This window comes from Hyperolius riggenbachi, chromosome 2, assembly GCF_040937935.1.
Source record: "Hyperolius riggenbachi isolate aHypRig1 chromosome 2, aHypRig1.pri, whole genome shotgun sequence".
Classification (NCBI taxonomy): domain Eukaryota; kingdom Metazoa; phylum Chordata; class Amphibia; order Anura; family Hyperoliidae; genus Hyperolius; species Hyperolius riggenbachi.
The window spans coordinates 319,528,181-319,600,269 of record NC_090647.1 but is presented as its reverse complement, the minus strand read 5'-3'; the positions used below and the strand labels follow the sequence as shown (position 1 = coordinate 319,600,269).

At 45.7% G+C, this 72,089-nt stretch overlaps 1 protein-coding gene across 1 annotated transcript; it reads left to right on the top strand.

The window, feature by feature from the left end:
- Positions 1-19,731: 19,731 nt before the first annotated feature.
- On the top strand, positions 19,732-68,824 carry LOC137545019 (uromodulin-like). Its single transcript, XM_068266130.1, has 7 exons — positions 19,732-19,797; positions 23,371-23,525; positions 26,122-26,373; positions 53,439-53,595; positions 61,820-61,889; positions 62,071-62,106; positions 68,525-68,824. Exons 1-7 carry the CDS (start codon positions 19,732-19,734, stop codon positions 68,584-68,586), a joined length of 798 nt encoding a protein of 265 aa, XP_068122231.1. The 3' UTR covers positions 68,587-68,824.
- Positions 68,825-72,089: the final 3,265 nt, after the last annotated feature.

Sequence of the window (72,089 nt, the reverse complement as noted above, 5' to 3'; positions counted from 1 at the left end):
GTCCGACATCACCATGAGATCGCTGGAGCATCCTGTCCTTGCCTGCGTGGACATGGGAGGAGAATTACTGGCAGTGGTACCTTTATTATTATTGTGCTGTGACATCACCCTTAAACGCATTGTAAAGCATAGTTGCCAGCTTGTTCTGTATGTGCTGTATCCTTTCTGCCTTCTGGTGGGTTGGTAACATATCCGCCACTTTGTGCCTATACTGAGGGTCTAGTAGCGTGGCCACCCAGTACAGCTCATTTCCCTTGAATTTTTTTATACAGGGCTGGACAACAGGCTGGACAGCATGAAAGACGCCATCTGCACAAAGTTGGATCCAGACGTACTCTCCATCTCCATGCGACGCCTGCTGCGGTTGTTCTTCTGCCGCCGCATCCTCCTCCTCCACAGAAACACCTTCCTCATCATCCGAGTCTGACTCCTCTTCCCCACATGACTCTTCCTCCTCCTCCCCCCTCTGTGCTGCCGTAGGTGTTGAGGAAACATCTGGTTCTGATGAAAATTGCTCCCACAACTGTTCCTGCCATAACTGTTCCTCTTCACGCTCCTCCATAGCTTGATCCACCACTCTACGCACGGCACGTACCAGGAAGTAATCAAGTCGCTGATGGTGCCTTCACTGCGACTCACCAGGTTGGTCGCCTCCTCAAGCGGCCGCATGAGCCTGCATGCATTTCGCATCAGTGTCCAGTTGTTGGGCCACAACATCCCCATCTCCCCAGATTGTGTCCTTTTACTGTATTTGTACAGGTACTGTGTGACGGCTTTCTCCTGTTCTAGCAGGCGAGAGAACATGAGCAGGGTCGAATTCCAGTGAGTCGGGCTATCACATATCAAGCGTCTCACCAGCAAGTTGTTTCTCCGCTGAATGTCCGCAAAGCGTGCCATGGCCATGTAAGACCGCCTGAAATCCCCACACAACTTCCTGGCCTGCTTCAGGACATCCTCTAAGCCTGGGTACTTTGACACAAATCTTTGAATGACTAAATTCAGCACATGTGCCATGCAGGGTATTTGTGTCATCTTTCCCAAATTCAAAGCGGAAAGGAGATTGCTGCCGTTGTCACACACCACTTTGCCGATCTCCAGCTGGTGCGGGGTCAGCCACTGATCCACCTGTTTATTAAGAGCAGCCAGGAGAGCTGGTCCAGTGTGACTCTCCGCTTTGAGGCAAGACATGTCTAAAATGGCGTGACACCGTCGTACCTGGCATGCAGCATAGGCCCTGGGGAGATGGGGCTGTGTAGCTGGAGAGAAGATCGCGGCATCAACCAAGGTGAAGGAGGATGACGACAGCGAAGAGGATGTAGCAGGTAGAGAGGAGGTGGCAGGAGGCCTGCCTGCAAGCCGAGGAGGTGTCACAAGTTGGTCCGCTGCACAGCCACGTACTCCCTGCTTGCCATCGGTCACCAGTTTGACCCAATGGGCTGTGTAAATAATGTAGTGGCCCTGACCGTGCTTGGCAGACCAGGTATCCGTGGTCAGGTGGACCCTTGACACAACGCTGTGTGCCAGAGATGAAACCACTTGCCTCTCCACTTCACGGTGCAGTTTGGGTATCGCCTTTTTAGATAAATAATTGCGGCCTGGCATCTTCCACTGCGGTGTCCCAATGACCACAAATTTACGGAAGGCCTCAGAGTCCACCAGCTTGTATGGTAACAGCTGGCGAGCTAACAGTTTCGCCACGCCAGCTGTCAGACGCCGGGCAAGGGGGTGACTGGCAGAAATTGGCTTCTTCCGCTGAAAGATTTCCTTCATGAACACCTGGCTGCTGTGGGCAGAGGAGCAGGAACCGCTCAAGGTCAGAGGTGGAGTGGAGGAGGGTGGCTGTGAAGGTGCAAGGGAGAAAGCGGCTGAAGATGCTGCATCTGAAGGAGGAAGAGGAGAAGGAGGGTGGCTATTCTTTTGTGTGATGCTTTTGCTCAGTTGCTCTTCCCATTGCAGTTTGTGCCTTTTCTCCATGTGCCTTCGAGAGTGTCCCTACGTGAGTGTTGGCCTTTCCACGGCTCAATTTTTTGAGGCAGAGTGTCAACCACATCCTGACAATTTTAGGAGTTGATGGCACGTGCCTTCTTCTGAGCACTGTACTTTGGGCTAGGGCCTCACGAAATCACATCAACACGACCTCGCACAGACCTGCCGGGTGGCCTTCCTCTGGCTCTGCCCCTATCTCTTCCTCTACCTGTGTTGCCCGTTTTGTCCATATCGGGAGGGATGAAGTGAAAGGTATGCACTGACGAGAGTGTCCCTACGTGAGTGTTGGCCTTTGCACGGCTCAATTTTTGGAGGCAGAGACAACAGATGGCATTGCTCCGATCTGAGGCAGACACATTAAAACATTTCCAAACCACTGAGCTCCCCTGGGGTGATGGCACTATGGTGGCATCAGCAGCTGACGTTGAAGGGCATGTTGGCTGGCTGTCCATAGGTGGCAATACATGGCGCCGGACACTGCCACCAGCTGTTTTTTGACGACGAGCTCCCCCTGCTTCTTTCAGGAACTCGTCTCCTCCTACTCCTCTTGACTTCCCCTCTGAACTGTCCCCTTGGTCATCTTGTCTCTTAGGAACCCATGTGGGATCCATATCATCATAATCATCATAATCATCCTTCCCAGCTTCGCTTGCCTCAGACACCTCTAAAACTGCACCAACAGCAGGTACTTCATCCTCCTCCTCCTCACACATTACGTCCATAGTGTTGCCTAACTCACACATATGAGGTGGTGTAATTTGCTTAGCTCCTTCATCTTGTTGTTGCAGTAGTGTCTGTGAATCAGTGATTTCACCACCAAATAACTCCTGCGAAGCGTCAAATGCAGCAGATGTGGTGCTTGTAGTAGCGCTGGTGGCTGCGGAAGATGAGGTGCTCTGTGTTAAATAGTTAACCACGTCCTGACAATCTTAGGAGTTGATTGCACGTGCCTTCTTCTGAGCACTGTACTTTAGGCTAGGGCCGCACAACCTCGCACAGACCTGCCGGGTTACCTTCCTCTGGCTCTGCACCATCTCTTCCTCTACCTGTTTTGTCCATTTTGTCCATATCGGGCGGGATGAAGTGAAAAGTATGCACTGACCTGACTAATACATGTGTAGTCACACAGGTGCAGTTAACAGGTATGCACAGTGGTATATCACACTGCGTGCACTCACGTAGGTAGGTGTATATCACACTGCGTGCACTCAGGTAGGTAAATGGGTGCACTGAACACAACAGGTAGGTATATGCAGTGATGAGGTGGGTTCACTGAACACAACAGGTAGGTATATGCAGTGATGAGGTGGGTGCACTGAACACAACAGGTAGGTATATGCAGTGATGAGGTGGGTGCACTCAACACAACAGTTAGGTATATGCAAGGATGAGGTGGGTTCACTGAACACAACAGGTAGGTATATGCAGTGATGAGGTGGGTGAACTGAACACAACAGGTAGGTATATGCAGTGATGAGGTGGGTTCACTGAACACAACAGGTAGGTATATGCAGTGATGAGGTGGGTGCACACAACACAACAGGTAGGTATATGCAGTGATGAGGTGGGTGCACTGAACACAACAGGTAGGTATATGCAGTGATGAGGTGGGTTCACTGAACACAACAGGTAGGTATATGCAGTGATGAGGTGGGTGAACTGAACACAACAGGTAGGTATATGCAGTGATGAGGTGGGTTCACCAACACAACAGGTAGGTATATGCAGTGATGAGGTGAGTTCACTGAACACAACAGGTGGTTATATGCAGTACTGGGCAATACAATGTGCACCTGTCACACACACAGGTAGTCACTGAATGTGCTGGGCCTGGCTGGCAGTGGCACACAAACTGTATGAATTAGCAAGACTGTCTATGCAACACAAGTGTCAGTGGGACACACAGAAAAAAAAATAGATCACAAGAACAAGATTAGCTCTCAAAAGAGCTGTTGTGGGGTGCTATTTTAGCAATAAGAATCAGCAAGGAGCAAGCTAACAAGCCTACAACAGCCTAACTAATCTTTCCCTATGAGACTCTACCAGCAGCTGTCCCTTCTCTCACTACTGCAGGCACACGAGTGAGTATAATGGCCGGCAATGCCTGCCTTTTATAAGGGGGGAGTAGCTCCACGAGGGAGTGTAGCCTGATTGGCTACAATGTGCCTGCTGACTGTGATGTAGAGGGTCAAAGTTGACCCTAATGGTGCACTATGGGGGCAAACCGAACTTCCGGAAAAGTTTGCATTACATGGCGAACGCGAATCACCGGAAGTTCGCCGGCAACCGTTCGCCGGCGAACCGTTCGGGCCATCTCTAGTGGTTTCTACCGAAAAGGCTGGGTATAGTAGCTTCTCGGATAGGCGGTGATATATTGTATAGCATAACAGTTGGTCTCTGCCACGACTAAGTTGATCATCGGTGAAGAACAGAGGAAAAGCGTCTAGGGCTGATCCTAGATTATTTGTCTCCACCTGCACTCCAGACTGGACGGTGAAAGGGGGCACTACGGCTGCCACAGAATCAGGGGACTTCCAATCGGAGTTTGCCAGCACCTCTGGGAGTCTAGGGGTACTACAGGCCCGTGTTTCTGGTGGCTGCGACCGGGGTCTTACTGCACGTGTCACCGAAAAGTTTGGTGCTTGTTGAAAGCAGTGTTTCTTCTTGTCTCATTTGGAAATCACAACTGTAACAACGACTGTACCAACGGCTACACATGTGCAATAGCCAAAAAACACGGACACAGGGACAGGAGGATGACGCAGGGACAGTTAAGCTTTATTATTATTATAATTGAATATTGTAAAATAATACACAATTGTATTCATTACGTTATTTTCACCACAGTTTCCCTTTATGTCAGTTTTCAAACTTCATAGCTACCTGAAAATTGACAAATAGAAAGGCACAGTTTAATGACATTAAGTTACAAAATGTCCTGTTGAATACTTATATAAGTTTGTAGCAACTTTCAAATAGTGAGGAGTGTACTTTGCAATGTTGGCTTTGAGGGCAAAAAAGGTGGCACTTTAACGCCCACTAAAATTGCATACTGTTTATACCAAGATACATACACAGTTAAAGAGGAACTCCAGTGAAAATAATGTAATAAAAAAGTGCTTCGTTTTTAAAATAATTATGCTTATTTTGGCCATTGTAAAAGCTTTCCTCTCCCCAATTTACATTCTAATATTCATCACATGGTGAAATTTGTACTGCTGGCAGGTGATGTCAGTGGAAGGAGATGCTGCTTGCTTTTTTGCCAGTTGGAAACAGCTCCCACAATGCAACAAGGTTCACAGACAGGAAACTGTCAGGACCATGGTCCTGATATCACACTGTTGGAGTGGTTTCACCACAATATCAGCCATAGAGACCCCCTGATGATCTGTTTGAGAAGAGGAAAAGATTTCTCATGGGAAAGGGGGTATCAGCTACTGATTTGGATGAAGTTCAATTCTTGGTTACGTTTTCTCTTTTAGAAGTGTGGCAGTTTAGGTTGGGGGTGTATAAAAGAGTTCAATTTTTGGCATCAGCAGTCAACCACATACATGTGTCTACAGTAACAGGAGAACGTAGCCCTCTGCATTATTCACTGTGGAGGAAGTGGTACAGACAGCAGCTACATTCCTGGTTTAGCCACCTTGTAACCAGCTTACTTTCCATGCATTTACACATATATTGGTGCAAATAAGGCTTTACTCATCTCTTGAGCTGATTTTAATTTAGGTTGGTGGTGTTACAATAGTGGATACAGAGGTTGCAGCCACACAAGGGCCCTTACACTTAAGGGGCTTACATGGGGTCCTCTTCAAGTACTTCATTAGCTTCGTTTAGCTGTGGCTGGATAGGATAGTGTACTAAGGGCTATGCCTCAAGAAAACAGCGTTCTAATCTCAGCTCTTCCTGTTCAGTAAGCCAGCACCTATTCTGTAGAAGACCTTGGGCAAGACTCCCTAACACTGCTACTGCCTATAGAGCACATCCTAGTGGCTGCAGCTCCGGCTCTTTGAGTCTGCCAGGAGAAAAGCGCAATGTAAATGTTCTGTATCTTGTTTATTTTGTTGCTATCGAGGATCACCTTTGAAAAGTTGTCATCATTAACAAAACATTCCTTTTCCTCTGCTTACCCCTCTCACATAGCAGCTGTCTTTGAAATGATTGTTCTGGTGGTCCATCATGCAATTATTATACATACAGTGCTGGGAGACCCAGAGTAAAATTGACACTAACTATGCCACAGACTTCGGGTACAAAACACATGATCTGACATTTCATGTTTCCATATAATAATATGTTTCAAAATAATAAAACTAGCATTAGCGTGAGCCATGTTTATATTTTTTTGCAGGTGGTACTGACCCTCCTCTGTGCTCAAGCTGTGGTGGGTCATGTGATGCTTTCAATGGATGCCTGTGTTCTGACTATTCAACAAATTGTGTTCCTACCTTATGTCCAATGGAATCTAGCGACTGCTGCAATATGCTTACTGCTTGGTACTGGGATTCAGATCTGCAGTGTTGTACAGGTAAGAATGTTTATGGGGTTTCATTGCAATGACTTATATTTCTCTAGAATTCACAAAAATCTGTGTTCCATATAGGATAGATAACATGAGACTACCTACTGGAGAATACTTTAAGCCAATCTCCAGACCAGGGATGAGTAAAAGACTTTGAATATGCACGGAAAAAAAAGCTAACAGTGTGCGGGCTCGTGAAACAACCCTGTGGGAAGAGGTTGCTGTGGGATTTAAAAAGGATAATAATTAGCCATCTTAGTCTGATGGCAAATTTAGGCTGCAAATTCACACAAATCTTGACTTACATGGATTTATTGTTTTCGCAGTGAAAATGCATCCATGAAATTCACTTCCTCCCCCCCTACTCTAGGCATAGAATAGTGCGATCCAGAAATTTGACGCTGCCTTAGGCGCCAATTTTAATTCTTTGAATAAGCCACTAGAGTTACAGACTACCCAGCAAGCACATGATGAACCAGAACTCATTGAAGTGTGTGAGGGGCTCCATTTCATTGTAGCCCCTTACACACTCCAATGAGTTCTGGTTCACCATGAGCCTGCTGGGTAGTCTGTAACTCTGGGTGTTTCAAGTCTTACTCCATAGAGCCACATTAATCCATGGCATGCTCAATCCAAAACAGTCTGTTTGCATGTTGGATTAGTGTGGCTCTGTAATATTAACCAGTTTACCCCCGCGCGTACGTATTTCTCCGCCCCTTTTTCCATCCTTTAACAACCAGGGACGGAGAAACACGTACTTTCCGCGTTCCCGACGCTGCCCGCGCTCCCGCTCGTAAACACGCCGCCCGCCGCTAGTAAACACGCCTCCGCCCGCTCGCCCAGAGATCAATGAACGGGAAAATCCATTCCCGTTCGTTGATCTAAGCCCCGCAATGATCAGCTGCTCTCCTATGGGCAGCGCGATCATTGTGAGAAAAAACTCACGTGTCCAGCCTCCTTATACTTCCTCCAAGCTTCCGGAAGGAAGCTTGGAGGTCGCATTAAAACCAAAAGTTACTGTGGCCATCTTGTGGCCAAATAGTAAACTACACCCTACACATTTTTCACATACAAATAAATGACTTTTACATATAAAATTAACTCATTACCTCCCACACTCCCCATTTTTTTTTTTTTTGTAATTAAAAAAAAATTAAAAAATTTACAATTAAAAAAAATACATAAATAGTTACCTTAGGGACTGAACTTTTTAAATATTTATGTCAAGAGGGTATAACACTGTTACTTTATAAACTATGGGCTTGTAATTAGGGATGGACGCAAAAATGAAAAAAATGCACCTTTATTTCCAAATAAAATATTGGCGCCAAACATTGTGATAGGGACATAATTTAAATGGTTTTACAACCGGGACAAAAGGGCAAATACGTTTCATGGGTTTTAATTACAGTAGCATGCATTATTTAAAAACTATAATGGCCGAAAACTGAAAAATAATTATTTTTTTCCCCACATTTTTCATATTTTCCCATTAAAACACATTTAGAAAAAAATAATTCTTGGCATAATGTCCCACCTAAAGAAAGCCTAATTGGTGGCGGAAAAAACAAGATATAGTTCATTTCATTGCGATAAGTAATGATAAAGTTATAGACGAATGAATGGAAGGAGCGCTGAAAGGTGAAAATTGCTCTGGTGCTCAGGGGGTAAAACCCCTCAGTGGTGAAGTGGTTAAAAGAGACATCATTGCATTCCAGCGGATCTGGAGGTGTGTTTAGCTCACATGGGCAACAATGGATAATTTGCATATCTCGAAGCTAACGTCAACCTGAAATATTGCAAATACTTTCTGTTTTAAGAAAGCAAACTTTTGTTTTAACAAGCCACTAGAAGAGGTAATTTGGGCACTGGAGTTCACTATAGTATAGCTGAAATCCAGCTATCCGTGGTTAGCAACGGTGGACAGTGGACATCAGCTACTGTGTAGCGGTACTCCAGGTAGTGGCAATGGTTAACAGCAGTAGTGGCAGAGATCAGGCTACCGTGTAGCCAAACTCCAAGTAGCAGCACTGAGGCCATGTAGCGGCAGTGGCTGTGGGATAGCCACGATGGAGTTAGCCTATTGTAAAGCCAAAATCTAGGTAACAGCGATGACTTCAGCTAGCAGCAGGGGAGTTCAGCTACTAACGAGTCGAACTCTGGGGTGGCAGTAGTGAGAACTGGTGCTGATAGCAGCGGTGTTAGTGTTAGGCAGAGGTGGGGGGTGGTCAGTATTCAATGTACAATGTACAATGTAGTGACAGACATAGGTAGGCGATAGATTAGACATAAATGGGGGGTTAGTGTAAGAATAAGGTAAGGTAGGGAGATAGTAGAATATTGGCAACGTTACCAATAATCTATCGATAACAGGCAATAATAGAATATTGATAACATTGCAGATATTCTACTCTCAGCAATATCTTGTGCCCAAATTACCATGCAATGCTTTTAAGTGTATGCCCCTAGACACTTATTTTTGTTTTGACGGGATACGCTTCTGTTGTTACAAATCCAGTTTTAAAAATTTGTTTATAGAACCTGAAGCAGTCAAGATAAATGGGTTAGCAGCATACTCTGTGTGAGAGGCTGCTTTTGCTTTTAGCTCCTGATCCTGCTCAGACTGCAAGGTACGGTAATTGCAAATCCTGAAATTCTCTGAGAACATTGAAGCATTTAGTTGGATTGGGTCTTAAGAATGTTTATTTATTTGTTTGTTATTTGTGTTGCAGATCAGAAGCAATGCAGTCCAAAATGTGCAACTGATGAAGTTTGTATATTCAATGGTCCTGTTGCTCAATGTGTTTGCAATAACAGCACTTATATAGGTCTAAGTAAGTATAGAGCATCATTTTATCAAATTAGAAAATACTTTAGGAAACGAAAAAAAAATGTTGGTTTTGAAGCTGGTTGTGGGCGTCAATAACTGTTTTCATAAATCTCACTTAAATTAAAAAAGCTACAGTACTTAATTACTGGTAAAACATCTACTAAAGCACTCAAAAGTCCAATCAAATTTGATTAATTTTCATTACTTAACATCAGCGTTATTGTTATTTTCTGAATATCCAGTCATTAGCGAAGGAGTCAGCATACCAGGCCAAAATGGATGAACAGAGAATAGATATAATAGTGGCAGAGTAGAAGGACCTGAGAAGTTACTGAGCCATGATTGTGCCCAGGAGGCGGACACTGGATGCTATTGCAACTTCAGTGCCATCGATGTAGATAGGAGGTGGGTTGGGAGCATGCTTCCTGAAGTCAATGATCATCTCAACAGTTTTGGCTGTGTTAAGGACAATGTCGCTATCTTTACTTCAGTTGCATATTTTATCAGCCTCCTGATGGTAGGCCTGCTCTTCATTCTTAGTTAGAAAGCCAACAATAGTGGTGTCATCACCAAATTTGATGACTTCAACTAAGTTTGCCGTGGATATGCAGTTATTTATGTAGAGGGAGAACAGGATTGGTGACATGACACAGCCTTGTGGGGATCCAGTGTTGCTGAACCTAGGTTGAGAGGAGATGTCACCCAGCCTGACAACTTAGGATGTATTGGTGGGGAAGTCCATGATCCATAGGCTGACGGTGGGTTGGACATCGAGTTCCGCAAGATTATCCTATATTATGCAGGGACAGGTGGTATTGAATGCCAAGATAAAGTCCAGAAGGATCCCAGTGTACAAGTCCAATTTTCCATTTTATTCAGGTGGTCAGTGATGAGCTCCAGGCAGATATTGGTGGCCCTGTCAGTGGACCTGTTTGCTCTATATGCAAACTGGAACGGATCGAGGGGTGACAATGGAGAGTGCTTAAGAAGAGACAGGATGACTCTTTTAAAGGTCATGATGATGGATGTAAGGGCCACAGGCCTGAAGTTGGTGAGGTCAAAGACCCCATGCTTTTTAGAGACAGGCATAATGGTGGACTTCATGAAGCATTCGGGGACCTTGTCTTCACATAGGGACTTGGCATAGATGGAGGTGAGAATGGGAGCGAGCTGCCATTTGCAAGTTTTCTGGCAGGCTGGCGAGATGCCTCGGGAGGCAGTGATGGACTCATCTCCCCGAAGTAGACATAATACCGTCAATTTTAATACAAACAAGTTTATTTAAATACTCCAATAAACAGTGCAACACGCTTCACAGGTATATTTCCGCTTCTTCAGGCAATAACAAATAGGAGTACACACAGTACAGTCTCAAGGTCACGATAAGCACTTAGGAGTACACACATTACACTCTCAAGGTCACGTTAAGCGCCTCTGGAAGAGGCGCCTATCGTGACCTTGAGACTGTACTGTGTGTACTCCTATTTGTTATTGCCTGAAGAAGCGGGAATATACCTGCGAAACGCGTTGTACTGCTTATTAGAGATGGCCTGAACCTCCGATTTTCGGTTCGCGAACCAAGTTCGCGAACTTCCCCAAAAGGTTTGGTTCGCGCGAACTTTCGTGAACCACAATATACTTCAATGGGGAGGCAAACTTTGAAAACTAGAAACATTTATGCTGGGCACAAAAGTGATGGAAAAGATATTTCAAGGGGACTAACATCTGAGTTTTTGCATGGAGGAGTGGGATAGACGCCAAAAAATCCGAAAAATCTGGATTTGACGCAAAGCAACGTTTTAAGGGCAGAAATCACATTGGGCCTGATTCACAAAGCGGTGCTAACAGTTAGCACGCTGGTGAAAAGCCCTTTATCAAACCTAAACTCAGTTTAGGCATGATAAGTTTAGGTGTGATAAGTTTAGGTGTGATAGGTTAAGGCATGATAAGTTTAGGCACAAAAAGATGAAGCTGCGCTCAAATGTCCTGGTACACAGTCCTTTCAGTTAAAGAGGTGCTCAGCAATGTGCTATTCTACACAGATCTATGTCCTCTTCTATCGCAGGTGCAGTAAACTCCACTTCAGTGAGAAAACCACCACCACACCCCAAGCAGTGGCCACTCACCGTTAAGGTATGACCCTCTGTCAGATGGGTCTTTAGCGCCTATGGGGTCATCTGGCCGCCCCCTGCCATATATGGACAAGTAGATCTTTTGCTTCCTCTGTGTCTAGTCCACATCACCTCAGATAAAACAAGGCAAAGCTCCCATAGCGTAAAACCATAAGATCAATTTTAATATATAAAAGATGTACACTTACAAACCAAGCCGTGGAAAATCGTACAGAGTTTTAATGGGCTCCACCCCAAACGTTGGCCGCCGGGTCGGCTGAATGGCGCTGTCTCCTAGGCCTCCCTCCTGGCTCTCACGTCCCTTTCCACAGTGGCTGCAGTTAGCCGTGTATGCTTGACTAGTTTCGTCGTGTAAAACGACTCATCAGAAGCTTGCGCGGCCCCCAAGAATGATAAGTTTAGGTGTGATAAGTTTAGGCGTGATAAGTTTAAGCAGCAATTGGGTTAGCACCGCAGTGCACAGCTGATCAAAAGTTTTGTGCTAGCAAAGTCTGGTGCACTTTGCATAGAGTTTGATGGCGCTACTTTGCATGCGGGACTTTGCAGGCGATCTAAACGTATCTAAACTTATAATGCCTAAACTTATTATGCCTAAACTTATCACGCCTAAACTTATCACGCCTAAACTGGCTTTTCACCAGCATGATGCAATGGTTATCACGCCTAAAGTCTCTAACTGGGTAAGCACCGCTTTGTGAATAGAGCCAATTGAATGCTAAATTGCAGGCCTAAAGTGCTTTCAAACATCTTGCATGTGTATACATCAATCAGGGAGTGTAATTAGAGTACTGCTTCACACTGACACACCAAACTCACTGTGCAACGCACCGCAAATAGCTGTTTGCGCAGTGATGGCCGTGCTGGTCTGGTGCGCACCATGGCAAGAGTGCAGGCCGTGGCGGTGTTCAAGCCCATATGGTCACCGGGCTGTGGTAGCTCAATGATAGAACAACAGTGACTGTCCAGCTGATCAAACTTGGTCTGTCCACAATGAAGCAACAACCTTATTATCTTTGGTGTGCCACCCCCCCCGAGACACTCATATAGCCGGCGGTCATTGCTTTATTGTGATACACAAGCCCCTTCACCGCGGCAAGGTAATGATCACCAAGGGGCAATGGGCACATGTACATGCCTTTTGTTTTGTTGTTGCAGCTGCACTGCAGCCAGAAAAATTAGGCAGGCATGTACACGCACCAGAAAAGTTAGTATAGCGGCCTCTGATAGCAGCAGCCTTAAAAATTCAGGAATCCACCTGGAGTCCTGGACCCTGTTGGTGGTGGCAGAGAAGGCAAACGGCCTGCAGGCAGAGATGCTGTGTGTGGGGACTGACTTAGTCTTCGGGCGGGCAGTAGCCCTCCGGGATCCATGCCTCATTCATTTTGATAAAGGTGAGGTACTGAACACTTTTGTGAGTTAGGCGACTTCTCTTTTCTGTGACAATGCCTCCAGCTGCGCTGAAGGTCCTTTCTGACAGGACGCTTGAGGCAGGGCGAGACAGAAGTTGGATGGCAAATTGGGACAGCTCTGGCCACAGGTCAAGCCTGCGCACCCAGTTGTCCAAGGGTTTATCGCTGCTCACAGTGTCTACATCCACACTTAAGGCCAGGTAGTCGGCTACCTGCTGGTCCAGGCGGTGGTGGAGGTGGATCTGGAAGGGCTAAGGCGAGGCAGTTGACTAAAGAATGTCCGCATCACCATTAGATCGCTGGAGCATTCTGACCTTGCCTGCGTGGACATGGGAGAAGGATTACTGGCAGTGGTACCTTTATTGCGTTGTGCTGTGACATCACCCTTATACGCATTGTAAAGCATACTTGACAGCTCGTTCTGCATTTGCTGCATCCTTTCTGCCTTTAGGTGACTTGGTAACATGTCCACCACTTTGTGCCTATACCGAGGGTCTAGTAGCGTGGCCATCCAGTACAGCTCATTCCCCTCGAGTTTTTTTATACAGTCCCTCAACAGGCTGGACAGCATGAAAGACACCATCTGCACAAAGTTGGATCCAGACGTACTATCCATCTCCTCTTGCTCTTCCTCAGTGAGTCCTCCTCCCCCCAGCCATGAACAATACCACGGGAACGTTGAGCAGCACAAGCCCCCTGCGACGCCTGCTGCAGTTGCTCTTCTGCCGCCGCCTCCTCCTCCTCCTCCAAAGAAACACCTTCCTCATCATCCGAGTCTGACTCCTCTTCCCCACACAACTCTTCCTCCTCCTCCGCCCTCTGTGCTGCCGCAGGTGTTGAGGAAACATCTGGTTCTGATGTAAATTGCTCCAACAACTGTTCCTGCCGGCTGCCGTAACTGTTCCTCTTCACGCTCCTCCACAGCTTGATCCACCACTCTACGCACGGCACGCTCCAGGAAGTAAGCATACGGGATCAAGTCGCTGATAGTGCCTTCACTACTGCAACTCACCAGGTTAGTCACCTCCTCAAACGGCCGCATGAGCCTGCATGCATTTCGCATCAGTGTCCAGTTCGTGGGCCAGAACATCCCCATCTCCCCAGATTGTGTCCTTCTACTGAAATTGTAGAGGTACTGGGTGACGGCTTTCTCCTGTTCTAGCAGGCGAGAGAACATGAGCAGGGTCAAATTCCAGCGAGTCGGGCTATCACATATCAAGTGTCTCACCAGGCAAGTTGTTTCTCTGCTGAATGTCCACAAAGCGTGCCATGGCCGTGTAAGACCGCCTGAAATGCCCAAACAACTTCCTGGCCTGCTTCAGGATGTCCTCTAAGCCTGGGTACTTTGACACAAGTCTTTGAATGACTAGATTCAGCACATGTGCCATGCAGGGTACATGTGTCAGCTTTCCAAAATTCAAAGCGGAAAGGAGATTGCTGCCGTTGTCACACACCACTATGCCAATCTCTAGCTGGTGCGGGGTAAGCCACTGATCCACCTGTTTGTTAAGAGCAGCCAGGAGAGCTGGTCCAGTGTGACTCTCTGCTTTGAGGCAAGACATGTCTAAGATGGCATGACACCGTCGTACCTGGCATGCAGCATAGGCCCTGGGGAGCTGGAGCTGTGTAGCTGGAGAGGAGATTGCGGCACCAGTCAAGGAGGAGGAGGATGACGACAGCGAAGAGGATGTAGCAGGCAGAGAGGAGGTGGCAGGAGGCCTGCCTGCAAGCCGTTGAGGTGTCACAAGTTGGTCCGCTGCACAACCACATACTCCCTGCTTGCCATCGGTCACCAGATTGACCCAATGGGCTGTGTAAGTAATGTAGCGGCCCTGACCGTGCTTGGCAGACCAGGCATCCATGGTCAGGTGGACCCTTGACCCAACGCTGTGTGCCAGAGATGACACCACTTGCCTCTCCACTTCACGGTGCAGTTTGGGTACCACCTTTTTAGAGAAATAATTGCACCCTGGCATCTTCCACTGCGGTGTCCCAATGGCCACAAATTTACGGAAGGCCTCAGAGTCCACCAGCTTGCATGGTAACAACTGGCGAGCTAACAGTTCTGCCACGCCAGCTGTCAGACGCCGGGCAAGGGGGTGACTGGCAGAAATTGGCTTCTTCCGCTCAAAGATTTCCTTCACGGACACCTGGCTGCTGTGGGCAGAGGAGCAGGAACCGCTCAAGGTCAGAGGTGGAGTGAAGGAGGGTGGCTGTGAAGATGCAAGGGAGAAAGCAGCTGAAGATGCTGCACCTGAAGGAGGAAGAGGAGAAGGAGGGTGGCTTTTCTTTTGTGTGCTGCTTTTGCCCAATTGCTCTTCCCATTGCAGTTTGCGCCTTTTCTCCAGGTGCCTTCCTAAGGCACTTGTCCCTACGTGAGTGTTGGCCTTTCCACGGCTCAATTTTTGGAGGCAGAGAGAACAGATGGCTTTACTCTGATCTGAGGCAGACACACTAAAAGATTTCCAAACCGCTGAGCCCCCCCTGGGGTGATGGCACTATGGTGGCCTCAGCAGTTGACGTTGAAGGGCATGTTGGCTGGCTGTCCATAGGTGGCGATACATGGCGCCGGACACTGCCACCAGCTGTTTCTGATGACGGACTCCCCCTTCTTCTTTCAGCAACTCGTCTCCTCCTCCTCTCTGACTCCCCCTCTGAACTGTCCCCCTGTTCATCTCCTCTATTGGGAACGTGCATGGGATCTGTATCATCGTCATCATCATAATCATCCTGCCCAGCTTCACTTGCCTCAGACACCTCCAAAACTGCACCAACAGCAGGTACTTCATAATCCTCCTCCTCACACATTACGTCCATAGTGTCGCCTAACTCACACATATGAGGTGGTGTAATTTGCTTAGCGCCTTCATTTTGTTGTTGCAGTAGTGGCTGTGAATCAGTGATTTCACCACCAAATTACTCGAAGTGTCAAATGCAGCGGATGTGGTGCTTGTAGTAGCGCTGGTGGCTACGGGAGAAGAGGTGTTCTGTGTTAAATAGTCAACCACGTCCTGACAATCTTGGGAGTTGATGGCACGTGCCTTCTTCTGAGCACTGAACTGTGGGCCAGGGACGCACGAAATCACATCAACACGACCTCGCACAGACCTGCCGGTGCCGGGTGGCCTTCCTCTGGGTCTGCTTCTACCTCTTTCTCTACCTGTTTTGTCCGTTTTGTCCATATCGGGGGGGGGGGGGGGATGAAGTGAAAGGTATGCACTGACTTGACTAATACAATGTACAGTCACACAGGTGCAGTTAACAGGTATGCACGGAGTGGTATATCACACTGCGTACACTCACGTAGGTAGGTGGGTGCACTGAACACAACAGGTAGGTATATGCAGTGATGAGGTGGGTTCATTGAACACAACAGCTCGGTATATGCAGTGATGAGGTGGGTTCACTGAACACAACAGCTAGGTATATGCAGTGATGAGGTGGGTTCACTCAAAACAAAATGTAGGTATATGCAATGATGAGGTGGATTCACTCAAAACAAAAGGTAGGTATATGCAGTGATGAGGTGGGTTCACTGAACACAAAAGGTAGGTATATGCAGTGATGAGGTGGGTTCACTGAACACAAAAGGTAGGTATATGCAGTGATGAGGTGGGTTCACTGAACACAAAAGGTAGGTATATGCAGTAATGAGGTGGGTTCACTGAACACAACAGCTAGGTATATGCTGTGATGAGGTGGGTTCACTCAACACAAAAGGTAGGTATATGCAGTGATGAGGTGGGTACACTGAACACAACAACTAGGTATATGCAGTGATGAGGTGGGTTCACTGAACACAACAGCTAGGTATATGCAGTGATGAGGTGGGTTCACTGAACACAACAGCTAGGTATATGCAGTGATGAGGTGGGTTCACTGAACACAACAGCTAGGTATGTGCAGTGATGAGGTGAGTTCACTGAACACAACAGCTAGGTATATGCAGTGATGAGGTGGGTTCACTGAACACAACAGCTAGGTATATGCAGTGATGAGGTGGGTTCACTGAACACAACAGCTAGGTATATGCAGTGATGAGGTGGGTTCACTGAACACAACAGCTAGGTATATGCAGTGATGAGGTGGGTTCACTGAACACAACAGGTAGGTATATGCAGTGATGAGGTGGGTTCACTCAAAACAAAAGGTAGGTATATGCAATGATGAGGTGGATTTACTCAAAACAAAAGGTAGGTATATGCAGTGATGAGGTGGGTTCACTGAACACAAAAGGTAGGTATATGCAGTGATGAGGTGGGTTCACTCAACACAAAAGGTAGGTATATGCAGTGATGAGGTGGGTTCACTGAACACAACAGCTAGGTATATGCAGTGATGAGGTGGGTTCACTGAACACAAAAGGTAGGTATATGCAGTAATGAGGTGGGTTCACTGAACACAATATCTAGGTATATGCTGTGATGAGGTGGGTTCACTCAACACAAAAGGTAGGTATATGCAGTGATGGAGTGGGTACACTGAACACAACAGCTAGGTATATGCTGTGATGAGGTGGGTTCACTGAACACAACAACTAGGCATATGCAGTGATGAGGTGGGTTCACTGAACACAACAGCTAGGTATATGCAGTGATGAGGTGGGTTCACTGAACACAACAGCTAGGTATATGCAGTGATGAGGTGGGTTCACTGAACACAACAGCTAGGTATATGCAGTGATGAGGTGGGTTCACTGAACACAACAGCTAGGTATATGCAGTGATGAGGTGGGTTCACTGAACACAACAGCTAGGTATATGTTGTGATGAGGTGGGTTCACTCAACACAAAAGGTCGGTATATGCAGTGATGAGGTGGGTTCACTGAACACAACAGCTAGGTATATGCAGTGATGAGGGGGGTTCACTCAACACAAAAGGTAGGTATATGCTGTGATAAGGTGGGTTCACTGAACATAACAGCTAGGTATATGCTGTGATGAGGTGGGTTTATTCAACACAAAAGGTAGGTATATGCAGTGATGAGGTGGGTACACTGAACACAACAGCTAGGTATATGCAGTGATGAGGTGGGTTCACTGAACACAACAGCTAGGTATATGCAGTGATGAGGTGGGTTCACTGAACACAACAGCTAGGTATATGTTGTGATGAGGTGGGTTCACTCAACACAAAAGGTCGGTATATGCAGTGATGAGGTGGGTTCACTGAACACAACAGCTAGGTATATGCAGTGATGAGGGGGGTTCACTCAACACAAAAGGTAGGTATATGCTGTGATAAGGTGGGTTCACTGAACATAACAGCTAGGTATATGCTGTGATGAGGTGGGTTTATTCAACACAAAAGGTAGGTATATGCAGTGATGAGGTGGGTACACTGAACACAACAGCTAGGTATATGCAGTGATGAGGTGGGTTCACTGAACACAACAGCTAGGTATATGCAGTGATGAGGTGGGTTCACTGAACACAACAGCTAGGTATATGCAGTGATGAGGTGGGTGCACTCAACACAACAGGTAGGTATATGCAGTTATGAGGTGGGTTCACTGAACACAACAGCTAGGTATATGCAGTGATGAGGTGGGTTCACTGAACACAACAGCTAGGTATATGCAGTGATGAGGTCGGTTCACTGAACACAACAGCTAGGTATATGTTGTGATGAGGTGGGTTCACTCAACACAAAAGGTCGGTATATGCAGTGATGAGGTGGGTTCACTGAACACAAAAGGTAGGTATATGCAGTGATGAGGTGGGTTCACTCAACACAAAAGGTAGGTATATGCAGCGATGAGGTGGGTTCACTAAACACAACAGGTACTAGGTATATGCAGTGATGGGTATTACAATGTGCACCTGCTGTCACACACACAGGTAGTCACTGAATGTGCTGGGCCTGGCTGGCAGTGGCACACAGTATGAATTAGCAAGGCTGTCTATGCAACACAAGTGTCAGTGGGACACACAGAAAAAAAAATAGATCACAAGAACAAGATTAGCTCTCAAAAGAGCTGTTGTTGTTATTTTAGCAATAAGAATCAGCCAGGAGCAAGCTAACAAGCCTTTAACAGCCTAACTAATCTTTCCCTATGAGAGTCTGCCAGCAGCTGTCCCTTCTCTCACTATTGCAGGCACACGAGTGAGTGTAATTGCCGGCGGAGCCTGCCTTATATAAGGGGGGAGTGGTTCCAGGAGAGAGTGTAGCCTGATTGGCTACAATGTGCCTGCTGTAGAGGGTCAAAGTTGACCCTAATGGTGCACTATGGGGGCGAACCGAACTTCCGGAAAAGTTTGTGTTACATGGCGAACGCGAACCACCGGAAGTTCGCCTGGAACCGTTCGCCGCCAAACCGTTCGGGCCATCTCTACTGTTTATTGGAGTATATAAATAAACTTGTTTGTATTATAATTGACGTTATTATGTCTACTTCAGGGAGATGAGTCCACCACTGCCTCCCGAGGAATTTTAAAGCTTTTAATACATTTTATTCTTTTGGCGCCTCTGTTCTCCTTACAATATCAGCATCCACCCCTGGTGGAGGGGTTGAATTCCCCTTTTCTTCTCCCTATCTACAGAGAGCGACATCTTAATCCTGAGTGAGGACAGGTCTAATCTCCTCACCTGCCTATACAGTGGTTACCTATACGGTAACCCTGACTTGTGAGTATATTCATTTATATACCTCTCATTACCCAATATTGTACATACTACACTATATTGGGCTCTCGGTGTTCCCTCCTTTTTTTTTTTTCATTTTTAAAATAATTCTCTTTGTTTACTCAGCAACTGCAAATTTAAGTGCAATAGTAACCTGCGAAGGTGGTGCAATTACTACTTCTATCAGCGAGTGCAAGCTTAAACAACTAGGGTATGATTACACAACCATGTATGTGAATAACAACTCATCAGACTGCAACATCTCATATAACGACATGATCGGTGGCATCCGTGTGAGGAGTTTTCAGCTCAAAGCAAGCATAGGATATTGCGGAAATAAAGCTTGGGTAACGTTTTCCTTCTATACTTTTTCTCTGTTAGATATCAACATCTAAAAGTAGTTTTGAACTGGTTATCTCTGGCATTTGCTTTAAGGGCTGATATGCACAATTGGTACTCATCAGCTAATGTGACCTGCCATGCTTGACCTAACAATGTCATTTATTGCAGTCATCATTGTGAACCAGTGTTATACCAAACTACCCTGAGCCACCAATAAATAGCAGGGAGCTACTGGGCCAAGAATGGGATCCCTTTACAGCAGTGTTTCTCAAACATGTTCTCTGTACCCCCAGTGGTGCGTGTTTTGCAGGCAGCCTCACCTATGCACAGGTGGGGTATTTAGTGTCTCATCTAGGTAGATTTCATGTAGGTGAGAAATAGGTGAGGTTTCCTGCACAACATGCACCGTTGGGGAGTAACAAGGACAGGTTTGAGAAACACTGCTTTACATATCCTGAATTCCTGAATTAGACATTAGGCTGTTGCCAAATCTTCAGTTCAATGCTGACTATAATTATATTTCTTTAAGTTTTATTATTTTTAATGAATAGAATATATAGGTTTTTTTTATACAGAGTGCTCTTAATTAATGCCATGCTTGAGATGGTCAATGAGAAGCAAATAATTATGAGCTAATGCAATATTATGCTACCGTATATTCCAGTTTAGAAGATGACTGGGTGTATAAGACGACCCACCAACTTTTCAAGTTAAAATATAGAGTTTGGGATATACGAGCTATATAAGACTACTCCTTTTCCAACACACACCAAATAAAAATGAAAAAACATCATATACTGGTGCTATGTATTAACAGATACTGGTGCAGTACTGTATGTGGTACCCAGTATATAACAGTATACAAGTGATTGACTGCTTGGATTGGTCAACTCTCCCTCTCCATGAGCTCTTGTCTACCTGTTTATCAGAGTGGCATGGAAGAATAGATTGCGCTGTGCCCATAAAACATGCCTCTTTCACCCTTCTGGCTTGCCCTTATATCCTATTTACCTCCTTCTCTGCCTCTCAGATCTCGCACATGTGCGCCTGCGCCACTTCACTACAGTCCTCAGCAGCGAGGTCTGAGAGGCGGTAACAGGATAGGGGGTATCACCCGGCATCAATGACACCCGGCGTATAAGATGACCCCTGATTTTTCAGAAGATTTTCAAGGGTTAGAAAGTAGTATTATACGCCAGAATATACAATTATGTATGCACATTTATGCAGTTATTAAAGGCACCAACCAAATTCCTCCAAGGTGAAAATGGATTGGTCCATGTTCAAGCTACCAGAGGAGTAGCTATGGGTGGGCAAGGGGGGAAACATGTCCCCGAGCACAGCACTGTAAGGGGGCTCAGCATGGCCACTGCACCTCCATATGCATGAGAGGTGGCTCACTGGCTGCCCAAAGTGCCACTGCTTCTCTCCCTCCCCTGCAGAGGAGTGAAGAAGAGTTAACAGCAGCAAAAAAAAAGCGGGGCACGTCTGGCTATCTAAAAGGGGGAGGGGGGTACAGTTGGCTATCTATAGGGGGACACATTTGGCTATTTGAAGAGTGGCACATCTGGCTATCTAAAAAGCATTTCTACATTTGACTCCACCCATGAGTTCTGCATCAACTTGAAATTATTTGCATCTTATTGACCAGACTTTTAGAAAGTCAAATGATGCCTTCATTAAATAATGCTTTGTAATTGAAAGTCAAGGTTATTGTTAAATTTGTGTTCCATTTGCACATTTTAACCCCATCCTCTTTTAATGGAAAACAAATTCCAGATTTAGAACAAATTTCCAGTGGAGTCTATGATAAGTTTAATATGACACCTACTATTGACCCCATCCTCTGGTTTGACAGACAGATGTTTGAAGAAGAAATGTATTTTTATTACTGTAGTAAATAGGTCCTGCAAAAGCAAAGTCTTCACACTTGAGGACTGGTAACTAGATCCTTCTGGTGTGTGTGTGTGTGTGTGTGTGTGCGTCTGCGTCTGTGTGTGTGTGTAGCTTTCTTAGCTTTGTTAGCAACTGTCACAGCTTTCACCATAGTAACGTAAAACTATGCATACAGTAAGTCAGTAATGGCTCAGTATGGCAGTTAACCAATCCCTTCTCAATAGGAATGTGATAGGATATTGATTGACCCTCTGTCATTTTGTCCATACAATCCCAATTCGATTTTGGCAGAAATCTCATTAACAACCAATCAACCCATTAGCATTGTATTGCTCAATGCAATGCAACACTGTGCAGCCATTAATCACCCACTTGATAAAGAGTTTATAACATAATTTATTATTATTTTTATTTAGATAAATAAATATTAATATAGCGCCAACGTCTTCCACAGCACTGTACAGAGTATATAGCCTTGTCCCTTGAACTTTCCCTCAGAGGGACTCACAAATCACAATCTTATCCCTACCATATTCATATGTTCATGTCCTTGCAGATGTAGACAGATATGAGCGCTAGCAATCATATAGCTGCCAGAGATTCCCAATCCACAATTGGAGAAGATAAATAGAATATAATCCTTGGTGCTGTCACTTTCAGATCCCCCACTAATTAGCCTGCAGTCACCAGAGTGCTCATATAAACATCCATGGTCACCACCAGGGTACAAAACGCACAATCAGGCTTTCAATGGTTTGCAAGCAGGGGGTTACAATGTATTAAAGTGCATGAAACAAATTAAAAACAAGATAGTCACATACAGGGTCCATGTGCACTGGACCCTGATTATATCAAAAGCACATATAAGGTTTTTGCATAGACTAAAATGTCAAATGCACCTTATTCAGACACAATGTGGTTGCTGGTCCTGTCAGAAAATAGCCCGTTCTACTTTCCGACTAGGTTTTGGCCTTCTGCCATCATCAGGGGATAAAGAACATATAAACTCCTTGCCGATGTTGACCTGGTTGCTTTAATACAAAGCCTGCATGCAGTGAGTTAGAATAACACAATCAGTTGCAACCCACGTACTGTGAACAGGCCCATAGAACTGTATGGGCAGTGAGTTGTCATGCAGAATTATTCTGCATGCAACTGAGCACTGTGAACTAGCCCTTAAACATTGATCAAAAAAGTTGATCAATTAGGCATATTGTTGGCAATGGACTTCAAACGTATTCAATCAAACAGAAAAACTGATATGGGCATGACAGACATTTACTGATATTACAAATCTTGTAAATGAAACTAACAAGAGGACCTCCCTATAAAATATACAATTATAACTTCCATAGTTTATATTTTCATATTTTTTTTATTTATTTTTAAACAAAAGCTAATAAATTAAATATTAAAAAAAAAAATCACAGTTCAACTATTTTCAGGCAAGTCCAAATGTGCTTTGATCACAGCTTCTATTACTAAACAGTACAGCACGTGGACACATTTATTCTGCATTCAATGAGATTTTCATTTTGTTTCAGAACATTTTATTATTATTATTATTTATTTCCCACTGTTTTTGATTTCTCACATTTTACTGTTTTTTCTCAATTATCTTTCTGCAGAATGACTCAGCAATAATGTACTTTAGCAACACCATGCATATCAATCAGTTTTATGGGCCTCTGATTACTAAGAATCCACTGGCTTACAACTTTACTTGTGAATTTAACATTACCATGCAGACCAGCCTTAATTTCTCTCTAAAACCTGAGTTGAGGTAACAAAATACATACTATATAAAGTTATACCATTTTATGCTTTACTAAGGAGACTACAGATTTTAAAATCAAATATGCAGCCAGGACTTGTACAAGAACTTGAGAAAACTGACATGTCTTTTGTACCAAAAAGGACTGTATGATATTATTTCAAGCAATATTTCTGTGTCCTAATTGTGTACACTAAATAGAGCTATAGGGCTCTGCATTCCATATGGTGTAGTAAGTGTGTAAATAATGTTTTTTTTTTTAACTGGAGATGGATGGTGCCACCAAATAAGATCAGCTCAATGTAGATGTACAGCAAGCTCTTCAATTTACAATATATGCAAAATGATTTGTTTAATATCTATCAACTACTCACAAATAGCCTATGGTATGTTTATTACAACCACAAGAGGATTTTTTTTATCAATGCAAGATGTGTATTGGGCAGTGTCCAAAGTAAAGAGAAGTAAAGAGAAGAACACTCGCTCTATGCCTTGCAGGTTACGTGATGAGAGATGCTGCTGGAGCCATATAGATGGGCACTCTGGAGTTGTGATGAACAGAAACTATGCATAATTTTGCATCGTAATTTGATATTATGAAGCAACATTGTCATTTGGAATTTTCTGCAAACTTGTAATTAATTTCATTGCAATTTGTAATGTTGCACCATAATTTTGCATTAACTCGTAATTTCATGTTTGAGTTCATGTTTACTCATAATTTCACATAATTTATCATAATTATGCAAAAACTCATCATAATCAATCCTAATTATGTGGAAATTGGCTGTAAGTGTGCAAAATTGTGTGTAATTACAAATTAGCTATAACAAAAATAATCATAATTATTTACAAAACTTATGCATATACTTGTAATTACGCAAAATTTCACGTAATTTTTCACAATTGTGATTTTTGCTGTTACAATAATATTTGTAATTATGAAAATTAAGCAAAATTACACAAATGTGAAATGTGCCATTACGATCATCAATACTCTGGAGGAAAGTGGATTGTGTAGCTGGAGCGTGGATAGGTGAGTTACCTCTCCCTTCTGCTCCACTCACCACTCTGCATGAGGACACATCTGACTACCTGATACCAAGAGGCACCTCTGGTTATCTAATACTACTTGGGGGCACTTCTGATTATCTAATACTATTTGAGGGAACACATCTGACCACCTAATACTGAAAAGCACATCAGGCTACCTAATTCTGGGGACCCCTCTGATAGTTGTAATACTATTTTAGGGCACCTCTTTCTACCTAATACTATTTGGAGAACACCTCTGAGTATCTAATACTACTGGAGTGCACATCTCGTTACCTAATACTATTGAAGGTCACATCTGGCTACCAACCACTAATTGAGGGGCACATCTGGTTACCTAATACAGTTCTAATATCCATGAGCAGACCAGGCTAATGGCTACTTAATACTACTATGTGAGAGAGGTGATAAGATGGCACAAATGATACCTAATGCTGTTATCTGGGGGTGGGGGCAATGAGGGGGGGGGGGCAAAAAACTACCTAATATTACCTGGAGGAAGCGATGAGAAGGCACAAAGGCTACCTAATAATATTACCTGGGGAAGAATGCAACACTAAAGTACTCGACATGTTATCATACTTAACCATAGGCCTGTCTTAGAGCACCAGGCTGTAACATCAGGCAGACAGAGAGTTTTAGGTGATAGAAAGTCCCCTACTTCATTTGAATTTCTCAAAATTGTTTTGCAAGAAAGAGAGAGAGAGAGAGAGAGAGAGAGAGAGAGAGAGAGAGAGAGAGAGAGAGGAACAATAACGTGAAGATGAATATAATATTTTACTCACTATGGGCTTGATTTACTAAGACAAATAGCATGCCTTATCCGAGTTAACACGCCTTATCCGAGTTAACCTGTCTTATCAGAGTAGCATAGTGAGCGCTACAAATGTATGCCTGCAAATTGGCAATGACTAGAGCTCCACTCATCCTGCCCTGAGCCGCTGCGGGTCCAAACACTTTAAAGGACATTATCCCCACACTTTGTTTGGCCCAATAGGCTGCCTGTCACTTAGCAGGAAACTTGACAAGTAGACTATTGGGCCAATCATAGTGCGGGGATAATGTCCTTTAAAGTGATTGGACCCGCAGGGGCTCAGGGCATGATGAGTGGAGCTCTCGTCATTGCCAATTAGCAGGCATACGTTCTTAGCGCTCGCTGTGTTACTCTGATAAGGTGTGTTAACTCTGATAAAGCATGTTAACTCTGATAAGGCATGCTATTGGTATTAGTGAATCAAGCCCTATAAGAGTAGTGGAAGTGTAATGGCGAAATAAATGGGTGGTGGAAGACTGGCAGTGTGATTGGGAAATAAATGAGTGGAACAAAGACTTTGCACAACTTAACCATTGATAATTATCAGACCCCTTGAGTGTGAGTGCTTTCATATATGTGACACTTCTTTAGCTGGTTAGGCTGTAATGTCGGCCAAATGCTGGCATTTCTTTGAATGGCATCCCCGTGCCATGACTAATGAAATAGAGGAGTTGGTGCCAGTCTACAGGATAAACTACAGAAGCACAATTTTTTAATTCCAATCCTTATTTTTTGCAGCATTATCTATATCCCTGCATCACCAGAAAATGGAGTTGGCGCCTTCACTGTAACTTTGGCGGCTTATTGGGACAGTAACTTCAACAGACCAGTGCAAAAGGATGACCAGATTTATGTTGGAGATAATATTTACCTAGGTCTCTTTGTGCAAGGTTTAGATGGAAGTTACTTTGTTTTAACTGCAGAGAATTGTTTTGCTACTCCAACTAGTAACCGGAATGATACCAACCATGCCCAGCTTGTACAAGAAGGGTAAATATGCATTTTTCTTCATTTAATATTCATTGCCAATATTGGTACACAGAGCAGTTCAAATCTAGACTGTGGTGCTGTAACAGCATCCCTTGAACTGTCCAAATTAGGTCAAAGGAACACTATCGATGAACATGTTTTTTTCAATTGAGATAGGAAATGTTTGGGAAGTGCTGCTAAGTACTGGTGTATACATTTGAATCATTATCTCTTTGTTTACTGTTATCTAATTCCTTTCAAACTTTTCTGATGGCAGTGTTCTCTAATCTGACACCAGAGTGAGCCATGAGGGGATGGGGGAATTCCCTCACAGTGCATCTGTTAACTCTGTGTGTGCAGAGAGCTCAGTCAGAGACAAGCAGATCTTTCTCTCATAGAGACTTTTAGCCTACTGGCGCCTCTGTACATCTCTATATATCAAGTTATTCACCCTTGGTGGAAGGGTGTTACATCCTCTTTTCTCCCTGAGTGGGGACAGGCTTGTTCTCCCCACCTGCTGCTTCAGTGGTTGCCTTGGAGGCAACCCTGGTTTGTAAGTATATTACTTACGTTACATTTTTCTCACCCATCCTACAATACATACTACACTATATTGGGCTCTCGGATTTCTACTTTTTTCTCTCACAGAGAGCAGAGGAAATGTATCTTATGTGCAACATAAACATTTGTAATTGTGTGTGTGAAACCTGATACCTGACAGGCTTTTGTTTTGATATAACTCTGCTTTAATATTACACTGTTCTTAGCATGTCAGACTGCAGAGATTCATACCTCTGCAAATGAGACATTCCAAACGTAGTTAAAATCTACACACAATGAATTACAGCTTTTGCCTACAGCTACTTATACATTATGTGTACATTGTCATCTTAGAACACTTGGGTATTACTGTATTTTCCGCCGTATAAGACGCTCCGGAATATAAGACGCACCCAGGTTTAGAGGGCAAAAACCTAGGGAAAAAAAAATACTAAACCTGGTATGTCCATCAGTGGTGCTCAGCAGAGCTCGAATATTCGAGTAACTCGAATATTCGAGCTCTTTTTCAGCTATTCGAGCTCGGTATTCGAGCTCCGAATAGCTGCAGCTATTCGAATGGGCTATTCGAGTAAACGCGAATAGCCCATTCACTATTCGAGCTATTCGAGCAAACGGCGCTATTCGAGCTCGGGTACCGAGCTCGAATAGCGTCATAGCCCAGATTGATGTCCTTAGAGCCAATCAGAGGGCTCCCAGGCCCTCTGACGGCAGCCAATCACAGAGGGGGACCCTGGCCAGCCCCTACCCTATAAATAGCGGCCGCCATGTTAGGTTTCTCCGTCCTTGCCTGAGACTTGCATAGAGAGAGAGTTGCTCCTTTGTGCTTTGGCTTAGCAAGAGCTCTATTGTGGTCATTTACCTACCGTTTTTGCTCACATACACCTCCTATACACACCTATATTGTTGTTAGTTAGATAGACATTGTATTTTAGTTAGTAGCTTTTGTGTTACATAGACAGAGACAGCTGCTGCAGGCAAGCTTACAGCTTTAGACCTCAGGGCCTGCCTGTGAGGGCAGCTGTTCTCTCCTGTCCTCTGTTAGTATATTTCTCTCATCTATACCAGTATTTCTGCTGTCCTTTACTACTGATTGATTCTGTATTTAGTATTGTAGTTATACTGTACTAGGACACTCACTGTCACTGTTCATAGGCTAAGGCTAAGGCTACTAGCTCCTGCGTGTGTGCACTCACTGTCTTGTACACACACACTCTATTTCCTTCTGATTACTGATTGATTATTGTAATTAGTTGTACTTACTGTTACTACTTACTCTTACTGTACTAGGAGTCTAGGACACTCAGTCACTGTTCATAGGCTACTAGCTCCTGCGTGTGTGCACTCACTCACTGTCTGTGTACTGTAGTGTACACACACACTCTATTTCCTTCTGATTACTGATTGATTATTGTAATTAGTTGTACTTACTGTTACTACTTACTCTTACTGTACTAGGAGTCTAGGACACTCAGTCACTGTTCATAGGCTACTAGCTCCTGCGTGTGTGCACTCACTCACTGTCTGTGTACTGTAGTGTACACACACACTCTATTTCCTTCTGATTACTGATTGATTATTGTAATTAGTTGTACTTACTGTTACTACTTACTCTTACTGTACTATAGGAGTCTAGGACACTCAGTCACTGTTCATAGGCTACTAGCTCCTGCGTGTGTGCACTCACTGTCTGTGTACTGTACACACACACTCTATTTACTTCTGATTACTGATTGATTATTGTAATTAGTTGTACTTACTGTTACTACTTACTCTTACTGTACTATAGGAGTCTAGGACACTCAGTCACTGTTCATAGGCTAGCTCCTGCGTGTGTGTGTGCACTCACTGTCTGTGTAGTGTGTACACACTACACACACTCTATTTCCTTCTGATTACTGATTGATTATTGTAATTTCTAGTTGTACTTCCTGACTCTTACTACTTACTTACTGTAGTAGGGACACTCACTCAGTCACTGTTCATAGGCTAGCTCCTGCGCGTGTTTGCGCGTGCGTGCACTCACTGTCTGTAGTGTACACACACTAAATTTACTTGTGATTACTACTGATTATTGTAACTTCTAGTTGTACTTCCTGACTGTTACTACTTACTTACTGTACTAGGGACACTCACTCAGTCACTGTTCATAGGCTAGCTCCTGCGCGTGTTTGCGCGTGCGTGCACTCACTGTCTGTAGTGTACACACACTAAATTTACTTGTGATTACTACTGATTATTGTAACTTCTAGTTGTACTTCCTGACTGTTACTACTTACTTACTGTACTAGGGACACTCACTCAGTCACCTCACCCACCAACCCACTCCATTAAAGTACCCCACTTTTAACCCGCCCTTTTAAAAAACTTTTGTCTTTACGCCCAAAACATCGAAGATGTCTGGAAGTGGCAGCCAGCGCGGTTTGGGCAAGGGGAAGGGCAGCAAGGGAATCAGGAGGAGAGGGAGCAGCATTGTGGCAGGCCGCGCCACCATGCACAGTTCCGCAGCAGCAGCAGCAGCGTCAGTGGCTAACATTCCTCCCATAGCCACTGGCCGTGGACGCCTTGGGCGCCGCCCAGCAGGAGCATCTGCAACTCACGCTGCAGAGACACAGCAGCAGCAGCGTGTAGCACCTGCTCCGATTTTCCTCCAGCCGGGTCGGAAACGTCCCATTGAGGAAAAGCATGCAGACACTGTGGTGCAACTCATGACGGAGGATGAGCAGCCCGCCATCAGCTCTGCATCCGAGGCCTCCACCCTCACCACCACCACCACCACCCCTGTTCGCAGCAGCCGCCCAGCAGGGTCTGGGGAGGAGGCCAGTTCACCGTCACAAGTTGGCGACCTGTCACTCAGCAGTATTTTTACCCCAGGCACCATCAGGGTATTGTCTGCTGTTGTTGGCGATTTGGAGGAGGAGATGCTGATGGGCACTTTGGGGGATGAGGGATTGGACAGCAAGACTGTGGCGACAGTCAAGCAGCCCATCCATGCATCAGGAGAGGAGTTTGGGGGGTCATCATCCCAGCAGGACATGTTTCAGGAGGGGGAGGATGATGATGACCCGGTGACAGACAGAGACTGGGTGCCACCACCTCCAGGGGATGTCGTCCTCAGCAGCTCTGAGGAGGAGGAGGAGGATGCGCTTGTGGGCCTTGCAAGGAGGCGCATCATTGCAAGCATTGGCAGCAGTAGGCAGGTCCCACAGCCTGCTGGTGTCTCAGGCTCAGCAGCAGCAGCATCTGCCAGTACCACCACCAGCCGCACCCAAGCCCCCCCCCCAACCACCACAGGGAGACAGGCGGCAGCAGCGCTTCCATGCCGTAGGGGGATGTTTCTGTCACCAATCTGGCGATTTTTCACCATGCCCACTGTGTACAGCAAGTACGCCACTTGCAACCACTGTCAGCGGAAGTTGAGCAGAGGTGCAGACCCCTTAAAGTTCAGCACCAGCTCGCTCATCAACCACCTTGCTGCGAAACATTTCCACCAGCATGAGGAGTTCCAGAGGCTGAAGGCATCTGGTGCTGGCAGTGGCACCACACCCATCACTGCACAGCCTTCAGCTGCAGCAGCAGCAGCAACAGCAGCCACCCGCCCTCCTGCTCCTCCAGCAGCACCAGCAGGAGTGCGGAAACGCACTGCTCCTCCCCCCTCTGCAACTCCTGCCGCCGACACTGAGGCCTGTTCTGGCAGCCAGTTCTCAGTGGCCTCCTCCGCTGTGTCTGCTGATTCCCGTGCCAGCAAAAGGCCACGCCAGAGCCTTTTGAGCGAGTCCTTCCAGGGGGTGGTTAGGGCTCTGCCTCCCAGCAGCCGTCGCGTGCGGCAGCTGAACGGCTTGCTGGCACGGGCCATGTGCTCCCAACTCCTGCCGTACACGCTTGTGCAGGAGGGGAGCGACATTCGTGCGCTGCTTGCTTGCGCAGCCCCAGACTGGCAGCTCCACAGCAGACACTTCTTTGCCCGCAAGGCCATTCCTGCACTGCACCGCTTTGTGATGGCCAATGTGGAGCGAGGGCTGGAGCACGCGGTTGGTGAAAGGGTCCACGTCACCATGGACTCCTGGAGCAGCCGCTTCGGGACAGGCCGCTACCTGTCCTTCACTGTCCACTGGGTCAGCTTGGTGGAAGGGGGTGAGGATGGGAGAGCAGCAGCGGGCACAGCAGCAGCAGCAACACAGTGGGTGGTGCCACCCCGCAGGGTCAGGGGAACTGCAGCAGGTTCCTCCGATCCTCTGCCATCCTCCGGCACACCTGGCCAAACCCCCCGCCTCAGCAGCAGCGTGAAGGCCCGCCACTGCCAAGCGCTGCTGCACTTGGTCAGCCTTGGGAAGACCAAGCTGACGGCAACCCATGTGTTGGCCAAACTCCAGGAGCAGGAGAGGATTTGGCTGACCCCCAGAGGCCTCAGAGTCGGAGAGGTGGTGGCCGACAATGGGGCCAATCTGGTTGCCGCAATAGACAGGGGAAACCTGACCCACATCCCCTGTCTTGCCCACGTGCTGAACCTGGTGGTGCAGAAGTTCTTGCGCACCTACCAGGGGATGGGCGAACTGCTGGAAACGGCAAGGAACGTTGTGCGTCACTTCCGGCGCTCGGCTGCAGCCTGTGCGAGCCTGGAAGACGTGCAAAAGGAGCTGGATCTGCCACGCCATCGGCTGATCCTTGACGTTCCGACTCGCTGGAACTCCACCCTGGCGATGTTGGAGCGTCTGGTTAAACAGAAGCACGCTGTCAAACAGTACCTTGCCCTGGCCACTGTTTCCGCCGCTCAGAGAAGGGACAAGACCAGCAACATCCCGTCCATCGTCCCCGATGATGACTGGAGGCACATGCAGCAGGTGTGCTTAGTGCTGGCTCCCTTTCTGCACTAACATGGTGAGCAGGGACCATGCTATGGTCTGCGAGTGGGTGCCCCTGGTTTGTCTGCTGAACAGGGCCCTCGATGCTTTGCTGGAACAGGGAGCGGCAGCCTTGGACCAGCAGGAGCGGCAAGCAGCTGCACAGTCCACCTCTGAGGGGGAGGAGGAGGAGGACTTGGTGGAGGTCCTTGACCTTGCTGCTGATGAGGGGGAGCAGCACAGTGCAGCTGAGTTGGTGCGGGGGTGGAGAGAGGATGAGGCTGACGAGGCAGAGGAGGAGGATGAGGACAGCAGCACTGCCGTCGATGTGCCAGCAGACGTGGCCCGCCTCTTCCCAATGGCAGCGCACATGCTGACGTGCCTGCGCAGGGACCCCAGGGTGATCCAGATGAAGCAGAGGGAGGACATCTGGATCAGCATGAAGTTGGACCCACGCCTCAAGGGGAAGTTGAGCCAGTTCCTGCCGCCTGCAGGAGGAGACCCAGCGCAACAAATAAGGAGCTTGCAGCAGGCCCTTGTTGAGCGCTTGGAGGAAGCCTTCCCCCAGCCTTCCACCCCCACTGTCCAGCAGCCAGCACAGAGGCAGCAGCAGGTGCCTGCATCCAGCAGCAAGCGCCCCACAGACCTGCTGTCTCTCAGCCACGAGCTCTACAGGACTGTAGAGGCTCCGGCAGCAGTGACTAGAGAGGAGGTGCATGCAGCAGCATCCTCCACCGGTCACAGCCAGCGCCTGACCCGCATGGTGGCTAACTACATGGGGTCCTACAGCGGGCTTGACAGCGATGCCCCTGTTGATCCCATGGAGTATTGGGCCTGGAGATCTGGAGCGAGCTGGCGCAGTACGCCCTGGAAGTGCTGTCCTGCCCCCCTTCCAGCGTGCTGTCCGAGCGCTGCTTCAGTGCAGCTGGTGGTGTGGTCACCGAGAAACGCTCACGTCTGTCTCACAAGTCTGTGGACAGACTGACGTTTCTCAAGATGAACCAGGCGTGGGTGGAAGGCGAGTTCCTGGCCCCTGTTGTCGGCGAGAGGGGGACATGAACTGGCTAAGAACCATCGTTAATGTGCCTTACCACCCTTTACCACCTCCTGGCTCCTGCTCACTAAGCCAGCCTGGTTCACTTTGACTATTACGTCGCCTGCAGCCACACATTTTACACCTACAGTGGGCTGCTGTGTACTGCCCTTCTGCTGTCTGTCTGTGTTTCCCACTGCCAGGGTACACAGATTTACCTTCTGCTGCCACTCTGCCACCAGCTATTACGTCAAACAATAGCTATATATCTGTGTAATTTGTTTTACAAACAAAACCAAAAAACCATTAAAAAAAAAAAAGGTTTAATTTTTCTGAGGTGCCCGGGTTGAAAACTGTGTTGTCCCAGTTGTGTATTGGACACGATGTGGGCTGCACGACCGCTGTCTGGGACCTCCTGTTGTGTTTATTTACGGCCTGGTATCACCGCTAGGTACCAGGGCTATTATGTCACGCTGCCTACCTGCTGCCACACTCACACTACTCCTCCATTCCTCCTGCTGATGCTGCTGTCTGTCTGTGTTTCCCACTGCCAGGGTACACAGAATTAGCTTCTGCTGCCACTCTGCCACCAGCTATTACGTCAAACAATAGCTGCTCACATAATTACTCCTCCATTCCTCCTGCTGCTGCTGTCTGTCTGTGTTTCCCAACGCCAGGGTACACAGATTTACCTTCTGCTGCCACTCTGCCACCAGCTATTACGTCAAAAAATAGCTATATCTGTGTAATTGGTTGTAAAACCAAAACTACAAAGCCATTACAAAAAAAAAGGTTTAATTTTTCTGAGGTGCCCGGGTTGAAAACTGTGTTGTCCCAGTTGTGTATTGGACACGATGTGGGCTGCACGACCGCTGTCTGGGACCTCCTGTTGTGTTTATTTACGGCCTGGTATCACCGCTAGGTACCAGGGCTATTATGTCACGCTGCCTACCTGCTGCCACACTCACACTACTCCTCCATTCCTCCTGCTGATGCTGCTGTCTGTCTGTGTTTCCCACTGCCAGGGTACACAGAATTAGCTTCTGCTGCCACTCTGCCACCAGCTATTACGTCAAACAATAGCTGCTCACATAATTACTCCTCCATTCCTCCTGCTGCTGCTGTCTGTCTGTGTTTCCCAAAGCCAGGGTACACAGATTTACCTTCTGCTGCCACTCTGCCACCAGCTATTACGTCAAAAAATAGCTATATCTGTGTAATTGGTTGTAAAACCAAAACTACAAAACCATTACAAAAAAAAAGGTTTAATTTTTCTGAGGTGCCCGGGTTGAAAACTGTGTTGTCCCAGTTGTGTATTGGACACGATGTGGGCTGCACGACCGCTGTCTGGGACCTCCTGTTGTGTTTATTTACGGCCTGGTATCACCGCTAGGTACCAGGGCTATTATGTCACGCTGCCTACCTGCTGCCACACTCACACTACTCCTCCATTCCTCCTGCTGATGCTGCTGTCTGTCTGTGTTTCCCACTGCCAGGGTACACAGAATTAGCTTCTGCTGCCACTCTGCCACCAGCTATTACGTCAAACAATAGCTGCTCACATAATTCCTCCTCCATTCCTCCTGCTGCTGCTGTCTGTCTGTGTTTCCCAACACCAGGGTACACAGATTTACCTTCTGCTGCCACTCTGCCACCAGCTATTACGTCAAAAAATAGCTATATCTGTGTAATTGGTTGTAAAACCAAAACTACAAAACCATTACAAAAAAAAAGGTTTAATTTTTCTGAGGTGCCCGGGTTGAAAACTGTGTTGTCCCAGTTGTGTATTGGACACGATGTGGGCTGCACGACCGCTGTCTGGGACCTCCTGTTGTGTTTATTTACGGCCTGGTATCACCGCTAGGTACCAGGGCTATTATGTCACGCTGCCTACCTGCTGCCACACTCACACTACTCCTCCATTCCTCCTGCTGATGCTGCTGTCTGTCTGTGTTTCCCACTGCCAGGGTACACAGAATTAGCTTCTGCTGCCACTCTGCCACCAGCTATTACGTCAAACAATAGCTGCTCACATAATTACTCCTCCATTCCTCCTGCTGCTGCTGTCTGTCTGTGTTTCCCAACGCCAGGGTACACAGATTTACCTTCTGCTGCCACTCTGCCACCAGCTATTACGTCAAAAAATAGCTATATCTGTGTAATTGGTTGTAAAACCAAAACTACAAAACCATTACAAAAAAAAAGGTTTAATTTTTCTGAGGTGCCCGGGTTGAAAACTGTGTTGTCCCAGTTGTGTATTGGACACAATGTGGGCTGCACGACCGCTGTCTGGGACCTCCTGCCTGCTGTGTTTATTTACAGCCTTGGTATCACCGCTAGGTACCAGGGCTATTATGTCACGCTGCCTGCCTCATTGACTGCCTGCTGCCACACACTCATCCTCCTCCTCCTGCTGCTGAATTTACCTCCTGCTGTCTGTGTGTTTCCACTGCCAGGGAGCACATACAATGGCGCTTCCAACATGCGTGCGCCACCAGCTATTTGTTACGCTCAAAAATAGCTGCATTTCTTTAAAAAAAAAATTGAAAAGAGAAATAAGTGAAGAAGAAGACAATATAGAAGAAGATGAAGAAGATGAAGAAGAAGAAGATGAAGAAGAAGAAGGAGAAGAAGAAGGAGAAGAAGAAGAAGATGAAGATGAAGAAGAAGAAGATGAAGAAGATGAAGAAGATGAAGAAGAAGATGCAGAAGATGAAGAAGATGAAGAAGAAGATGAAGAAGATGAAGAAGAAGAAGATGAAGAAGAAGAAGATGAAGAAGAAGAAGATGAAGAAGGAGAAGAAGAAGAAGATGAAGAAGAAGAAGATGAAGAAGATGAAGAAGATGAAGAAGATGAAGAAGAAGATGAAGAAGATGAAGAAGAAGATGAAGAAGATGAAGAAGAAGATGAAGAAGATGAAGAAGAAGAAGATGAAGAAGATGAAGAAAAAGAAGATGAAGAAGAAGAAGATGATGATGAAGAAGATGAAGAAGATGAAGAAGAAGACAATATAAAAGAAGAAGAAGAAGATATAGAAGAAGATATAGAAGAAGAAGATATAGAAGAAGAAGATATAGAAGAAGAAGAAGAAGATATAGAAGATAAAGAAGAAGAAGAAGAAGTATATACAGGACTGAACAAAATTCTGGACACAACTTCTCTTTTCACCTTTTTTTTTTTTAAAGGAACATCCCCACATAATCACTTGCTGTTGTTACTTGGAAAAAAAGATGTTTCTTGCATCATTCACCCTCAAAACAAGTGTAGGAAGCTATTTAAGGCCAATTCGAATAGTCAGCTCGAATAATGAGCTCGAATACCGACTCGAATAGTGAGCTCGAAGTCCGAGGTCGAATCGAATAGTAAAATTTATTCGACTCGAATATTCGACTGACCTCGAATAATTTACTATTCGAATTCGACCAAACTCGAATTTTGAAAAGGGGTATTTGAGCACCACTAATGTCCATATTCCAGGAGCGCCTTGTACATGTTATCCCTCAAATGGTAACCTCCTGTGTCTCCCATTTCTGTCCCATGTCTCCCCCTGTGTCCCCTATGTATACTCCAGTCTGCCCCATGCCATCCATCAGCCGGCCCCATGCAACCTATAAATGACCATTCCCCCTGATTATTATATCATCAGCTGCACCCAAAGACTGACAATTGTTCCCAATTTAACCTAAAGCCTTTAGATGTTGTCATTCCCCGACCCTGTCTCATGGTTGCACATGATGCATCACTACAATTCAATTACACATTCATTACCTGATCTCAGACTCAAAGAAAGTTTGTTTATGGTGAAATGCACATTTGTTTCAGTGATGTAAGCTAATTATTTTTTAACTGAGCTGGCAACATATGTAACAGCAGATTTTCATTTATGTGAGGTTCTACAAAATTCTGAGACTACGCTGATCATCTGAGATGAGCCCTCCTCCCCACTGTGTGCACGACTCCTCCAGCATGTTACCTGCTCCCCGCCCCACTCCGCTGTGTGTACGGCTGCCCCGCGTGTTGCCTGCCCCCCGCCCCACTCCGCTGTATGTACGGCTCCCCCGCGTGTTGCCTGGCCCCCCCTGGGTGTGTAGCAGCGGCGGCTTACCTCCTCGATCATGCCCGCGGAGACTGCAGACCTCCTTCCTCTATGCGCGTCTTCCTCTAGTGCCGGGCTTGTAATGACGCGTCATCGATGACGCGTCATTACAAGCCCGGCACTAGAGGAAGACGCGCATAGAGGAAGGAGGTCTGCAGTCTCCGCGGGCATGATGAAGGAGGTAAGCCGCCGCTGCTACACACCCAGGGGGGGCCAGGCAACACGCGGGGGAGCCGTACATACAGCGGAGTGGGGCGGGGGGCAGGCAACACGCGGGGCAGCCGTACACACAGCGGAGTGGGGCGGGGGGCAAACAGCACGCGAGGGAGCCGTACACACCCGGGGGGCCAGGCAACATGCGGGGGAGCCGTACACGCGGCGGGGGGGGCCTGGAAACATGCGGGGGAGCCATACACACCCGGGGGGGGGGGCAGGCATTACGCGGGGGGAGCTGTGCACACAGCGGGCGGGAGGAGGGCAGACAACACGTGGCGGGAGGCATACACGCAGCGCAGGCAGGCGGCAATCATGATGGAGGACACATGGGGAGACAGGAGGCTGCAAACAGGCAGGGAATCCCCGACGTGGCGGCGGTTCGGCGACGTTCTGAAGTCGGGGATTCCCTGCCTTTGCCATATAAGACGCAGGGACTTTTTCTCCCCATTTTGGGGGGAGAAAAAGTGCGTCTTATATGGCGAAAAATACGGTAATAGTGTTCATTTAACCACTCACACAGAGCATTGACAGGTGGCTGCTTATAGGTTACACAAATTAAGTCTTGATAAAGGGGTCCAGCTTGCTCTATAGTGTCCCATTGTCTGTTATAATGAAGGCACATTTGGAGACCTGGTTCTGCTTTTCTGCTGCATTAAGCTCCCATAAATGTGTGGTTACCATGCTGACCATACTGTGACTGCTGCCATTTACAGAAGCTGTGAGTTTCCATTGACAAGGAGAGAATGACCATTGACTGGTGTCTTCTTGAGACAGTGTAATGCTGGGGAGGCATACTTTCTGAGTCAGTGTGTGTGCTCCAGACTATGTAGCTGGGTAATGGAAGAGGCTATACAGGTGGACACAGGAGTACTGAGCAAGATTGCGCAGAGCAACTGCAGCTCCGGGTTGCCTGTCAGGCAATACACAACAAACGTAGTCGGTAACAGGCTTGGGTCATACACGATATATCAGATGGCAGTGGTACAGTGGACCAGGCGAAATCGGAGTCAGTAACAGGCTTAGATCATACACGTTAATTAAGAAAAATAACAAATGGCACAACTAACGGATAAATATATATTCGCAGATCTGCATATATATTTATCAAGAAAACTAGCTAAAGCACAAGTAATGACAATTAACAAGACAAACAACAGACAGACGGACGGAATGCTTAGCCAATCTAGTTGCTGCTTCAGCGACGGCAACATTCACACTGAGATAGACAAGACTAACATGTAGGAGCTGCTTTAGTTACGTCCTCAAGAACAGGGCAAGAAGGAATACTACAAGTCACCAACATGGTGCTGGCAGAATCCAAACTATCAGAAGGACTTTACTGACCCCCGCAGGTCAGCAAACGTCCAGTAAGCATGAAAATACAGAGCAAGGCATTATGCAATTTTACAATAACAACTTTCACAGCATGGACCCAACGACAACTCAGAGAGCTGAATGCTATGTCAGGCAGGGTCTGAAAAGGGAGGCAGACTTTTATGTCAGCATCAGCCAATGGATGCAGGCATGCAAATTCCCACACAGCTGAATGGTAATTACGCAATCCTAAGCCAGCTTGATCACAAGCTGCCAGCTGAAAGACTCTCATATCAAATACATGCAATACTATGAAACGACATGCATGTAGGAAATCCAGGGATATCTGGCTGCAGTTCACCTGCAGCAAGCAAAAGGAGGAGTTATGACAGCATCCTGAGCTGCTCTGAACTGCAGAGTGACTGCAAATGACAAAGAGACTTATTGCGAAAGCTCAACCGAATGCAAGCAGGTAAGTCAGAACTGCCCGGTTGCAGTCCCACCGCAACTGACAGAACATGCTACAGGAGAGATCCTGACAGAGAGGCAGATTCCACTAAAAGAAAAACTAACTTCTAACTAAAGGCAGATTAAGTGCCAAACTGATTCCAGCAACTGGCAGTTTAAGTGATATGCAGATAGGAACATTTCAGTGGCATAAGACCCCAGATAGAGAGTAACCTAGATTATCACACCTTCCAACAGGACAAATCTTCTGATGTATGCACTGAACTAGATAGATTCTCCACAACTTCCTCTGAACTGGATAGAGACTCATCGCCAACTACACTGGATTGGAGCTCCAAAAGAGCTGTCAAACAAGTCAATATTGCAGCAATCCCCACTGAACTGGGCAAGACTGAGGAACTCACTGGACAGGAAGGGGACTCTGGAACCTCTGCCACACTGGACAGAGAACAAGAATTATCCAAGATACAAGGCAGGACTTCAGGAACACTCACTAAACAGGACTGAAATTCTGAGACTTTTATTATTTTGACCAGAGAGTCAGAATTATCCATGTTACAGGGCAAGACTTCTGAAACATTCAGAGGACAGGGCTGGAGTTCCCTGGCTGCTATAACATCAGACAGGGATTCAACAACATTAGCTAAATCAGACTGTGTACAGGGTAAGGCATCTAAAACACTTGCTGACGAGGACAATGATTCAATGGCTTCTGCTTCACTGGACAGAGATTCATCAAGCTTTACTAGACTGGACTGTAATTCTAAGACAGCTGCTAAACAGGTGAATATTACTGCAACACCAACTGAAGTAAGCAGAGCCTCTGAGTTCTCTGCTAGGGATCTTGAAACATCCAAAGTACAGGGTGAAGCTAAGGACTCTGCGACTTCAGCTTCACTGGACAGGCTCACTGAACAATCCATGTTGCAGGGCAGAACCATAGAAACACCTGTTGGACAGTATAATGATTCTGTGACCTGAGATTCATTGGACAAAATTACTGAGTAATTCATGGTACAGGGCGAATTTACTGCAACTTTTTTTGGATAAGTGTAATAGAACGCGGAAAAGCCGCCACGTGTACTGACAGCAAGGCGGATGATTCCGCGTCCAGCGCGGCGGTTTGCACGCAGCAGCGTACGGCTGGTGTGGCTGGGTCTGTTAGTTCACACAGATTGAGGAATACGTGCGCGTGCGCTGAGAGGCAGAACCTTTATGACAACCAAGGAGGGATCAGCTGACCAGGTTGGTCAGCTGACCTCAGAGCAAGTGACTATTGGTTGATCATTGATGGGTGACGCTGGAGAGCGCCGCTCTATATATAGTTACTGCTGGTCAGTCTCAGGTTGTCTGCCGTTGCGAACACTTACGTGAAAGCACTCAGACCTTAGTCAGATCCTACAGTGTGTTAGAACCATGAGGACCTGGGAATTCACACTGAGCCAGATTACTTCTGTGTTAACATTGTGTTATACTTCAGACTAGTTCCAGGGTGTCTAGACCACGGACCTCACACCCAAGACTAGGGACTCTGTGTTATCATTGTGTTATACTTCAGACTAGTTCCAGGGTGTCGAGACCACGGACCTCACACCCCAGACTAGGGATACTGTGTTCCATCATATTATACTCCAGACTAGTTCCAGTGTGTTGAGACCACGGACCTCACACCCAAGACTAGGCATTGTTTTGATATCTGTTATGACCTATTGCATTTCTGATTATCCCTCTGCTTTCTGATTCGGTACCTACGCATATCTGATTATCTGATGCTAACCCTGCCTGCCTTTGGATAACGAATCAGCCTTCTGTCTCTGTACCTTGTCTGTCCGTGTGTTGCCGACCCGGCTTGCCCGACCTTGAGAGCTATCTCTCTCCATTAGAGATAGTCTCCAGACCTGCTAGTGACATCCACCTTTCAGGTGTCACTCACTCACAGGTCCTTTTTTACTTTTAGCCTGGGGCTCCACCCCTTTGGAGGTCTCAGGCTGCTGGAAAGTTTTCACACTTCCCAGAGGGCGGTATCGATCATACTGCCAAAGACCACCTGCTCCTCGGGTGGTCCAACTCAAAGTCATTACTGTTTCACCAAACACTCACACTATATAGGTGTCCAGAGGTTGGTTATACTTGGATTATCGGTGATTCTGCAGATCATCAATGGTCAGGTATATATCTGTATTCTTGGTGATACTGCAGATCACCAGTGGTCGGATTTTCTCTGTGTGCTGACACCGATCGTTACAGAACGGCAGACCAAAACCAAATGGACGCACTTAACAGCCGTCTTGATGCACTCACCACCTCGGTGGAGAATTACACCCGAGTGCTGGACAGTCATCAGACCCAGATCAACGCTTTGTCTGGGTCTGTACCAGTCTTTCAGACGGCTGTGAATACAGTGCGATCTCCTCCAAGTACAGAATTACGTATGGCTGTACCTGAAAGGTTTTCTGGTCAAAGATCTGACTTTCAGAATTTCAGAAATCGAGTGTTATCGTACTTTGAGTTGAGGCCTAATTCATCTGGAACCGTGGCACAGAGAGTTACGTTTATTAAAACTCTGTTGTCAGGGGATTCCCAGACCTGGGCATATAGTCTCCAGACAGGGCATGAGGCCCTGGCCTTGGTTGAGGATTTTTTTTAAAGCTATGGCCATAATTTATGATGATCCGGACATTGCCTCTACCGCTGAGCGGAAGCTCAAGACTTTGCGGCAGGGCAGGGATCCGGTTGAAGTTTACGCAGCTGAGTTCAGAAAATGGGCAGTTTCAGCTAGATGGGGGTCATTCACACTTCTGGACTGTTTTTTGTCAGGGTTGTCAGACGCGGTATCTGATCTAATGCTAGGTCATCCTGAGCCAAAGTCTATTGATGAGGCCATTTCATTAGCAGTCAGGGTTGATCATCGTCTACATTACCAGAAACAGACTCGGAGTAGGAACAATGTGAGATATGTTTCCTACGCCTCTTCTCCACCCATTTCACCTCCACCAGAACCAATGCAGCATGGTCGGTCAAAATTGTCCCGGGTGGAGCAGAATCGCAGAAAAACAGAACAGCTCTGTCTATACTGTGCAGAGGAGGGTCACAGAGTGCAGAATTGTCCCAAGAAGTCGGGAAACGCTGCCGCCTAGGTGTAGTCAGAGTTAATACCCTAGACGCGCAGTCTTTACCTCTAGACGATAAACGTTTGCTCCTCCCTTGTACTATATCTTGGGAAGATTAAACAGTGGCCACTGAGGCCTTCCTAAACTCTGACTCAGCAGCCAACTTTATGGATTATGAATTTGCAAAGAAATTAGGGATTCCTATTTCTCCTTTGAATCAACGGATTCTGGTCACTGCAGTGGACGACTCTCCTCTGCAGAGTAAATACCCTCTGTCTCAGACCCCGGAGTTAAGGGTTACGGTGGGGGTGTTACACAAAGAGAGTCTACAGTTTCTGGTTATGCGGATGACAACTTCCATGATCATTCTTGGCATGCCATGGTTACAATTTCACTCTCCTCAGATCAATTGGGCTTCAGGTCAGCTAACGATCTGGTCTACCCATTGTCATCATCATTGTTTAGCGAAGGTAACCTTGGGTAACACCAAGATTCAGGTGGAAGGTTTGTTTGCCAAGCCAGTATTCAGAATTTGCAGACGTGTTTAGTCCTAAATCAGCAGATAAACTTCCTCCTCACCGTCCTTTTGATTGCCCCATCAATCTCAAGTCTGGTTGTATGCCCCCTAGAGGTAATCTCTATAATTTATCTGGGCCAGAGAAATTGGCTATGCAAGAATACTGTACATCCGAGAAAATTTAGCTAAAGGTTTTATTCGTCCTTCTTGGTCACCAGCAGGGGCAGGATTCTTTTTCGTGAAAAAGAAGGATGGAGGCCTCCGTCCATGCATTGATTATCGGGGCTTAAATAATATTACAGTAAAAAATTGTTATCCTTTGCCTTTAATTGACGATTTGTTTACCCAGGTCACCAATGCTAAGATTTTCTCGAAGCTGGATTTGAGGGATGCATACAACCTTGTGCGTATCAGGGACGGTGATGGAAGACGGCCTTTAACACACCCGACGGGCATTACGAGTACCTGGTGATGCCCTTCGGGTTGTGTAACACCCCGGCCGTCTTCCAAGAGCTGATTAACGAGGTGTTTAGAGAGGTGTTGGGCAGATTCGTCTTGGTGTACTTAGACGATATACTGATTTTTTCATCCAACCTCTCAGAACATAGGAAACATGTGGGGTTTGTGCTACGGACGGAAGTTGAGACAGAACATGCTGTATGCTAAATTGGAAAAATGCATTTTCGAAGTAACCTCTGTCGCCTTTCTGGGGTACATAATCTCGACCTCTGGCCTCTCTATGGACCCTGGAAAAGTTTTTGCTGTCTTGGAGTGGCCTCAGCCTGTAGGACTAAAGGCACTCCAGAGATTCCTGGGGTTCGCCAACTACTACAGGAGGTTCATAAAGGGGTACTCTACGGTGATCTCGCCTCTCACCAGTCTCACCAAGAAAGGGGCAGATACTCACCACTGGTCCCCAGAGGCCCATGCTGCTTTCTCCACTCTGAAGAAATTGTTCTGTTTTGCACCCATATTGAGACATGTGGACGTCACCTATCCCTTTATCGTAGAGGTTGATGCCTCAGAGGTAGGGGTAGGGGCTGTGCTGTCTCAGCGTTCTGGTTTGCAGGGAAAACTTCACCCTTGTGCCTATTTTTCCCGTAGGTTTTCACCCGCAGAGAAAAACTATGATATAGGCAACCGGGAACTTCTAGCCATCAAGTTGGCCTTTGAGGAATGGCGACATTGGCTAGAAGGGGCAGAACACACCATTAAAGTTTACACTGACCACAAAAATTTAGAGTACATTGAGGGCGCTAAGAGACTTAGCCCCCGACAGGCCCTGTGGTCGTTATTTTTTTCGAGATTCAGATTTGTAATCACGTATACCCCTGGTAGTAAGAACATCAAGGCTGATGCTTTATCCAGGTGTTTTGAGCCCGAGACAGCACAGCCCTCAGCCCCTGAAACCATTATACCTCAGAAGGTGGTCCTGGCAGCCACTGAGACCTGGAAAGACTGGACTGTCACTCTGAGTCCATTCCAACAGGATGTTCCAGAGGGGAAGCCTGAGGGGGTCCTGTTTGTACCATTGCCTTTTCGCCTACAACTGTTGCAGCTGTTTCATTCCCACAAGAATGCTGGGCATCCTGGGGCCACCAGAACTCAGGAACTACTTGCTAGATGTGCTTGGTGGCCGTCATTGGCAACAGACTGTAAGGAGTTTGTAAGAGAGTGTGCAGTGTGTGCTAGGAGCAAACCCTCCCGTCAGGCACCTGTTGGAACATTGCAGCCTTTACCAGTTCCGAGTTAACCTTGGACCCATTTGTCCATGGATTTTGTGGGCGAACTCCCCAGGTCTGAGGGCATGATGGTCATTTGGGTGGTAGTCAGGGCCGGATTTGTACTTTTTACTGCCCTAGGCCAACTATCACCAGCCGCCCCATGACCAACAGCATCCCCCCCCCCCCCCACAATGGTCAATCTCTGCCCTGTTTAAAGTGAAGTAGTGAAGCGGAACTCATTTTTTTTAAACTCGTGTACCCATTTTTAGGTGCAAGGGTAGTTGTTTTAGATCCCATACCTACCCGACTTCTCAGTGCGATTATAGCAGAGCACTGAACAAACCCAATCTCCTCATTCCTAGTTTTTCTAGTGATGCATCAGCCACATATATCCATTGGCCTGAACACTGTCTGTGACGAGTCAGCTGCGTCACTAGGAAGGAGGCAGGGAGGAGCGGGAGTGTACTGTGCTGTAATCACACTGAGGAATTAGCCAGGTAGTTATTAGTTTATCTTGCTATAGATATCTCACTTTAAAGAGACTCTGAAGCGAGAATAATTCTCGCTTCAGAGCTCATGGTTAGCAGGGGCTGCCTCTATCCCGCAGCTAAACGGGGGTCCCTTCACCCCCAAACCCCCCACTGCAACACTTGGTCGCAGACTTGGTCGCTCCTGGAGGCAGGGCTAATGGCTGCAGCCCTGCCTCCAGTCGCGTCTATCAGCGGCGCATCGCCGCCTCTCCCCCGCCCAGGGGAGGACTGAGACCTTTTGGCCTGGAGGGAAAACACAAACTAGAGGCCCAGTTGCACGGCAGCCCCAGCCCAAATGACAGGTAAAGTATAAATGCACAGGCACAGTGGGGCACATAAATACATTTTGAGGGACAACAGCCATGGTTTCCATCGCGTTCATAATTTGTTATTATCGCACTTCACGACTACATCGGCCCGAGATTTCCCAGCATCTCGGATTGAACTACTTTCCACCCGAAATAAGTTACATTGTTGATTGAGCATGCTTGTTTCATCCGATTGAATAATAATGATTGAAGCGGTTGGTGGATCGGCCAGCCCTAAATCATTAAATGAGATGCAGCCTGGGGGATAATATCCCCCCTTCCCCCCTGGCCAGTCCTCCCCTGCCCCCGCCCCTCTCAGTGAAGGAAGACTGAGAGAGGCGGGGGAGAGGTGGAGATACACGCTGACAGACGCGCGTGGGGCAGGGCTGCGGCGGTTAGCCCTGCCCCAACCAGGAAGAGATCCCCGGCTGCTCGGAGAGGATTTGTGAGGTGAGGGACCCCCGTTAAGCCGCGGGATAGCGGCGGTTTAGCAGGGGCACACGTGCCCCTGCTATCTATGAGGTCTGAAGCGAGATTTATTCTCGCTTTAGACTCTCTTTAAATGTTGCCCCTTGCTGCAGCCAAATACCCCCCTACATACAGAGAGAGTCATGGGCCGTAGTGCAGTACCATTACACAGCCTATGTCCATCCCAGCCTTACTTATAAAGGAATACCTAGGAAGGGGGGAGGCTGGGAAGATCCGATTTACCTACCTGGGGCTTCTTCTAGCTCCCAGCAGTCTATCAGATCCCTTGCTTTAGTTTTGATTCTCTTCACATCTAAAAGATCCAGCTACTGTGCATGTACGAGCCTGTCTGCACACACTCCTCGATCACACCTTATAGCCAGGAGTGGTCTGGGCACATGCAGTTTTTGTGAACAGCCAATGCTCCCAGCTATGAGGGCGCATTTGAGGAGGCACCCAAATGGGCCCACGCATGTGCAGTAACAATCGACACTGGGTGACTATCAAATCTTTTGGAGGGGCCAGTGGCACTCTGGAGGAAGTCAGAATTACAGCAAGTAAGGGACCTGATAGACTGGGGGGCCTGGAAGAAGCCTCAGGGAAGTAAATCTGAACCAGCCACCCAATTAACTCCCTAGACAAGTGAGCCATTTGCTGCAGTGTACCCCTCCCTTCCCACAGGCCCCTCTGCCAGGATCAGTCATATCCATTCCTTTTAAAAGGATCAGTTGTCTGTAATGAAATGTTTTGGCTTGGGTAGAGTCACACAACTGCAGTAAGCATGCAGCCAGTGAAAACAGATGGGGGTAAGAAAACCTGGTCTGCATGCTTGTTATACCTGAACATAATATCTGAGGAAGAAATAAAACAACACAACAGCCAGGAACATGTTAAAAACAAACAGACCTCTGCCCTGAGTCCCTGGCAATTCCTTCACATCCCCACACCATTCCAGCACAGGCAGGCTGCTAATAGGATACACTCACCCACATGCACACAAAAGCAGCCAGGATGTAGTGAGTTCCATTAGCAGAGTGTCCTGATCAGCAGGAGTTGTGGTGATAAGGCAGACGCTGCTCCGATCTCCTCCACGTGAAGCATCAGGGGGTGGGCGGGTGAAGCCAACAAAACACCAACGAGCCTGGATCGACACTGGAGGCAGCAGCAGCAAGCATGGATGCTGCTCTGCACGTCTGTGTGCGTTATCCTTGCTGACTGCCTGATTCCTTGAAGTAATCACCACAGGGAGGCCATGCTCTGTGTGTGATCAGTTGGACTAGTCCCTAGGCTTCCGAAGTTCCTCTGCGTCCCAACGCTGTCTCATTGCAGCTTCTCTGCCTTGCTGCTGTGGAGTTCCTTCTTCCTCCTGCTTTTGCCAACCACGTGTGCTTTCATCCCCGTCAGCGTATAAGTCACATGCCTGCCTGCCTCATTGCCTGTAGCTGCCGCTGCTATCTGTAAACGAATGCAGGGTGGCGGCAAAAGGACCAGGTCTGAAGGCCTCATCCTGGCTGCTGCTTACATACACAGTGTGGAGGAGTCAGGACTGAAAGTTAGCATAATGATTAGTGCGATCCGGTGATCTTGTTTAATGTATACAAATGCTTCTTGCCCCTCAGCCGCCCTATACAAGGTTGATTTTTCTGGCGCCCTAGGCCATGGCCTAGGTGGCCTAGCCAGAAATCCGGCCCTGGTGGTAGTCGATCGATTCAGTAAGATGGCTCATTTTGTTCCCCTGGAAGGATTCCCATCGGCCCAGGAATTGGCTGATCTCTTCATCCAGCACATTTTCCGGCGGAATGGCATTCCGGAAAATATAGTGTCAGATCGGGGAGTCCAATTTGTATCTAAGTTTTGGAGGGCATTCTGCCATCAGTTAGACATGGATCTTTCTTTTTCATCAGGCTACCACCCACAGACCAATGGCCAGACCAAAGGGGTCAACCAGTCCCTGGAACAGTTTCTGAGATGTTATGTTGCAGATGCACAAACCGACTGGGTAAAATTTTTGCCGTTTGCAGAATTTGCACACAACAATCTGAAAAGTTCCTCTTTAGGATTTTCCCCATTTCAGGTGGTGACGGGAAGGTCACCTAAGTTTGCCCCATTGCCAGTGGCTTCTACTCCGTTTCCAGCCCTGGAGAATTGGCAGAGGTCCTTAAAGCGAATTTGGGGAATGGTTAAGAAAAATTTGGGGAGGGCTTTTCAGAAACAGGCTGACAAGAGACGTTCCATAGAATGGGAATTCTCTCCAGGGGATTTGGTCTGGGTGTCCACACGACATTTGGCTCTAAAGCAACTGTCACCCAAACTAGGTCCTAGATTTGTGGGTCCTTTTCCAGTGACCAGAAAAATCAATAATGTCACTTATGCTATTGATCTCCCTACCAGCATGCGAGGTGTAAGATCATTCCATGTGTCCTTGCTCAAGCCGGCAGTGCACGTGGATTCCGCTCCCCCCCCCCCCCCCCTGTGTTAATTGATGGCCAACCTGAGTATGAGATTGAAAAGATTCTGGACTCACGGCTTGTGCAGAACTCCGTGCAGTATCTGGTTCACTGGAAGGGATATGGCATAGAGGAGAGAACTTGGGTGCCAGACTGTCGTATGCACGCAGAGGAATTGAAGAAAGAATTCCATGACTTGCACCCTGGAAAGCCTGGTGGGAAGTGTCCGGAGTCCACTCCTCTGGGGGGGGGTACTGTAATAGAACGCGGAAAAGCCGCCACGTGTACTGACAGCAAGGCGGCTGATTCCGCGTCCAGCGCGGCGGTTTGCACGCAGCAGCGTGCGGCTGGTGTGGCTGGGTCTGTTAGTTCACACAGATTGAGGAATATGCGCGCGCGCTGAGAGGCAGAACCTTTATGACAACCAAAGAGGGATCAGCTGACCATGTTGGTCAGCTGACCTCAGAGCAAGTGACTATTGGTTGATCATTGATGGGTGGCGCTGGAGAGCGCCGCTCTATATATAGTTACTGCTGGTCAGTCTCAGGTTGTCTGCCGTTGTGACCACTTACGTGAAAGCACTCAGACCTTAGTCAGATCCTACAGTGTGTTAGAACCAGGAGGACCTGGGAATTCACACTGAGCCAGATTACTTCTGTGTTATCATTGTGTTATACTTCAGACTAGTTCCAGGGTGTCGAGACCACGGACCTCACACCCAAGATGAGGGACTCTGTGTTATCATTGTGTTATACTTCAGACTAGTTCCAGGGTGTCGAGACCACGGACCTCACACCCCAGACTAGGGATACTGTGTTCCATCATATTATACTCCAGACTAGTTCCAGGGTGTTGAGACCACGGACCTCACACCCAAGACTAGGCATTGTTTTGATATCTGTTATGACCTATTGCATTTCTGACTATCCCTCTGCTTTCTGATTCGGTACCTACGCATATCTGATTATCTGTTGCCAACCCTGTCTGCCTTTGGATACCAAATCAGCCTTCTGTCTCTGTACCTTGTCTGCCGAGCCGGCTTGCCCGACCTTGAGAGCTATCTCTCTCCATCAGAGATAGTCTCCAGACCTGCTAGTGACATCCACCTTTCAGGTGTCACTCACTCACAGGACTTTTCTACTTTCAGCCTGGGGATCCACCCCTTTGGAGGTCTCAGGCTACTGGAAAGTGTTCACACTTCCCAGAGGGCGGTATCGATCATACTGCCAAAGACCACCTGCTCCTCGGGTGGTCCAACTCAAAGTCATTACTGTTGCACCAAACACTCACACTATATAGGTGTCCAGAGGTTGGTTATACTTGGATTATCGGTGATTCTGCAGATCATCAATGGTCAGGTATATATCTGTATTCTTGGTGATACTGCAGATCACCAGTGGTCGGATTCTCTGTGTGTGCTGACACCGATCGTTACAATAAGGAAATGATTCTGTTATTTCAGGTTCACATAACAAAGGCTCTGAATCATTCCCTGAACTAGAGCAAGGTGTTGAAACAGGAGGCCCAGAGCACAGAATGTGTGATGTTGGAACATTCAGATGCTTGGGTTCAAAATTTCTCAAACAGGGGTTCTGATACTCAGAATCTGTAGGACTGAAGCAGTCAGCAACAAATGGAGTGCATCTATTGGTATCTGCTGGATCACTTTGCTTGCAAGATGCAGAAAACAAATCAGAAGGAATTTGTTTATATTTTTTCACAAAACACTTTGCAATCAATGTAACAAATTCCAGGGGTTCATACAAGACCGCCTCATTTTCATCTGCAACTTCCTCAGCCCTAGTTCTCATCTTGCTATCAAGCAGGTATAAGATAATAAACCGGGACTGCTGAAATGCTGTAGCTGATCTGAAGAAAGGACATGCATTAAAAATTTAGCAATTCTGCAAGAAAGTCAGAAAAGACTTCTTGCTTCCATTATAACGAGTTAGAGAAGCAAGATGTGCATCTCTTCTTGGTTGTAGGGAAACAAGGCTAGCGGGTGATGTGGTTGCTAGGGGCAACAGAGAGACAGAATCAACATTGGTCACTGAGCGTTGCACACATTGACTCCCAGAGCGATCGCTCAAGATCTCATTCCATGCATCAATAAGAGGAATCACAAAGTTATGCACACACAGATTCATTTCAATCAAAGAAAAAGCAGACTCAATGCATGCATGCAAAATTATGTCACTCTTAGCGGTGTAAAATTCATAGAAATATTCTCGATCATTCTCCAGATCATAAATCAAGGCTTCAATTTCCCATGTTTCAAACAGAGGATCCCATTCATTCTTGTCAGGAACTAAACAATTATTCTAGGCATAATTTTCAGCTTGAACAGTCTGCAGGAAGTTAGCTGGAGTGGACTTGGCTTGGTTTACTCCTGACAGAGAATCGCCTTGACTAACTGGATCATTACTAGGGAATTTCCTATTCTTAAGAATTTCCAGGACCTGCAACAAATGTTGCACTGCAGGGTATGCAAATTTTCCCTGCTGAACAAACAATTTGATTTGCTCAATACTCTGTAATATTTCCTCATAAGAATATTCAGATAATTATTTTAAACAAAAATCTTTATTCTCCCTGGCTAGCAAGGAGAGTTCACGGGTAGTTTCATAAGTCCATTTGACTCCCATGAAGGACAATTGAATTTCATTATCTGCTAATGACAGAGTCTGACTATGGGTCTGATGTGCAGTAGCTATGGGCAACGACACTGCTGGTTGTGAACATTTTCTGGAATGTTTACGTTTAGCTTTAGTCAAGACTTTAGACTTTGCTACACTGGGTGACTGTGGAACAATACATTTAGTGGAATTGCTTGCATATTGATTGCTTTTAAAAGCTGCTGAAGACACATTTGATTGACTAGCAATCAGGAGTTCATTGAAAGGATATGGTAATGAGGATATTCTTAACCAGTTATGGATCACAAAAGCTATACATTCTATAGGGTTTTCTCTCAGAGTAGTGTGATTCAAAACATAAAACTGCCCAATCAAAAAGTTTGCCTTTGAACAGAGTGCAAACTATCTGATCAGCCCAGGCAGAAAAAGGTGTAGCCTGAAACTCTGGGTTTAACAAAAATCTTACCAATTCAGGCAAAAATTTGCTTGCTGTTGCACCGTCAAGCTTTTCAATTCTTTCAAAAAACAAGGAACCATAATTCACTGTGTCAGAGCCATCCTCCATGTGGGTTTGTGTTTGGCCCGACATAATGTAATGCTGGGGAGGCATACTTTCTGAGTCAGCATGTGTGCTCCAGACTATGTAGCTGGGTAATGGAAGAGGCTACACAGATGGACACAGGAGTAATGAACAAGCAACTGCTGCTCTGGGTCGCCTATCAGGCTAGACACTATGTGATACAATACACAACAGACGTAGTTGGTAACAGGCTTGGGTCATACAGCATAGATCAGATGGCAGTGGTACAGTGGAGTGGCCTAGGCAGAATTGGAGTCGGTAACAGGCTTAGATCATATACGTTAATTCAGAAAAATAACAAACGGCTCAACTAACGGATAAATATATATTCGCAGATCTGCATATATATTTATCAAGAAAACTAGCTAAAGCACAAGTAATGACAATTAACAAGACAAACAACAGACAGACGGACAGAATGCTTAGCCAATCTAGTTGCTGCTTCAGCGACGGCAACATTCACACTGAGATAGACAAGACTAACATGTAGGAGCATAACTAATGGCAACCGCTGCTTTAGTTACGTCCTCAAGAACAAAGCAAGAACAAGGCAAGAAGGAATACTACCAGTCACCAACGTGGTGCTGGCAGAATCCAAACTATCAGAAGGACTTCACTGACTCCCGCAGGTCAGCAAACGTCCAGCAGGCATGAAAATACAAAGCAAGGCATTATACAATTTTACAATAACAACTTTCACAGTATGGATCCAACGACAACTCAGAGAGCTGAACGCTATGTCGGGCAGGGTCTGAAATGGGAGGCAGACTTTTATGTTGCATCAGCCAATGGATGCAGGCATACAAATTCCCACACAGCTGAATGGTAATTACGCAATACTGAACCAGCTTGATCACAAGCTGTCAGCTGAAAGACTCTCATATCAAATAAATGCAATACTATGCAACGACATGCATGTAGGAAATCCAGGGATATCTGGCTGCAGTTCAACTGCAGCAAGCAAAAGGAGGAGTTATGACAGCATCCTGAGCTGCTCTGAACTGCAGAGTGACTGCAAATGACAAAGAGACTTATTGCGAAAGCTCAACCGAATGCAAGCAGGTAAGTCAGAACTGCCCGGTTGCAGTCCCACCGCAACTGACAGAACATGCTACAGGAGAGATCCTGACAGAGAGGCAGATTCCACTAAAAGAAAAACTAACTTCTAACTAAAGGCAGATTAAGTGCCAAACTGATTCCAGCAACTGGCAGTTTAAGTGATATGCAGATAGGAACATTTCAGTGGCATAAGACCCCAGATAGAGAGTAACCTAGATTATCACACCTTCCATTATCCCAGGTTTTGCGTGATGCATCTCCCACCTACTTGCAGTTGCATCTCCCTGTGCCCAATCACTGAGGGCAGCATGCTGTGATTAGCTATTTTTGAAATAGGGCAGTTAGAATAAATACACAGAAGTTTAGATTATCTTTGGTCAATGTTTTATGCTGATATGAATACCCACCCCACTTCCACCATTCTTCTATAGTCAACAATGACATTTTGGTCACTATTAACTATTTCTGATACCAGTTTAAAACAATCTTTTATGCATAGAGCTAATCCTTGGCAAGATTGCAGCTCCAGGCAAGACACTGTGATCAGCAAAGCCGGTGATCATCAGCAAAGTTTTATACTTGTGCCCCTAGGCCAAGAATGTTGTGAGGTGACTCACCTTTCATGTGCAATGCCGCTTCCATTCCATGTGCAGCCCCCTCTTCCATGTGTGTCACCCATGCACCGTAGCCCCTCTCTTTCATAAATAGTTTCCTTGGGCATCAGTTTCCCTTTTTCATGTGTTGCTCCCCATTTTCAGCCACTTCTTTCTTATGCAGCAACTTCTCCTTCATGTTAAGGTGCCCCCTTAGGCTGCAACCGCCCAAGACCTGGGCCATTGTGGCCTTTCCAGAAATCCGGCCCTGGTGATCAGAATGTTTTTTACATCGAGATGCTTATAGTGTCACCTTTATTTTAGTTTTGTATTAAACTCCATTTAAAGTGGATAAATTGAACATCCATGTTCAGTGATTTAGAGTCATTATATAGTCCTTTAATTGATAGTTTATTACATTCATTATATGTCAGCTAATCTTCGGATTCCTGTTATTCAGACCTCAGAGACTTGTTATTACTTGTTAACATTATTACATAGTGTTAGTCAGTTTTGACATACTGTATAGTCTGTTTAAAAATGGCTTATTTATCAGTTCACATACTATGTATTACCTCTCTCAACAGTTGCGCTGTTTCTGGTGATGTTCAAGTAGTGGTTTTAGAAAATGCAGTGTCTACAGAGGCTCGAATTCAGTTCAGTTCATTCCTATTCCAAGGACTTACAGAAGTGTACATATTTTGTGATGTAAAGATTTGTACAAAGGATGAAGGCTGTGGGCAGGTAAGTAAACAGGCACAGTATATGTGGAAACACATTTATAATATTGCTAAAAGTAGGACACCTGCCTTTACACATACATGAACTTTAACCATTTCACAACTGAGGGGTTTTACCCCTGAAACACCAGCGCGATTTTTCCCTTTCAGCGCTGCTTCCATTACTGTACTGATGTACTATGATTGGTTATTGGGGACTGGAGAGTCCCCATAACCAATCATTGTACTGCAGAGCCGGGGTGTGTGCGCGCGCGCGGGTCGCGGGGGCGCGCGATCGCGGGCTGCAAGTTTGTTTACCTTGCATTGTTTTGAATGAAGACGGCATTTGATTGAAGCCGTCTTCATTCTACTCGCAATCGGCGAGGCTAATTGGATTTAGGAACGCTTGTTCCTAACATCCAATTAGTAACCTGCTGTGCTGGCTGGCTGGAGTGTGCGCGAGAGTTCCCCGCCCACTCCCAGCCAGTAAACAAACAAGTGCGCCTTTCTCCGTCCCTGGGGGTGAAGCGGTGCGCAGAGGGACGGAGAAATTTAGCACTGGGGGGTGAAGTGGTTAATGACATCCCATTCTTCACCCATGTGCTTTAATTTGGAGTTGGACCCCACTTTGCAGCTGTAACAGCTTCAACTCTGCTGGAAAGGCTTTCCACAAGGTTTAGGAGTGTGGTTATGGTTAACTTTTGACCATTTTGACCGGAAGGTCAGATAGTGATTTTAGATAAGAAGGGTTGGCTTGCAATATTTACTCTAATTCATCCCAGAGGTGTATTCTTAGTTTGGGGTCAGGGCTCTGTGCCGGCCAGTCACATTTCTCCAAACCAAACTTGATCAACCATGCTTTTATTAAAGTAATTGAGAATCGTACAAAAAAAAAAAAAGAAAACAACAACAGATACTTACCTAAGGAGAGGGAAGATTCTGGGTCCTATAGAGCCTTCCCTCTCCTCTCCCAGTGCCCTTGTTGCACCGGCAGCTCCTTGGTTTGAAGCCCCCACCGCAAAGGACTTTGGCAGTCTTAGGGAGCCGAGTCCTCCCGCAGGCAGGCGGCTCAATACTGCGCACACGCGAGTACACGAGAGAGGACGCTCGTGTGTGCGCAGTATGGAGTGGCCCATCTTCGGGAGCACTCGGGCTCCCAAAGACTTCCAAAGCCTCCTTTGTGGCAGAGAGAGAGCAGTATTTGACCAAATTGGTTGAATACTGCTACCGGGTAGCCAGTGCTGGAATGCAGGGACCGAGAGGAGCGGGAAGGCTCTGTATGACCCAGAGTCTTCCCTCTCCTTAGGTAAGTATCTGGCTTATTTTTTTTCTTTATATTGATTGCCATTAACTTTAACCTTCCTTTGTGCACTGGTGTGCAGTCATGTTGGAACAAGAAGGGGCAGTCCCTAAACTGTTCCAAAAAAGTTGGAAGCATGAAATTGTCCAAAATGTCTTGATTTATTCAGGGTTCCTTTCACTGGAACTAACTGCTGAAAAACAATCTACAGCATAACAGTGGTGCTCGGATGCCCCGATCCACGAATTCAGCAACCATGGCCATTGTCGAAAAAAAATCCACCTCTGGTGTGATTGGTTCCGGCTTTTGATACGCGTCCACGCCACGACGCGGATTTTCCGTCGTGAATGACGCAATCACGGCCGGATCCACGACCGGATCTGGATTTTCTTTTAACGTTAATAGCAAAACCCCCATACATGCTACAATCCCCCAAATTGCATGTATTATCAAGGTGATAAGGGGCTACAACTTAAACAAAAAAAATACAAAAATAATTTTTTGTTTTTGAGAAAATGGATTTTAAATTGAAATCAACTTTTGGGGCTATTAATTGGCAATAAGTGGTTTAAAACAGGGAAATACACTTTAAGCAATCACAGAGGTGAAGGTGAGTCCCAATGGCAGTTGGCGGTGATGGCACCACTGGAGGAGGATGAGTGGCTGACATAATTTTTTTTTTTTTTGCAGCGATTAGCAATGACATGACAGCAGAGTTGTCAGTGGACCCGGGTAGTGCAGACTTTAATAGCGACTGAGTCAGGAGGACAAAGCGGCCGGTCAGTTTGGCAGCACAGAAGGACCATGGCAACTCACTTGTAGTACCACAGTATAATAGTGCTGCCCAAAAAATTAAATGTGTCAGTGGACCCGGGCAGTGTGAACGCAAAGTGTAGTAGTGACTGAGTCAGGAGGACAAAGCGACCAGTCAGTTTGGCAGTACAGAAGGACCATGGCAACTCAATGGTAGTACCACAGTTTGATAGTGCTGCCCAAAAAATGATATGCATCCGTGGACCTGGACAGTGAGAATGCAGATTTTAGTACCTAAACTCACGATACAACATGTTTTCCGGGGTCTGAGGCACATACAGATGGTCCAGATCATCATCATCATCATAGAACTCTTCTTCTGACCCCCCCCACCCCCTCTGCCACCCCAACATCCACAGACACAGACCCCTCATCATCCTCAACATAAACTTGGAATGCTGGCCCGAGCCCAACATTCTCCTCCACATCAGGCCCCATCATCTCCTCAACGGCAGCCCTCTATAATCGCCTAGACGCCGGACTGAGGGACACAATGCTCTCATCCGAGGAGGGCTGCTGACCACTGGCTGCTGGGGTGGATGTCACAACTTGCATGGGGCATTGGCTGTTGCTGCTGTTGGGAGTGCTGCTCACAGCGGAGGTATTGGAGAAACTCATGATGGGCTCACGAAATGTGGTGAACGAACTGCAGTGGCGGTCTGACTGTCTGTAAATTGTAACTGAAGTGATTCACTGGCTAATGAGCTGAATAATACCAGTGAGCAGTGAGCACAGTACAACGTAACTGTAGGGTATCACTGGCTAATGAGATAAATCATACCAGTGAGCAGTGAGCACAGTACAACGTAACTGAAGGGTATCACTGGGTAATGGGCTGAATAATACCAGTGAGCAGTGAGCACAGTACAACCTAACTGAAGGGTATCACTGGGTAATGAGCTGAATAATACCAGTGAGCAGTGAGCACAGTACAACGTAACTGAAGGGTATCACTGGGTAATGAGCTGAATAATACCAGTGAGCAGTGAGCACAGTACAACGTAGCTGAAGGGTATCACTGGGTAATGAGCTGAATAATACCAGTGAGCAGTGAGCAGTACAATGTCACTCAGAAAACTTACTGAATGAACAGTACTGTCTGTAATAGTAACTGAAGTGTATGACTGGCTAATGAGCTGAATACAAGTGAGCAGTACAATCAGTCTGAACCTGCCTGCCTGCACTAAACACACTAATCAGTACACTCTCTCACTACTATGACTACACTGACTGACTACAGCTAACTGAAGTAAAAACTCACTAACAGGCTAGTTAGGTAAATAACACTATCAAGTACAGTATCACAGCAATGTAAGGACTGAAAAAGCTGGGTTTAGACACAGAAAACGTGCTTGCTGAATCAACAATGGCCTGGAGACGATCCTCTCAGTACCAAAGCCTAGCAAGGACGGAGCTTTTCATCATGACCTCCGCTTTTTATAGAGGAGGGGAGGGCATAGCCTCCCCTCCTATGATTGGTTGCTAGGGTCTGGCTGGGGGCCTCTGATTGGCCCAGGGAAGCCACTTCCACCTACTTCCGCTTATCACAACCTAACCACAGCCTCTGCGCCGTTTTCAATACCGTGAATGCGTTCGGATGTACACATTCACGGTCTGCTGCAGCGGATTTTAGTGATTGAAAATTGACCCACGGCGACAAATACCCGTGGCGGATAGCGTAAAAATGATCGTGAAATCACGGTAAATCGTGATCACGACCTACATCCGAGCACCACTGCAGCATAATCCCCTTTTTTCCCAAACTTTACACTTGGCACTATGCAGTCAAGCAGGCAGGTATCGTCCTCTTGGCATCCACCAAACACAGACTTGTCCAGAAAAAGAAAAGTGATTTGACACTATAGAGAACACATCTGCTTTAGAGTCCAGTGGTGACATGCAGGGATGGTCGTAGTCAGCCAACTTCCACTACGCGTAGTTTTACGCAATTACGCTTCGCCAAACTATGGCTTTGAAATCAAATATTCGCTTCGTATGCATTTCATAGACTACGCGTTCAAATACGCAATTTGTATGCGGACGCTTATGTCATTATGTGGAAAAATTTAAGCATTAATTCATCTGCAAATGCTTGTACCAGAAACTCTTCTATGCGTACATTACCCTTTCCAATGCGTAATTTTGTAAGCATACAATCTTATGTGGAAAAATATATGCGAATAGCGCATTCGAAGTTTACTTTGCAATACACAATTGAACTACGCGTAGGGGGCATAAACTACGCGTAACGGTACGTTGCCTACGATCTACGATGCGTAGATGCGAACTACGATGCGTAAATTCGCACTGGCGTAGCTTCTGCTCATTCCTGGGGACATGCTTTACACCACTGCATCTGATGCCGTGCATTCCAGCAGGTGTTGTAAGGTTTGGATGCAGCTCCTCGGTCATAGAAACCTGTTCCATGAAGCTCTCTGCACACTGTATATGAGCTAATCTAAAGACAATTTTAAATTTGGAGGTCTGTACCTATTGACTCTGCGGCTTCTGTGCTGACCCCACTCTGTGATTTTATGCGCGATTGAGGTGCCGTTGTTTCCAGTTGCTTTTACTTGTTATAATAAAAACTGTTGGCTGTAGAATATTTTAATTTTTATTAAGTAAATAGAAGCACAAACACTTGTATCTGACTGAACACAGACTGAAGATAATAGGAAAGAGCTGAAAAACTAAAAAGGTTATTAAAGAGAATCTGTATTGAAGAAATGTTATATAAATAAACATAGGCTGTTCGGGGACATCTCCTAGCCCCCTCTGTGACATTTTCACTGCTCTCCGCCACAATATTGGCGATAAAATAACAATTTTAAAAAATGTTTTGTAAACAGTAAAGATGGCCGCCAAAACAGGAAGTATACTGAAAATAAACATGATGTATACTGCCTTATGTTTGCATGACAAGTTTTTATTATTACGCAGTGAATGCAGCCTTCAGATGTTATTTGCAAGTTTAGAAAACGTTTTTCCTTCTGCCTCTGCGGCTCTGTGCCATTGAAGCGTGACAAGAATCCTCAGACTCCTTTATAAACACAGCTGTTTCTTCTGAGCCAGGAGTCTGGGCTCTGCACTTGTGTCTGGGTAACAAATTGTCAGCATGTGACAGGCAGCTCCCTCCTCCCACAGCCTCACAGACACAGCTGAAACTGAGAGCAGGGACCTGTCTGTGAGTGAGAAATAAAGCACACAGGAGTGAGCCTGGAGGGGGCGTGCAGCACACAGCACAGCAGAGGCAGCTCCTTCCCCTCTGGGTAAGCTTGACAAAGGAAAGAAGATAAGATATATTAGTTACTGTAACATTTTGTTACAGAGTCTCTTTAATAATAATTCCAGTATTTGTATAGCACTTTTCTCCTGTTGGACTCAAAGTGCTTGCGAAGCAGACACTAAAGCGCACTCAGTAGGCTGTAGAGGTGTTACAGAGTCGCGCCCTAGAACTCCTTGCTGAATAGGTGCTGGCTTACTAAAGTAGTAGGAGCCAAGATTTGAACCCAGGTCTCCTATGTCAGAGGCAGACCCCTAACCATTACACTATCCAGCCACCACTGGCTTCTCTTTTGTTAGAGCTGAATGGATTTGACTTAATGCCATAGAAAATGAATAACGTGTGCACCACAGACTTAAAAGTCATCCCCTTTAACTGAAGATAATAATGATACTCCACAAAGGTTCTATGTATCATTACTACTATAATGCAGTAGTTTGCTGCAGTAATGGGTTATGGTTCAATGTCCCCTTTTGGAGCCACTAGAGTAACCACTTCAGCCTTCAGTGTTGTTTCACCTTATGCACCCGAGCAACCTTCACCTCCCATTCATTCGCCAATAACTTTATCACTACTTATCACAATGAATTGATCTATATCTTGTTTTTTCCACCACCAATTAGGCTTTCTTTGGGTGGTACATTTTGCTAAGAATTATTCTTTTCTAAATGCAATTTAACGTGAATATTAAGGAAAAAATGAAAAAAAAATCATTATTTCTCAGTTTTCAGCCATTATAGCTTTAAAATAATACATGCTACCATAAATAAAACCCACTGTAATGATCAGTGGTGTATCTGATAAACAGAATGAGCTCTATCAGCACAGTAGTCAGTACTTTATTGAAGTGTGATCACACGTGTTTGGGTGCACAGTAGTATTCCGGAATACGTATAAGTGATAACCCTTAGTGACAGGGGCTATCACTAACTGAGCGCGTGGTCGTACAGGCAATGTCGTTCACAGATCTGTCAGTATAGGTATAAAGTCGAGAGGCAAATTCAAAGTCAGTAATCAGGCAATAGTCGACAACAGATCAGATTGGCAGAGGTACAGAATCGTAGAGCAAACAATAGTCAGAAGAACAGGTAAAAGGTCATACACAGTAATAATCAATACAATATAATATATTTTTCCTGAGCTAAGTGTGAATCCCTGGGGTCCTGCCAGATCAAGCACACACGGATCTGACTAAGGTCTGAGAGCTTTCACTGCGAAGTTTCAGCAGCAACAGACAAAGAGCACATGATCCGCACATTTTTAAATACTAACAGCAAATCACCGAGCCACCCAGAAGGCCCAGCCAATCAGAAGGCGGCCTGACGTCAGCCGACCTCCGGGCCAGCTGACTCGTCTCCGCAGCCCATAAAGATGTTGGCGTTGCGCGCCCGCACGAGCCAGCCGCTCTCTATGAGGCATTGACAGACCGCACCTCCCAGGGACCATTGGAAGGCCCATAGACGCCACAGCGGTGACAACCGTGACGTCAGACGCGGAAGCGGCGGTCACGCCGCTATCCGCATTGGAGGTAATTTCACTACTTCTGACACCCACGTATTTTATTTGCCAATTTGTCCTGGTTATTACACCATTTCAATTATGTCCCTATAACAATGTATGGCGTCAATATTTGACAGTATTTTGAAATAAAGGTGTGTCCATCACTATTAACAAGCTTATAATTTAAAAAAAATATAGTAATATGTAATATACTCTCTTGACATGCATATCAAAAAAGTTCAGACGCTTAGGTAACTATTTATGTTTTAGTTTTGTTTTTTAATTGTAATTTTTTTTTATTATTATTAAAATGTTATTTGGGTTTTTTTGGAGTGGGGAGGTAAACATATAATTTTAAATGTAATTGGTTGTGTATATTTTAAAAAAATGCATGTAGATATAGTTTTACTATTTGTCCACAAGATGGACACAGTCATTTATTTGTTTTTCATCCTGTAAGTGAGAGCTCTGGCTTACAGGAACTGAAGAGATGACGTGAAACTTAGAAAAATCGCAGCTTTTTAGAGAAGCCGTCGGTTTTTCATATGGAGACAGATCAATGAATGGAAACTGTGTTCCCATTCATTGACCTCCGGGCTGACAGAAGGCAGAGCCCGGCTCAGTTGCCACAGGGCAGGCTATCTGGACAGATATATCCGTCCAGGTAGGCCTAAGTGGGTAAAGAAAGTCCATAAATGTTTATATGGACCATCACCTTATAAAATCAAACAATCTTTATCCTTGCATCTTCTTAAAATCAGCATTACATAAAAAGCTGTTATTTCCCACAATGCAACAAGGCTCCCACAGTGTGATGTCAGTACCTCAGTGCTGTGAGGCACTGACATCATTTGTGGGAGGAGTTTTACCACAAAATAAGCCATACAGAGCCCCCGATGATCTGTTTAAGAAAAGGAATAGATTTTTAATGGAAAAGGGGTATTAGCTACTGATTGGGATGAAGTTCAACTTTCGGTTATGGTTTCTCTTTAAGGAAATGCAGCAGCTGCATTCAACTGGTCTGTTTTCAAGCTCTAAAGATTAGCATCACCTGAGACTTACTTGCATCTCATTGGGTTTCTCTATAATGAAGACAAACATTTCCATAGTTACTGTTTCTGTGTGCACAGGAGCCCCCAGTAACACACGAGGCGCAAACTGCGTAACATGTGCTACTCTCCTGGTGTTAGAACCAGTACATTTGGCATACACTGCCTGCATATGGCAAATTTACCAGAGGTTCATGCAGCATTCAGAAATATTTTCAAGTATGCTATGCAGAGACAGAGAGTTCTACTGAGTAATGCAGGTCATTAGATGTCATAGCTCATAATAAATTGTTTGTCTTTGCAGTGTCCGAAAACTGGAAAAGCTTTAACTAATCGAGTATATAGTGGACTTGGAATACAATTAAACCTGGCAGGTAATGCTTTATTTTTCTTTTTACATTAGCATTTTCTTTTTAATCCTTGTTCGTAGATTTCTTGTTCTCATTTTCTTTTGTTTTATTTAAGCTTTCCGATCTTTAAAACCAGCTATATGTATATAGTTACAATGTTACCATAAAAATCCTGGTTATAAATTTTGTTTAATATTTATTTCAGATATTGCGGGCCTCACTAACTCCGGATATCATACTGGTAAGAAAGCCAGAATCATAACTTCATATACTGTATACAATTTGTTCAAAGATATGTATTTCCCATATTTGAGCAGTGCAAATTCAGCAAATATTTCTTTACACTTATACTGTACAGTACGTTACACATACTTATAGTGTACAGTACTTGCATTGCTATGGAACTTCTACCAGAGAGCTGGTGGCATTTTCACCAAACCCATCTGGAGCCTTGTCATAAGAATGCTAAGCAGCGAGGGGGAAGGTTAGCTAACATCAATGTCCTTGAATTATTTGAGAGAACTTTTTCCCTGGATGCTGTATGCAAATGAAATAACACAATAATGATTGCTTAAAGGATATCCGAGGTAAAATAAAAAAAAATAAGCTTCTTTCAGCCCCTAGAAGTCTTTCTGTTCCAGCGCTGAAGTTCTGCTGTCCTCCAGACTGCCGCTGTCCCTTCCATAATATCACCGACCACGCCTTGGTCATGGGCTATTGCACATGCGTGGGCACACCGCTCCTCGCCCCCGTGATCGCAATACTATGCAAGTCCAGCGCTACCATAGAGGCAAAAGGGGCAAATGCCCCGGGGCCTCTGACCTCTGCTGGGCCCCCCAGGTGGTCTTTCAGACTGTTCCCATATGCCTGCATGTTCAGCTCAGCTGCAGTGGCAGGCAGACCCACACTGGCCAGGGGGGAAGGGGGGGGGCATCTCCCCCCAGGCTGCCTTTCATTCAGTGATTTAGGGCTGGTCTGGGGTCTGGTGTAATTAGGTTTGTTGTTGTAAGGCAATGTGAAACACAAGGCTAGCTGATAAAAGTGCAATTAGAGGGCAGGCAAGCTGGTAAATATACACAGCATGATGCAGAGCTTGCCTGGAGGGTCCGTGGGCAAACATCTGTCTTGTCTCTCCCCATTGTTAAATTGACTGCATGTGTGGATAAGGTGTTATACAAGTTGAAAAGTTTTTGACAGTCCCTAGACTCCAGGAGGGCTGCTTTCTGACTTGTGTGAGAGACCGGCAGGGACAGGAATCCTATTACAGGCAAGTAGCCTCTGTGTGATGTGGAACTGCAATACAGATAAGCTCTCTGCTCCATCTCAGGCTATTCTCAATTTCTCTCCACTCCTCCTCTCTCTGGGCTAGTACACTCCAAAATCGCAATAGCAATGGCTAGCAATTTATGAGTGCGATTTTATGAAACTATTTTCTGAGCGATTTTTTAATGATTTGCTCAAAAAAATGCTACATGCAGTGCTGCTGTGAGAACACCGTCATAGGGTAACATTAGCCAAGTGCTTTCCAAATCACTGTTGATTTGAAAAACGCTCAGAAGCCCTCTTGGTGTGCACCAGCCCTCCCTCATTCACCTTTGTTTCCCTCTTCCCCTAGTGCTGGCTGTGTCTTCTTGTCATACAGGAAAGCTAAATAAAAGTGCAATCCTGGTGATTTTTTTTAAATGTCTGAATAGTTGACTGAATAGCTTGTTGGAACATGGCATACGTAGCTTTGTGGGACATTCTTGGGCGACACTCCTATTTTCTTTACTGATTGATTCTGCTGGTATGTCTCTGTTCTGGTCCAAGGGGGGTATCCACCAACACATCTCTGCAGAGGGGCCTGATGTAGTTACACCCCTACCCATCTGCCTTGTAATAACTCACCTGTCCCTGCAGCAGCTACATCCTGTACTGCCTCTTCAGCCACGCTGCTTGCCTCTATGACCCTGTGCATGTTATTTATACGTGACATAACATGTGCCGGATGGAGGAGACACAGGCAGCAGGGCTGAAGGCAAGGCACAGGATGGAGCAGCTGATACAGGTGAGTTATTACAAGGCAGCTGAGCTACACAATGTGCGGGGGCCATGGGAGAAGTCTATGCGAGATTACGAGGGGCAGAAGTTGGTTTGAGGGCTGACTTCGCTGATGGGGGGGGTGTAGGGGGGCACCCAAGTTATTTTTGCCCCAGTGCTCCCGTGTGGCTTAAACCGGCCCTGATACTATGGTCGGGATAGGTCTTTGTGAACTGGGCAACACGTTTCCGAGAGTGATCATGAGAGGCACGTAGAGACAAAAGCAGCCGAGGTTGGTGGTCTTATGGAGAGGATAGCAGCAGAACTTCAGTGCTGGAGCAGATAGACGTCTGGGGCCTGGAAGAAGCTTCAGGTAAGTAAAGCTTAACTTTTTTATTTCACCTCAGATATCCGTTAAAACCACTTGACCACTACAGGTTGTATTTCCCTTATTGAACAGAGCAATTTTAACATTTCAGCGCTACTCCTGTTCATTATCCAATAACTTTATCACTACTTGACACACCTAAATGTTCTAAACATTGTTTTTTTCCCCAAAAATTGGGCTTTCTTTGGGTGGTACTTTTTACTAAGATTTATTTTAGTGGTAATATTTGGGGGAAAAAATGAAAAATACATTATTTCTCAGTTTACACACATTTTATTTGCCAATTTTCCCAGTTATTTAATGTTTAAATTATGTGCCTAGTAAAATGGATGGCAACAATATTTTATTTGGAAATTAAGGTGTACTTTTTCCATTTTGTGTTTATGGTTTTCTCATTGTACTGTTAACAATTACAAGCCTTAATTCTAAAAAAAAATAACAAAAATATACCCTTATGGCAGCATGCATATACAAAAAGAACCCTGATGTAACGATTTATGTATTCTCTTATTATCTCTATTATGTAAATTCACTTCACTTTTTTCAAGTTTATTAATTTAGATTTTTTTTTTTGGGGGGGGGGGGGGGGTAAATGGACTATTTATTTACTTATTTTTTTGTCCTGCAATATTAAATTTGGCCACTAGATGTCACCTGCTTAGAATGCTGGAGCATTCTAAGGCAAAACGAAAGTGAACATTTATTTTTTACATACTTTCATTAAATGATCAGTGCTGTTCATTACAGCACTGATTATTCATGAATCAGGTTCTTTGATTAGCTTTAGGAACATATGTTTCCATTCACGAATCTCAGCTCTAACAGGCAGTGATGGTTGCATGGCGCACACAGAGAGCTGAAGACGCCTATCTACGCCCCTGGACTTTAGATGAAGTCCTGTGGGGCGTAGATATACTGCCCCACACGTAACAAGTGGTTAAAAGAACACTATCGATTCACATATTTTTTTCAATTGAGATAGGAATTGTTTGGGAAGTGATGCTAAGTACTGGTGTATACATTTCACTAGCAACCTCTTTGTTTACTGTTATCAAAATACTTTCAAACTTTACTGATGCCAAAACTGATGGCAGAATGAGCCATGAGGAGAAGGGAAATTCCCCTCACACTTGATCAGTTAACCCTGTGTGTAACTGTGTGTGAAAGAGAGAAAGCACCCAACAGCTGCAGCTTTTGTGTCCTCTGTTTCTGACTGAAGTGTCTGAAGAGAGCAGAGGAAATGTAACTTGTTATGAACATTTGTAATGGTCACAGCTTTTCATACTGTTTTTGCCTTCAGAGAAAAATACTCTGTAGTCTGATATGCAACTCTGGCTGTGCATTGAAGCAGACACCCCTTCTGCAATTAATTTGTCCCAATATAGCTAAATCCTACACTCAATAAATTAAAGCTTTTGCCTCTGATATTTAACATGAAAAGTAGGAAAATGTTTACACAGCTACTTAGACGTTATTTGTACACTGTCATTTTAGAACACTTGGTTATTGATAGTATTCCTTTAAGGCCCTGTTCCCCTAATGCCAAGCAAACATAATATAATATATACATTTGTCATGTGGTTTTTATACTAATTGTTGAACACAGAAATAAGATGCTGGGAGGAGTCGTCTATGATTTTGGGGGGGGGGGGGGCACCAGATCTGGCTGCATAGGCACATGCATTGGTAGCAAGAGAGCTTAGCAAACCCAATTGTATAAAATAAGTGTAAACACAGGTTGAGAACCACTATCCAACTGCTATGAAAATAATTACAGTAGAATAATTTGCTCTACTCTCAGCTACATTTTTTTTTAATTGTGGATCTCACTAGAGTCAGCTTTTACTAGTTAGGGAAAATCATTGCTGTTTGAAGAGGGGAATCACTGAGTGGAGGAACTAAGTAAGCATGAGCAGAATATAGCCCAAATGAGTACAGGAAAATGAGAGACAAAGAAAAAAATAGAATACAGAAACTACAGGAAACAGAAAAAGGAAACCAGGTAATGGCAGTTTTATTGAAAGGGAAGTGATAGTATTTAGAAAGCTGACAAATGCACTGATAATCTGGCCAATCAGGAAAAGATCAGTTGCAATAAAGGTCCTAGACAAATGCAGTGCTGAATGTGCAGTTCTCTTCCAGTGATTGCTCTCTATGGCCAAAGATGATACAATACAGTGCATATGTGGTGAGTGTTTTTCAGATTTAGGCTGTTTTCCCACTTGAGCGATAAATGGACATGTTTTTAGTCCCTTTTTCCGCATTGCAAAACCTACAGTAAATGGATCCTATTTTATAAAGTCTGCAACTGATCGATTGCAGTAAGAGGACTGCACTTCCGTGCCATTGGCGATAATCACGGACAGGTGGATGCGTTTCCAATATAGCCTATGGTGGTAATGCATTTGCCCTAAGCTTCATCCAGACCACAGTGTACCATCAGAGCGGACAATACACTTACGCGGCCTGGTAGCATATGGGGACCAAGCCTTACATGAGCTGGGACGTCCTAGCGTGCAAAGTGCTTCCACTAGAGGTATTATCTAGAGTCTTTCTACTGTCTACACTTAAAGGGAACCTAAACTGAGAGGGATATGAATATTTCCTTTTAAACAATACCAGTTGCCTGGCTGTCCTGCTCATTAATTTGCTGCAGTAGTATCTGGATCTCACACCTGAAACAAGCATGCAGCTAATCCAGTCTGACTTCAGTCAGAGCACCTGATCTGCATGCTTGTTGAGGGGCTGTGGATAAAAGTATTAGAGACACAGGATTAGCAAGTGAGTCAGGTCAACTGGTATTATTTTAATATCAAAAATCCATATCATTCTCAGTTTAGGTTCCCTTTAAGTCATATATTAGTTTTTCAAAATGCCCTGCACAGTGTCACTCAGGAACCATACATTTATTTTTCCATCAATACTGTCTTCAGTTCTTAGCTTTGGTAAAGGGGACCCCTTGTGGCCCCATGCCTGTTGATCGGTCAGATACTTGAATATGTTGGTGGAATACTAAATGGATGCATCCTGGATGACAGTGTGCAGACTTTTTTGATGAGGTAAACTGTGTTACACTTAAAGCAACAGCTCTGGTAAATTTTCTATGCCTTAAGTTTTTAAATAGTTTTCAACTCTATTGCATATATTTTTTCCGAAATGGAGTTCATACTATGCACGTTGTGTAGTGCTGTGTTACCGCATGAGAACTCCTTGCCCACACAATTATATGGGCATGTTCACATCACTGACTGAACATGATCTTTAGGTTCCTATTCCACTAGGAAGTGCAATTGCACTCGAAACTGCTCTGTAATGCCATTGCACAACTTTCCATGATTGTACCACGAACAGAGCGCAATTGCACCAAAAATCGTTTAGGCTGGCGACTGCAATTTGGGAAAAATCTAAATGTGCTAATGGAATATGAGCACACACCACAATTCACAGTGCTGCTGCAAAAAGAACCGCAATTCACTGTTTATAGCGGATCGCAGCAAGTGGAAAAGGGCACTTAAAGGGAAGGTTCAGGGACTATAAAAAAATAAATAAAAATCCAAATGCACTTACCTGGGGCTTCCTCCAGCCCGTGGCAGGCAGGAGGTGCCCTCGGCGCCGCTTCAGAGGCTCCCGGTGGTCTCCATTGGTGCGCCCGACCTGGCCAGGCCGGCGGCCAGGTCGGGCTTCTTCCGCGCTCCAATCTGCGTCTCACTGGTGCGCGCTGACGTCATCGGACGTCCTCCAGGCTGTACTGCGCAGGCTCAGTAGTTCTGAGCCTGCACAGTACAGCCCGGAGGACGTCCGATGACAGGCCCATCAGGATTGGCCACGCGTATCTTTCTCCGCATTCCCGACTGTAATTAGCGCTATTGCGGACCGCAACGCGTACAAAATTACGTAATTTTGTACGCGTTGCGGTCTGCAATAGTGCTAATTACAGCAAAAACGAAACTAGCTGGCAGCAGGGGACCAGAGGATTAGTGAGTGGCTGCGAGGGCACAGGACTGCTGCAGGGGGCTGGTAAAAGCCCCAGGTGAGTAAAACTCAATTTTTTTTCTGGCTTAAGGTTCACTTTAAGGTCTAACCCTGTTGTTCTAAATGCTAAGGTGAAAAGTATATTAACATTTAATGACAGTTTATAGATGAACCAGTAAATATATATATATAAAAACATAAGTACAAAATATTGTTAATATTTATTTCATTACATTGCATCACATTATATTTTACTTTTCTGTTTTTACATTTTTTCCAGCTGTGTCATGGTTTATGTTAGTTGGATCTCTGTTGGCATGTCTTTCTACTAATCTGTTTTGAGATTTCTACAAAACTTGTCTCCAGAAGCGGACATTGCTTGACAAGGCCGAGGTTTTCTCCTGTAAACTAAGATGTATTTTTTTTTCTTTGGGACTATATTTATTTTACTCTTTCCAAGGCTGAAAACTAATTTGTGAGAATGATCATGTTTCAATCCACTACTGCTATTTTGAAGAGTTTGACCTTGATGCACTAACTTATCTCATACCACATTGGCCCTGGTGTAATAAACTTCAAAGCCGGAAAAAAGGGAGCGGGAAGTCCCTTGAAAAGGCACCCCCGGGTGTCCAAATTTTTGCACATTGCCGCAAAGGTTTTGGCGACATGGAAGGGGGGCTAAGGGTTAGGCGCCACTGGGGGGAGGTAAAGTGTTAGGCATAGGTAGCGGGAGGGTTAAGGTTAGGTATTGGTAGAGGGAGGGCTAAAGATTAGGTATCGGAAGAAGGAAGTTAAGGGTTAGATATCGGTAAATGGAGGGTTCTGTGTGAGAATAGGGTTAGGTCAAATGATAGTAAAATATCAGTAAAGATTACCGATATTTTAATATCAAAATTAAGTAGTACAATATCAGTAATTTTACCGATATTCTACTAGCGGAAATACCATGCGCTTTTTTTTCCAAGCACAATTATTACATGGATGATTAAACTTTTCTCCTGAGTTTTCTCTCAATGGCCCATATTTCATTGACTTTTTCCTAAATTTTTACAGGACATGTTTTCACAACTTATTATCAATGAAACATCTTTTTATTTTGATTTCATGTTTACTTGCTGGGTAATTAAAAGTTATGTTATTGACAGGTGAGAAAAAGTTAAGAATGTGTAACTCATGAGAAAAGCTTTGTGCATCAAGGTTTGCCTCTCCCTTTAGCTCCCAGAACTCTCATTTTATTGTCTTGGGAGAAGCATATAAACCTATTTATAGTTTCATGTATTCCCTTATACTGTATATGCAGCTCTGATATGAAGGAAAATACCTCTATGTGTTGTATTCTAACTCTATGCTATAAATATAATAAATATGAAATATATGATTTTGCGTATTTATTTTAAAGATTGCATCAGACTATCACAGTTGCACTTTTCTTCACCAAAAATTCATTAAAACTTCATTATCTTTCTTCTCCTCGACAAATAACAGCATTTTCGCTTCTATTTACTTTTGTTCCTCAAGCTCTTTTGCAGATCACAGCAATTAGTGTTTTAACTCTTGCTGTCCTGGAAAACAGAAAGGGACTTTAGAAAATTTTCCAGTAGGGCTAGTACTATGTATGCATATGTCACATGTCACTTTAGATAGGCTTCAATGAACTAATGCTGATAAGTTTATCTGTTAGCTGAGGTGTATTCAGAGCAGGACTGAGACTCCCCAGTTTAGATAGCTAGATTTGCCCCAGTATTGGGCAGCCCTCTTTCCCAGTACAGATAGCCAGGTGTGCCACCTTCTCCAATACTAGGTAGTCTCCCTCTAGTATATTTAGCCAGATGTGCCCTCTGTTTTAGGTAGCCTACCCCCAGTATAGATAGCCAGATGTTCCCCTGAGTATTAGGTAGCGTCTCCCCTCCCCCTAGTATGGATAGCCAGATGTGCCCCCTAGCATTAGGTAGCCTCCCTCCTCATATGCAATAGGTGCAGATCAAAACATTTGGGTACAGCTCACCTGTCAGCGCCGCCGGAAACTTTAGCACATTGCACTGTTCAGCATCCCCTCTCTGACTCCTCCTGTTAGGAGGCACCAATAAAGGGTTTAACCACTTCAGCCTTCAGTATCAATTCACCTTATGCATCCGTAGAGATGGCTCGAACCTCCGATTTTTGGTTCGTGAACCTCGAAAGCGAACTTTCGCAAAAGTTTGGTTCACGCGAACTTTCGTGAACCACAATAGACTTCAATAGGGAGGCGAACTTTGAAAACTAGAAACATTTATGCTGGAGACAAACGTGATGGAAAAGATGTTTTAAGGGGTCTACCATCTGAGTTTTTGCATGGCGGAGTGGGATACACACCAAAAGTCCCCGGGAAAAATCCGGATTTGACACACAGCAGCGTTTTAAGGGCAGAAATCACATTGCATGCTAAGTTGGAGGCCTAAAGTGCTTGTGTATTCATCAAACAGGTAGTGTAATTAGTGTACTGCTTCACTCTGACAGACCAAATTCACTGTGTAACGCACAGCAAACAGCTGTTTGTGTAGTGATGGCCGTGCTGGACTGGTGTGCACCATGGCCAGAGTGCAGGCGATAGCGGTTTTCAAGCCCATATGGTCGTCGGGCTGAGGTAGCTCAATGACAGAGCAACAGTGACTGTCCAGCTGATCGAATTTGATCTGTCCACAATGAAGCAACAACCTTATTATCTATCTTCCTCGGTCAGGTGTGACCCCCAACCCCAACACACTCATTTAGCCGGTCAATGCTTCATTGTGATACGCAAGCCCCTTCACCGTGGCAAGATAACGATCACGAAGGGGAATTGACACATGTACATGCCTTTTGTTTTGTTGTTGCAGCTGCAGTGCAGCCAGAAAAATTAGTTCAGGAATCCGCCTGGAGTCCTGGACCCTGTTGGTGGTGGCGAAGAAGGCAGTCAAGCGGCCTGCTGGCATAGATGCTGTGTGGGGAGCAACTTAGTCTTGGGGCAGGCAGTCACACGACGTGCAGGCAGAGATGCTGTGTGTGGGGACTGACTCAGTCTTCGGGCGGGCAGTAGCCCTCCGGGATCCATGCCTCATTAATTTTGATAAAGGTGAGGTACTGAACACTTTTGTGACCTAGGCGACTTCTCTTCTCAGTGACAATGCCTCCAGCTGCGCTGAAGGTCCTTTCTGACAGGACGCTTGAGGGAGGGCAAGACAGAAGTTGGATGGCAAATTGTGTCAACTCTGGCCACAGGTCAAGCCTGCGCACCCAGTAGTCTCTAGGGGATCATCGCTGCTCACAGTGTCTACATCCACACTTAAGGCCAGGTAGTCAGCAACCTGCCGGTCGAGGCGTTGGTGGAGGGTGGATCTGGAAGGGCTAAAGAGAGGCGTTGGACTAAAGAATGTCTGCATGTCCGACATCACCATAAGATCAATAGAGCGTCCTGTCCCTGCCTGCGTGGACATGGGAAAAGGATTACTGGCAGTGGTACCGTTATTCCGTTGTGCTGTGACATCACCCTTAAACGCACTGTAAAGCATAGTTGCCAGCTTGTTCTGCAAGTGCTGCATCCTTTCTACGTTCTGGTGATTTGGAAACATCTCCGCCACTTTGTGCTTATACCGAGGGTCTAGTAGCGTGGCCACCCAGTACAGCTCATTCCCCTTGAGATTTTATACAGGGGTCCCTCAACAAGCTGGGCAGCATGAAAGAAGCCATCTACACAAATTTGGATGCAGACATACTATCCATCTCCTCTTGCTCTTTCTCAGTGATGTCAGGTAAGTTCTCCTCCTCCCCCAGCCACGAACAATACCACGGGAAAGTTGAGCAGCACAAGCCCCCTGCGACACCTGCTG

Bases quoted from the DNA above. Each gene is read 5' to 3' on its own strand.
- LOC137545019 (XM_068266130.1), top strand. From the start codon at position 19,732: ATGTATGTGAATAACAACTCATCAGACTGCAACATCTCATATAACGAC. The intron at 19,798-23,370 runs GTGAGGAGTTTT...ATCTTTCTGCAG, and splicing joins ACATGATCGGTGGCATCCGT to AATGACTCAGCAATAATGTA. The intron at 53,596-61,819 runs GTAAGTAAACAG...TTGTCTTTGCAG, and splicing joins AGGATGAAGGCTGTGGGCAG to TGTCCGAAAACTGGAAAAGC.